Source organism: Dipodomys merriami, unplaced genomic scaffold, assembly GCF_024711535.1.
Source record: "Dipodomys merriami isolate MVZ:Mamm:240054 unplaced genomic scaffold, mDipMer1.0.p SCAF_14, whole genome shotgun sequence".
Classification (NCBI taxonomy): domain Eukaryota; kingdom Metazoa; phylum Chordata; class Mammalia; order Rodentia; family Heteromyidae; genus Dipodomys; species Dipodomys merriami.
Window position 1 is genome coordinate 18878818 of NW_027202715.1, and position 56988 is coordinate 18935805.

The following is a 56988-nucleotide window of genomic DNA, read 5'->3' on the forward strand; positions in this document are numbered from 1 at the left end:
CCAGTGGCTCACATCTGTAATCCTCAGATTACTGATCCTGTGATTCTCAGAAGGCTGAGATCTGAGGATTGAAGTTCAAATCCAGCCAAGGCAGGAAAGCCCATGACATTCTTTATCTCTAATAAACTACCAAAAAACAAAAGTGGAGATGTAACTCAAGCGATAGAATACCATCTTGATCAGAAAAGCTAAAGTACTGTGCCTGGGCTCTGAGTTCAAGCCACAGCCAATACTAGCACACAGACAAAAAAAAAAAAAATCCGGGCACCAGTGGCTTATGCCTGTAATCCTAGCTACTCAGGAGGCTGAGATCTGAGGATCTCAGTTCAAAGCCAGCCTGAGCAGGAAAGTCCATGAGACTCTTATCTCCAATTAACCACTAGAAAACCGGAAGTGGCATTGTGGCTCAGGAGGTTGAGTACTTGCCTTGAGCTGAAGAGCACAGGGATAGCACCCAAATCCAGAGTTCAAGCCCCACAACCAACCAAAAAAAAAAATGTTAGCACTAGACATCAGCATTGATGAGGGATGGAGAGAAGAGATTCACACCTATTAGTACATATTCAAATGACAAACAGTCTCTCTATACTAACCAGTCTGCCTGTGTGTGGGAATTGAGCCTAGAGGTGTGCTGGCATGTAGGTGAACATGCAAATGGGCAGTGGTTTGCAGTGGTGAAAAAGGTGGAAAACAAGAATGGAGGACCAGGTCCTGAGGTGGACAGGGTCAGTCAGGCTGTTGTTCTTCATGAAGTGGGGGCAGCTAATGTGTTTATCCCTGAGGGAATAGTTAAGTCACATGGATCCCACACTGGCCCTTCCAGGTTCTAACTCTTCCATATTAGAACACTGGATGAGCTTGGAAACTGTATCCATGTATGAGAGGATACCATTGATGTAACACAGTGCACTTACACACAGAATGCTAGGGCTGTTTTCATCCAAGGACAGATAAGTTGTGTGAATACTTTTATCAGACATACTATTGTGGGTGCTAGGAGAAAATGGAATGAGATGAAGTTTGTTTGTTTTTGTGCTGGTCTTGGGGCTTGAACTCAAGGCTTGGGTGCTGTCACTGAGCTTCTTTTGCTCAATGCTAGTGCTCTACCACTTGAGCCACAGCTCCACTCTGGCTCTGTTTTTTGTTTTTTTTTTTGTCGGTTGTATGGCTTGAACTCTGGGCCTGGCTGCCATCCCTGAGCATTTCAGCTCAAAATGAGAGTTCTTCCGCCTGAACCACAGCGCCACTTCTGATTTTCTGGTGGTTTGTTGGAGACAGGAGTCTCATGGACTTTCCTGCCTGGGTTGGCTTTGAACTGAGATCCTCCTGTGTAGCTAGGATTATAGGCCACAGGTGCCCAGCCCACTTCTGACTCTTTTGGTGATTAATTGGAGATAAAAGTCTCATAGAATTATCTGCTGAGACTGGCTTCCAACTGTGTTCCTCAGACCTCAGCCTCCTGATTAGCTAGGATTACAGGCATGAGCCACCAGTGTACTGATGATGATGATGATGATGATGATGATGATGATGATGATGATGATGATGACAACGATGACAATGATGATGATAATTATGATGATGTGCTATGGGGTAAGGGCACATTTACTCTGCAGCTGACAAAGAGCAGGAGATTAAGTTGAGGGAATAAGAAGGGAAAATGCAGATCAGACCATAATATTCTAGTGCTTGAGGGGCTAGGAAAAGGATGTGCATACATACATACTCATGTTGTCTTGAATATCTGAGGGACAGGTATTCAACAGCACCAAGACAACAGGTAGCCTTAAGTACTGTGAGCCAGAGCCTCAGGCAAAAGAGAAATTTCTTACTGTGCATTTGAGTTTTGTTCCGTGTGGATGCAGTACCACTTTCAAATTATCAAAACAAAACAACAAAACTAAATCAAACTGTAATTCTAGCTCAAGAGGCTAAGATCTGAGGATTTCCGTTTGAAGCCAGCCCAGAAAAGGCAAATCTGAGAGATTCTTATCTCCAATAGTGAGCAAAAACCTGGAAGTAGAAGTCTGACTCAAGTGGTAGAGTGAGAGCCTTGAGCGAAAAGAGCTCAGAAAGATCAAGAGGCTCTTGAGTTCAAGCTCCAGTGTGTATACACACACATACACATACACACACACACACACACACACACACACACACACACACTCACTAGTATGTTTATATTCAAAGTTTCATGCACACAGGGTCAACCTCTGGAAGACTCTAGAAACAGCTCAGCATCTTATTCCATTCAAAGTCCCTAAGGCAGAATCCACCATTGCCTTCACCAGAGCTCAGAGCAACTGAGGAACTTGCCCCAACATCCCTCAGCCCTCTTCAGCTCCAGCATCCTCATGATCAGCCACCCACTGCAGCCTGACTTGAACCCTCCCTGCAATAGACAGCACACTCTCTGGAGGCAATCCTCGTTCCTGAAAATCTGGACTCAGTATCAGCATGCTCTTTATCCTTGCTCTCTGAATCTGACCCTCAGCTCCCTGTCACCCCACTTCCCTCCTTCCCCAGCAGGTGCAGGGACCACCAGGACATACGTGACCTTCTCCCAGGGGGGTTGCATTCCAACTATCTCATACCCTAGCCCTAACTGTGTCTATCTAAACATCCCAGAACTTTCAAAGGTTGTTGGGAAGCTCTACAACTAAAAGGGGCCTTAAGAAGCCTTCTACCTTCCCTGGGGGTCTTTCCCAAGGGACTCAAAAAAAGAATGAAGCCCTTCTTTGTCTCTCTACCCAGCACCTCCCATACCACCCAGAAGCTGGGCTCCTGGGTCTGACTTCACACCTAGTTGGAGTTTAACCTCTGTAGACCTTCTAAAACCTACCCACCCACTTCCCAGACCTTCACCCCCCTCCATTTGTCTTTGAAGATAATGCAGTATTAGGATGTTGCCAGCAGGAGGCAGTGCAGTGCCCACTGTATGGAGGAGAGAGACCAGGATGGAAGCAGAGCCTGGCAGGCAGAAAGAAAAGAGCCCAATGTGCAAGGACTCATAAAACCCAATGGATCTTGGAGGAGAGCCTGCTGAGCCTCCTCCTTTGAGGCTTTGGTTTCACCACTCAAATTCCTTTCTTTCTTCCCCAGAATAGTCTAAATTCTCTCACATCCTGTCACAGGCTGCTTCTTCTCTCTGCTCCAAAGAGAAAAAATCAAAAACAAACAAACAAAAACCCACTAGTAAATAAACCTCCCCAAGTTAAGGTGTAATGGGGACTGAGAGATCCCTAAAGTCCTGGAGATGGATGTTGGCTGCAGCTGCACAACGTGAATTTATTCTACCACGAAACTACACTTCAGTCCTATTGTGCATCTTTACCACATTGAAGAAAGAAAAGAAAAAGACCAGGCACCAGTGGCTCAGGTCTGTAATCTTAGCTACTCAGGAGAAAGAAAAAAAAGAAAAGAAAAAAAAAGAGCCAGAAATGGAACTATGGCTCAAATTAGAGCACTAGCCTTGAACAAAAGCAGCTCAGGAACAGCTCCCAGGCCAGAGTGCAAACACACACACACACACACACACACACACACACACACACACACACACACAAAGACAACCCACAGAATGGGAGAAAATAACTGCCAAGTAAAACCCCAAAGTAGGCCTCTCTAAGAAGTAGTCCCAGGGGTCTTAAGGGTCTGGCTCTGAGTCAGGAAAACCAGTGGAGGTGGAGCCCCCACACAATGCAGAAATGGGGTGGTGAACTTGAAAGTCTCAAAGTCTGGTTTGGTATACAAAAGGTGCTAACTAAATGCTTGTGGAATGAACAGGCCTCTTGGCAGGCCAGATTATTCTCATGACTGTTTCTGCTCAAGGTAGTGAGAAGAAAGTTATTTTTTGTGTTTCTCTTCTCCCAGGAAACTTATTCAAGAGGCTGTGCACCAGGGCTCAGCCCACCACAGAAGCTTACAATGGAATGGAGAATAGAGGAGAATGAATCATGCCAGTCTTTTCTAGTGGGGTGTGGAGAATGGGCAGAGGACATTGCCCAGGGCTTGTGGGGAAGGACATGCAGCAGCCAGAAGCAGGCTCAGGGATGGCGCAGTCTCAAGTTCTCAGGGTCAGAGGCCTGTGGGTGGGCTTTGATTATGGCAGGGTAGCTGCAGCTGGGCAGTAGGAAGGCCTGTGCCTTGGCAAGAAGCCACCTCTTTCCAAAAAGTCAGAGAGGTCCAACAAGGCCAGGACATTGGTTGCCATGGAAACTTGCCAAGCAAGTGGCTCTAAGTGCAGCAGGCACAGGGCTAAGGAGATGCCAGAGCATCTGCTGGCCATCGCACCCTTTCTAGTGAGGAAGTTTTGGCCTCCTTAAGCTGCAGCTGAGAATTAAGCTGTTCTTGCACTTTTACCTCTGTGTGTGTGTGTGTGTGTGTGTGTGTGTGTGTGTGCATGTACACACACACAATGAACAAGCATATATACAACTGTGCCCAAGACAACACCAAGCAGCCTCTCCTCAGCTAGGATTAGGAGTGCCAATAGGAAGCAAAGACTTGTTTGATAAAGCTCTCATTCACTGAGCATGTATTACATGCTGGGAACCTTTCTAAAGACCTTCCATGTATTTCTTCATTCTGGTCTCGCAACAATCCTGGGAGGCGGGTGCTGGTCCCACTTTACAGAGCAGGAAAGGAAAGCCCAGCAACCAGAAAACTATGGAGCCTGGATTAAAAGCCAGGCAGAAGATGGGTGCCTGTGTCTCATGCCTATAACCCTAGCTACTCAGGAGGCTGATATCTGAGGATTGTGGTTCAAAGTCAGCCCAGGCAGGAAAGGCTGTGAGACTGATCTCCAATTAAGCACCAGAAAACTGGAAGTGGCACTGTGGCTCAAAGTGGTAGGGGGAAAGGCTCAGAACCCACAACCAAAAAAAAAAAAAATGCATGGGCTGGGAAGGTGGCTCAGTGGTAGAGCGCTTGCCTTGCATGCATGAGGCCCTGGGTTCGATTCCCTAGCACCACATAAGCAGAAAAAAAAAAGCCAGAAGTGCCGCTACGGCTCAAATGGTAGAGCGCTAGCCTTGAGCTGAAGAGCTGAGGGACAGCGCCCAGGCCCAGAGTTCAGGCCCCACGATCAGACCCCCCCAAAAAAAAATGCTAAGCAGAGTTTCAGCAGAATTGGCAGTCAGTGCCAGTACTCACTCTGTATTCTCATCTCTGCACAGCACCCAGAAAAAGGGGAGCAAGTGACGTCACTTTCTATCTTTGAGTTGTGCTCAGTCCCTGCAGGAGATGCATGTAAATGATCATGAGGCCAACCCTAAAAGCAGCAAGACAAGGGCTGACGGCAGCCTGGCCCAGCCTCTGTCAGCAGGGACTTGGGACAGGGAGGAAGGAGCTGATCTCAACTCACACCAGTGTGAGGCCCACCCTCAGAGGCCAAGCCCAGACCTGGGATGCCACCTGCTGGATGGATGGCAGAAGAGCCACTCAACAGCCCAGCCTTGTTGCCTCTCACTCCTAACTAGTGTTCCTCTGCCGGATGGGAGCCTGGCATGGGGCTAGGCGTGGGGATGCAGACATAACCCAGAGAGTCCTGGTGGGGCTTGCAGTGTGTGTGTGTGTGGGGGGGTGGGCAGCCATCAATCAGGAGCCCTACAAATAAAGACTCTGATACAGCTGAAAATAAGTGCTCTAAAAGAAAGGTACAGTGCTCCTAGGGAGGATGAGGGGGTTGTCTCTAGACACAGTAGTGGGGAAGCTCCCCACCCCATGGGCACCATATTTAATCTAACAGATTGGGAGAAAGAGCATGACAGGCAGATGGCATCGTCAGGACAAAAGGCACTGAAGTAGGAACAGCACAACGGATTCCAGGGCTGGAGGAAAGGCAGCTAAACCTGAAAGGGGTGAGACAGGTGGGTCAGAGGTTGTATAAAGTCTATCCCAGATTCAGAGGGGATGCCTTCTGTGTTCCAGTGAGCCAGTTGGGTGTCCAGATGTCCTGAGAGCAGTGGAGAGCCAGGAGGAGAGGAGCAATAAGACCTTCGAGGTCAGTTTTGGAATCAGGCCCTGCAGGGCTGGTGCTGGCTGGCTGGTATACTGCTGCTAGGAGGAAAGGACCAGGTATCAGGGCTCTACTGCAAAGGAACCTCGAAGAGATACCTGGAGGCAAAGGTGCTAGGGAGGCCAGGGCCAGGAGATGCAGGCTCCAGAGGACAGGGCAAGTGGTGTGGATAGAGGCGGGGCACAACAGGCATGAGGAATAAGTGGCAGGAGAAGGGAAATCCTCCAGAAGTTTGTAGAGGGACAGAGCAGAGGCAGAGCAGAGTTAGAGAAGCAAAGGCAGGGAGGGGGAGGGAGCAGCCTCTTCCCCTCCAATCCCCCAACATTTTGCTTTCTGGGGTGAATGGCAATCCTAAAATATTAAATAGAAAATTCCTAGCCAGGCGCCAGTGATTCACACCTGTAATCCTAGCTACTCAGCAGGCTAAGATCTGAGGATCATGGTTCAAAGCCAGCCTGGGCAGGAAAGTCCATGCGACTCATATCTCCAATTAACCACCAAAAAGCCAGAGATGGTGCTGTAACTCAAAGTGGTACAGCACTACCCTGAAGGACAAAAGATTCAAAGGTAAGCCGGGCGCTGGTGGCTCATGCCTGTAATCCTAGCTACTCAGGAGGCTGAGATCTGAGGATCGCGGTTCAAAGCCAGCCCGGGCAGGAGAGACCATGAGACTCCTATCTCCAATAAACCACTAGAAAACCAGAAGTGGCGCTGTAGCTCAAGTGGTAGAACGCTTGCCCTGAGCTGAAGAGCTGAGGGACAGCACCCAGGCCCAGAGTTCAAGCCCCACAACCGCCAAAAAAAAAAAAAAAAAGATTCAAAGGTAGTGCCCAGGCCCTGAGTTCAAGACCCAGAACTGACTGTCATGACCTCCAGCAAGTGACATCACCTCACTGAGCCCTCTGTGAAGGGGGCTCACAGTAACTGTGGTGTCAGTGGGGTTGTTCCCCTACTTGTGCAGTGTTTATCACAAGCCTGGATGAATGGTGGCAATGGCTTAATAAACATGACTGTGGAAGTAGAGAGGCAGGGAGTGCCTTTGTCCCTGAGTCCAGGGCCAGTACTGTGGACTGGAAGGAACACAGCGATGGTCCCCCAACACAAAGTGGGGCTCCACAGATGGCCCTAAACTGTGATTCATCTCCAGGTACCCACATGGGACGGCACTTTCTCCTCCCTATGCAGAGGCTGCTAGAGAATGTGGTCCTTGGCTCCAGCTCACCCTGCGGGCACAGGGCTAGAGTACCCCTGTTGCTGAAGCTCAGCTGCAGAGTCACCTGCAGGACCACAGGGCCAGGAAGCTGCCGCTCAGGGTGAGCTGACATCCGGACACTGACAGTTTAGCCCCACCCTGCCCCTGCCCTCCTGGACACTCACCACTCTACAGCCGAGTCTTGTCACAGTGCTCTGCAGAGGGCTGGTGGGCCTCACTTCCCACCATGCACAGCCTGGGCTCCCAGCAGCCTGGGGCCATCAGGACACTCACCCCCCCAGCTGTGTCGCCCTTGCCATGCCGCTTGCATCCGTGGGGTCAGTGGCTGTGCCAGGCACCAGGCCAGGGCCCAGCAGGCAACACTGGGCACCGCCCTCCACATACCACACAAGTCCCTTCCTACAAACACAGCAATGCCAGAGTCCTTTTCCTCAACCTCAGCCATCTCCCACACAAGCAAAGTCATCTTTCCGGCCCTCATTACTGAGTACCTATGTGGTTTATAGTGTGCTTGCTGGAGTCCCACAGGTGTCTGTTCCCTGAAAGCTCACCATCTAAGAGGAGATGGTGTAAAGCATCCAGAGAGAGAGGCTAATTGGGCTGGAGAAATCTAGGCTGGCTTCCTAAAGGAGTCCTGAAGAATAATAATCTTTTTGTTTGTTTCTTTCTTTCTTTTCATGCTAGTCCTAGGGCTTGAACTCAGGGCCTGGGCACTGTGCCTGAGGTTCTTTTGTTCAAGGCTAGCATTCTACCACTTGAACCAAAGTGCCACTTCCAGTGTTTTCTGTGTATGTGGTACTGAGGAATTGAACCCAAGGTTTCATGCATACTAGGAAAGCACTCTTCCACTAAGCCAGATTCCCAGCCAATCTTTTGTTCCTAAATGGCAGTAGAGAAAGAGTACTTACAGGTATGGAAATATGTTTGGGTTTTGTGCAAGAAGCTGTTTATAGAACATCTTATACAGTGTGTATTTAAAAAAAAAAAGCACAAAATAAGCACAACTAAGCATATGAGTTGCCCTGCATGAATGTTGGGGGGGTACCCCTGAAATGCTCATGTACAAGATCTGAGTGTTAGAACTACTTTCACCCACTGGTCTCAGATGGCCACAAGCACAGATCACATGACCTTAGAACTCAGCCGTGGGGAAGCAACAGGGTCCTCAGGGGCAGTCCACAAGAAGGATGCAAATGGGGTTAACCCGGGCCTGGGGGCTGAGAATAGGCCAGGGAGGCAGGGGTGGAGTCTCCTCGGGCTTTGGTCAGCCAGAGCCCCCAGCTCAGAGCCTCCCTCAGGGCTCCTGGCTCGGGAACAACAGCCTTAATGGGGAGACTTGCAGGTTGGTGAGAAAATGGCTAGGGCTTGGGGAGATTTGTGTGGGAATCATGGAGAAGGGGGGCTTGTGGTTTTCTAAGGTCTCGATCAGGGATACGTGATTTCAGCTCTGGATTGCTTATCCCCACTCCCTAAAGTTGCATGAATTTACAAATACTACAGACTTGCAAAGAATATTCCCTAAGTGTATGGCGCCAAGCCAGAGTCCAGGGAGAGGCCAGGACACACTGAGGCCTTTTCGGCTTTTCCCATCCAGACCCACGTGGCAGGATATAGAGGCTGGAATCAAAACAGACCAGGACTCACTTCCTTGTTCAGCTGTTGAGTATCCACCTGACCACGGGAAGGTAATGAAAGTGACCTTAGCCTCTGTTTTCATAATCAGTAAAATGGTAATCCCTGGAGCTGTGTGTACTAATTCCAGGATTAAAACTGAGACAAGATCTGGTATTAGTGACACATGCCTGTAATCTTGGCTACTCAGGAAGCTGAAATCTGAACAGAGTTTGAGACCAGCCCAGACAGAAAATCCATGAGACCTTTATCTCCATTTAACCAGCAAAAGGCAGGAAGTGGAGTGAAAAAGCTAAGGTACACTGCCCAGGCTCCAAGGTCAAACCCCAGTTGTGACATACACCCACATTAAAAAAAAAAAAAGCAGGCTGGGAATGTGGCTTAGTGGTAGAGTGCTCATGCATGAAGCCCTAGGTTCAATTCCTCAGTACCACATAAACAGAAAAATCTGGAAGTGGCACTGTAGTTCAAGAGGTAGAGGGTTAGCCTTGAGCAAAAGAAGCTTAGGGACAGTGCCCAGGCCCTGAGTTCAAGCCCCAGGACTGACAAAAAAAAAAAAAAGTGGAGGGAGAGGGAGATATGTGTCAAAGGTACTAGTCCTGCCCAGATTTGGTGGCCGCAGTTCTAAGCATGTTTTCCATCTATGGAATGGATACACACTTGGCACAACCCAGCTCACCCCTCATCCCCGAGTGACCAGAAAGCTTTGTTAATAGCCCTGTAAATAAAGGTTCTGAGTGTGTTGGGGAGGCAAGAATGTATTCTCACTTCTAGTGAATTCTCTGTGGTGAAGAGACTTCCTGCCCCCTTTGGGTCTCTGGTTAATCGTATTAGCTATCCCAGCCAGTATGGTATGCATCTCCCTGCAAGCTGCCTTTGAAGTCTGGGGCCATTTGATGTGAATGGGGGAGGCCCCAGCCTGGGGATCCTGTGAGTCCTAAGCTCAGTGGCCAACTGTGACTGGGTGAGTGAAGAGATGAAAGTGCTCCCACCCTAACTGCTGAGTGACCCCAAGTGTGGGCTTTGGAGTCAGACTGCCTGGGCCCCAAAGCCCACTGTGCTATTATTAACTGTGTGATGTTTGGTAAGGCACCCAGCCTCTGAGCCTCAGATCCTTCCAGAAAAAAAAGACAGCAGAAATGTCTACCAGATGCAGGAGAGACAAAGAGCAAGACCAACAGACAGACCAGAGAGGAGAAAAATCCGTCTCCCATCATACCCAGTAAGACTCCTGAGAGAGAGATAAGGGTACGCCTCAAGTTGTAGAACACTTTCCTAAACAAGTGCAAGGCCCTGAGTTCAAACTTCAGTTGCTCCCTGGGGGAGGGGGAGGAAACAAACGTTGTTCAAGAAGAACAAGAATTTCTGAGTCCCCTCCAGGCCTACCAAGTCTCAGGTTTCATTGTTCTGTTTATTTTCATTTTTTGTGCTGGTCCTGGGGCTGGAACTCAGGGCCTAGGCACTGTCCCTGAGCTTTATGTTCAAGGCTAGCTCTCCACCACTAGAGCTGTTTTTGGTGCTTAATTGCAGGTAAGAGTCTTATAGACTTTGCTGCCTGAGGCTGGCTCTGAAGCGTAATCCTCAGATCTCAGCCTCCAGAGTAGCTAGAATTATAGGCATGAGCAAGCAATGTCTGGCTTCGTTGTCCTTTTTCCCCCTTTTTAAAATAATTTTATTTGTTGTTGGTCAAGGGGCTTGAACTCAGGGCCTGGGCACTATCCTTAAGCTTTTTTACTCAAGGCTAGAGCTCTACCACTTGGAGCCACAGCTCCACTTCCAGTTTTCTAGTGGTTAATTGGAGATAAGAGTCTCATGGACTTTCCTGCTCCAGCTGGCTTTGAACCATCATGCTCAGATCTCAGCCTGCTGAGTAGTTAGGATTACAGGCATGAGCCACAGGCACTCCATTGTTCTATTTTTTATACATGCATATACATTTCTTGGATAGAATCTCATTCACTCTCTCCTTTTGCCCTGCTACCCCTGCTGATGCCCATCTCCAACACAGCCTGGTTTGCTTTCCTGGTTTCCATTTTTAAGTACATATTAATTGTAGGAAGGGGTTTCTTTATGGTAATTCACACAAGGAAATATTAGAATCTAGTCAGAATCTATTATTCTTCCTTTTCCCTCTCTACCCTCCTGTGAGTTTCCTCACAGTGTCTTCATGTTCCCCATGTTTCCATATGATTCCAGCTAATTCATGATAGAATTCTACTACAAATTCTGTTTGAAAATAGCAAATGTTGACTGAAATAAAGTCCTAAAAATGTGTTATTCAAATGTATAAACTCCTTAGTATCAAGCAAGGTTAAATAAAACAGATTAAATAAATGATTACAGGATGATTTTTGTAAATTTCTATCATGTATACTTTTGAAGTTATTACAGCTTAAAAATACACTTAAAAAAAAGTAGGAAGTTGAGATGTGGCTCAAGGAGTAGAGTGAAAAGCTTTTAGTGAAAAAGCCAAAGAAGAGCACAAAGCCTTGATCTCAAGCCCCAGTACTAGAACAAAAACAGGCTCACACCTGTAATCCTAGCTACTCAGGAGGCTGAGACCTGAAGAATGGGGGTTTGAGGCCAGGCTTGGCAGAAAAGTCCATGAGACTCCATCTCCAATAAATCAGAAAGATTTTAGATAGGAAGTGTGGCTCAAGTGGTAGTGTGCCAGCTATGAGTAAACTCCAGGCTTGAGTTCAAAGTTTGAACTCCATACTGAGTTGGACAAAAGCAGTAATGCCTCCCCACCCCAAAAAAGTGCCCTATGATTTAGGGATTGTGGTGTGTGTGTGTGTGTGCGCGCGTGTGTGCGTGTGTGTGTGTGTGTGTGCACATGCGCGCGTGCTCTGAGGCTTCGGCTTTTTTGCTCAAGGCAGGCACTCTATGGCTTGAGCCACAGCACCACTTCATGCTTTTTGAGTGTAGTTAATTAGAGATACGTGATTTATGGACTTTCCTGCCTAGGCTAGTTCAAACTGCAATCCTCAGAACTCAGCCTCCTGAATTGCTTGTATTATGGGTGTGAGCCAGCAAGCTCCTGGCTTCTCTTTAGTTTTCCTGTCCCCATCCCCCCACCCCCACCCCAGGTCTGGGGCTTAAACTCTGCTTGAGCACTGTCTCTAATGCTCTATCACTTAAGTCACAGCTCCACTTTTTCTGAGATTAATTGGATATAAGAGTTTCATGCTTTCCTGCTGGGGCTGGCTTCCAACCAGCAGTCCTTAGATCTCAGTCTCCTGGGTAGCTAGGATTACAGGTGTGAGCCACTGGCACCTGGCTTTCTCTTTATTCCTAATGAGTACCCAGAATGATTATCATAAAGCAATTTTGAGAGACATGACACTAATTGTGCATATAAAATCCTTGGCAGTCAGCACCTAGTACACAGAGAACATTTTCTCAGGGTCTGCAGACACACACACACACACACACACACACACACACACACACACAGAGCACTCTTTTCTGGCTAAACTGTAGTTCTGCAGTGACACAAGGGAAGAAGGGGAGGCGGGGTGGGGAGGTGGCAGGCAGACATAGCTGGATGTCTGTGGGAATCTCCAGAGTGGTCTTTAGGGGTGGGAGGAGAAGACAACCTGGTGGTATCTGTTTGTTTCACAGAACCCTCCCATTCCGCCGCCCTTGGGGTTCCCAGGCCAGGGGAGCCTTCACCTCCTGACCCTGTGGGAAGCACCAGTGGCCTGGGCTCCCCCAGGAGGAGCAGGAGAAAATAACAGGCTGAGAAGCTGAAGCAGACAGAACTTCAGCCAGGCCTGGTCCCCAGAGCTGGAGCATCTCGAGTGGGTCACCCAGTGGTGATCAGCAGTGCTCAGGTCTCCTGCCAGTCTCCTTGCAACATGAGGGGATGGAAGTTAGAGTAGCAGATGCCTGCACACAGGAATGCACAACCGGCAGTGGTTGGTATGCAGACACTGTCACACCAAGACAGGTGTCCCTGAGTCATGCACTCAAGGAGTGAGGCGACACCCAAGAGGAAGGCTACCTGGGGTTTCACGTCCTTTTGTTGAAGCACCCACCCTGTCCTCATCCCTTACCCCTAAGCTCCCTAGAGCAGAGACTCACACACATGGCCTGAGTGTTGGCCTATGTCAGACACCATATGGAGACCTGGGGACACGGAGTAACTGAGCTAATGGACCTGGTTCACAGTCCAACACTGCTCAAAAGAAGAAGAAGAAAAAAACAAAGGTAACTTCTTTTCTTTTTTTTTTTTTCCTGCCGGTCTTGGGGCTTGAACTCAGGGCCCATACTGTCCCTGAGCCCCTTTGTGCTCAAGGCTAGCACTCCACCACTTGAGCCACAGTGCCACTTGCAGCTTTTTCTGAGTAGTTTATTGGAGATAAGACTCTCACAGGGACTTTTCTGCCTGGGCTGGCTTCGAACCTCTATCCTCAGATCTCAGCCTCCTGAGAATAGCTTACTACCCACTAGCTCTTCCACTTTGGGTATGCCCTTAGTCCCTCGGAGCCTCACTTTCCCCTCCAATAACATGAAAGTAAGCACCCCATATGATTTAGAGAAGTGACCAAGGGTCCCTTAGATTACAGAAGTGCATTACAATGCACACTCAGGACAAAGCCCTTCTGATTTACCTAGCCTGGGCCAGGCGCCCCACAATCCATCCACACCTTAGTCCCTGTGACCCAGGACAATAGCTGGGTTCCTGACTCCAGAGTGGCTTTCCCTCACCCAGCATATGACAGGGTCTCAAACCCATTTGTCTTTAGGTCTGGACAAAGAGGTGTGATGGGTAGCAGAGTGTGAGGCTCCTAGCACACTGCAAGGAACAGACCCCGCTACAGAAAGGAACCACTAGGGATCAGTCTTACTATTGATTGTGTGTGTGTGTGTGTGTGTGTGTGTGTGTGTGTGTGTGTGTGTGTGTGTGTGTGTACAGGTGTTCTGAGACTAGGGCTTGAACTGCCTCAAAGTCAGGTCCTGAAGCTCTTGCTTAGTGAAAACACTAAGCTTCTTCTTCCAGCTTTTTACTGGTTAATTAGAGATCAGAATCTCTCAGACTTTCCTACCCAGGATGGCTTCAAACCTGATCTCAGCCTTCTGAGTAGCTAGGATTATAGGCATGTGCCACCAGCACCCAGCTATACTTAATCGTAGGCAAAAAGCAAAGAGCTTTGGGGAACGTTCACCATATTGGAATGAGGGCCCAAACCTTTCTATTTCTATAGGAAAAGTATAAGAAGTCTATCTAGCTTATGCAAAATCTTATACATTTTTACTATTGATAGTTTACTTAAAACTTTAAAAAACCTGGTGTGGGGGGGGGCGTGGCAAACAAAATACTGCCATCAGCTAAGGCTGGCTGCAGGTGGTAGAGTGTGCAACCTTTCCACTTATCAAATGCCAGGCTTTCTGCAATAATGTGCTGCAGAATAGGGAGCAAACCAGGCACCAGGCCTCCCGGTGGGAAACTCCTGACACCCAAGGATGGATTTCATAAACCAGTATGTAGGACCATAGGCACACACCACTGGGCCCAGCTAATGGGAATGTTGTATAGAAATAACGAAGGAACAAAATCATTCCAGCAGAAAAAGAACAGCTTTGAAATTTGGGGGAAGGACAGTTATTTTTGTGGGGCCAGAGTTCACGGCCTGGGGTCTGGGAAGTTTGGAATGCTATGTGCAACAGGGCAGCTGGAGATCACAGAGAACCCTGTGTACCCAGAACTTGCCTAAAGTGCACCTCTCAGTTCTGGGTCTCAGCCTCTAGGCCACTGGGTGGGTAGAGAGGGGTAGGGGCATACTGAAATTGAGTTACAGAAGAGATAGAGGCATACTAAAATTACAAGCAAGAAACCTTACTTGGTGGCAGAGGTTGTGGCTCAATTGTAAGGCTCCTTGCTCAAACCTTAGAAGCACCTGAAAAAATACAGAAAAGAGAAAGCCTGCTGGGTGCTAGTGGCTCATACCTGTAATCAGGAGGCTGAGATCTAAGGATCAACCAGTTCAAAGCCAACTCAGGCAGGAAAGTCCATAAGACTCTTATCTCCAATTAACCACCAGAAAATCAGAAATGGGGCTGTGGCTGAAAGCACTAGCCTTGAGCAAAAGAGCTTAGGCCCTGAGTTCAAGCCCTATGACCAACCCAGAGAGAGAGAGAGAAAGAGAGAGAGAGAGAAAGCCTATATTTGGACCCACTGTTATAATTCCTGTGGCTGATTCTGTAACTAGAGCAGCAGATCACAGAATGTAATGGTCTGTATGAACCAGGACTAGAGTTTCCAAGATAAATGAATTCAGGAGCCCATTTCTAGAGAGCAAACCATTTGTAGTTGTCACCAAAAGGAGTTTGGACAACTACTATATAATACTTTACTTAGAAGGGGGCTCTGCTAAAGAGCCAATGTGGAGGAGCTTTTTTTGGGGGGGGGGGCAGTATTGGGGTTTGAACTCGAGACTTTGCTCTTGTTAGCTAGGCATCCTACCCCTTGAGCCATGCCTCTAGCATTTTGGGGCGGGGGGTCCAGTCGTGGGGCCTGAACTCTGGGCCTGGGCGCTGTCCCTCAGCTCTTCAGCTCAAGGCTAGCGCTCTACCACTTGAGCCACAGCACCACTTCCGGCTTTTTTTCTTTTTGCTTATGTGGTGCTGAGGAATCGAACCCAGGGCCTCGAGCATGCAAGGCAAGCACTCTACCACTGAGCCACCTTCCCAGCCCGCCTCTAGCATTTTTTATTTTAGTTAAAAATAAAAAAGATAGGGTCTTGCATTTTTGCAAGTCCCAGGGCTAGCCTAGACATCAATCCCCCTAGTTATACCTCCCACTTATCTGGGATGACTAGTGTGCACCACCATGCCCTGCTTATTGGCTGAAATGAGATCTCACTTTTTGCCCTGGCTAGAAACAGTGGGAACAGCAGAGGAGCAAGGGAAGGGTGAAATGTTCTTTACTTTGAGAGATGGGAGTCCATCCACTTGGCAGTCTGTGTCTATGTGTCAGGAGGGGTCTGATCAGGCAGGTACCCACCCCCTAGAAAACAGTTGCTATTTATTTTTTATTCATCATGGGGCTTGGACTCAGGGCCTAGGCACTGTCCCTGAGCTCTTTTGCTCAAGGCTAGTGCTCTACCATTTTGAGCCACGGCTCCACTTCTGGTTTTCTGGTGGTTAATAGGAGATAAGAGTCTCACAGACTTTTCTGCCTGGGCTGGCTTTGAATCTCGATCCTTGGATCTCAGCCTCCTGAGTAGGTAAGACTACAGGCATGAGCCACCAGCACCCCTACAACAGTTGCTATGTAATTCCTCCTCCATGGAGGAGGAATGTCCTCCATGTGGACACAATTGTCTGTGAGTATCTGCAGGAGATTTGTTCCAGGACCTCTAACCTCCTCCCACCCTGTTAGATAGTAGATTCCAAGGATGGCCAAATCATTTTTTTTGGGGGGGGGGGGTACGAAGGGAGACACTGGTCCTGGTGCTTACACTCAGGGCCTGGGCACTCTCTGAGATTTTTTTGCTCAAAACTAGTGCTGTACCACTTGAGCCACAGCTCTGCTTCAGCTTTTTGGTGGTTAATTGGAGGTAAGAATCTCACAGACTTTTTGTCCAGGTTGGCTTTGATCTAACATTCTCAGATCTCAGCTTCCTGAGTAGCTAGACTATCAGCGTGAACCACCAACACCCAGCAAGAAATCTGCTTAATTTTACATTAAATCTGCTTAGTGAATAAACAAAGGAATGACCAAATGCTGTTTATGCATGCACACAGCTTAACTAGATATTATTTACCTCCATTTTATAGCCAGGCAAGCAGGAGCTTCAAGATGGGCAGTGGTAAGAGAAAAGGATCCTTTGACCCCTGAGTCACAATGCACACTGCTGCTCATGTTGGAGAAGGTCCTCACAGCCAGATGGTAAGCACTGGGGGACTTCAAGGGACTTTGGCCCCAACCTTCCAGCCAGTTGGGCTGGCCTCAGAGGTTATCTCCCAGGTCAGGTGATCTGTCGGTCAGTCTGTCTAGGGCAGGGGAAGTAAAAAGGTGTCATTTCTCATGTGGGAAAAAGGACACTTCTGGTTTTTCTTGCAGAAAACAGACCTGGGTGAACCAATGTCTTTAAAAAAGGAAAGATGATTGTTGGACCAAGTCTTGAAGTGGCCACAAAGACTCAGCTTCTTCCATGGTGCAAGAGTTTGAGAAAGTCTGAAGATGGATGAGCTTTGTCAGCCAGTCCAGTGGCTCTTCTGGTGTAAGAGAAATTCCAGATGCCCAGGCAACTTGGGGCCAATACACATCAGAAACGAGCTCTGTCTACGGCAGCCAACTCAGGAAAGGCAAGACTTGGAGAGCTTGGAAAACACAGGAATATTTCCATTCCTCTTCTAGGAGAAAGTCCAGGTGCTAAAGATGTGGGTTGGGGTGACAAGCAACCTACTACCCTTCACCTGCTGGCTGCTTCCTCCAGCAAGGGACTTTGTTCCCCCTGAGCTTCTGTTTTTCTCCTCTCTGAAGTGGAGATGCTGATAAAGTCAATGCAAGGATTATCTGAATACTTGGTACATTCCTCATCAACAAATATTATCATTGTTATGTTATTATCACTCTTCTTTGTGTGTGTGTGTATGTGTGTGTGCATGCATGTGTGTGCTGGTACTGGGACTTAAACTCAGGATTTTGTGTTCTTATTTATCTTTTCCACTCAAGGCTAGCACTCTACCAGTTGAGTCACAGCTTTACATTCAGCTTTTTGCTGGTTCCTTGAGGATAATAGTGTCATGGACTTTCCTGTCTGGTTTGGTATTGAACCGTAATCCTCAGATCTCAACCTCCAGAGTAGCTAGGATTACAAGGGTGAGTCTTTGGGGCCTGCTTGCCTTTCATTCTTTTGCCTACATCCTGGCCTAGGGCTCCAGCACTAACCACAAGCTAGGATTGTTTGATACACATATGCAAATGAGCAAGGTGCGCTGGATCCTCTGCCTCTGGGGAGGAGTTCCCAACTCTCAGCCAGGGAACCCCTAGGCTAGGGCAGATGGACAACCACCAGGAACACACTTAATAATAACTGTATGGATAATCCTTTATAATTTCACTAGTTTCAGAGCATGCAAAGCATTTTTACATTCATTTCCTTTAATCTGCCTGGGAAGGGTATCTCCAGCTAGTTTTACAAAAGAGGAAAATGAATTTAGAGATGGGGTAGGAGCTACAACTAGAACCCTGACCCACCCAGCTTCCTGAAAGCCTTTGGATAAGAATCACTTGGGTGCTTAAGTATGCAAATCTCCACGCCCTCTCTCCAAATTCAAATTCTGAAAGTCTGACTGGGACTCAGAAATTGTGTTTAACACCCCTGGAGCTGCATCTTCTCTGGTAGAGACAGAGAGGAGATACAGAGCCAGCCTGGATTTCAGTGAGATTTCCTTGGCCTCAACTCTACATTTGATGGGATAGCAGAACAAACTACAGTCCTCGCTCACAGGAGCCAACTGGTGGCTGGTGTGCATGCCCGGGACAACTTCAAGTAGGTGAGACCCCTTCGAGCTGGGGGGGACAGCACACCTGGGAAGACATAGTGGCTTTGCAGTCCTTCCATCTTCTAGCACCTGCTCAGGTCTGAGGCTGTGACTTTGCGGAACTGCAGGCATCTTGTAAAAGAGCTGCAGTGGATAGAGCACTTACTACCATGCCTGGCACGTAGTAGGTGTTTGGTAAATGTTAGGGAGCTGTTAATGTGCTTGTTGAGGCCTGCCAAGGGCAAGGACAGGGGTGGGGGTGGGGAACCTCGGAGAAGAAAGGCCTTCAGCGTCGAGGAAAACAGGGGCCAGACACTTAGGGGAGAAATTTACATTTCTTTAAAGGTCATTCTAGCCCTGCTCTTCCCTGTTGAGACTGGCTAGGCAAAGAACTTTCATACCTGTGGAATGTGCCACCGGCTTGCTCACCTTGTTTTTCATAGCAGAATAATATACTAATGTTCTTATAATAATGTTTTAACAGTAATCCTTAGTAGCATTTCAAGCATATTTTCAAACAATTTCATTATCAAGACCCTTCTCCTAACTCCTTTATCCCTGTGATTTTAAACATCTAACCCTTAATTCTGATATGAACAACTAATACACCGACTTTTTTCTACCCTTAACATTAGCCCTGTTTATGCATTTCTCCACATCCACGATTATACTGAGCAAGAAATATGTTTGAAAAAAGCTACTTTTATAAAAACGCAAATCGAGGTTTAATTCCTTCCTCTGCTGTTAGTTAAGGTGCAGGGACCAGAGATGGAATGAATGGGTCTGAGCTTAAAACTCAGGTCTCCCGTGGCCCTGCCAGGATTGCAAGACACGGGCAGCGTCTTTTCTTCTGAATCACTGAGGTGACTTGAGTCCAGGTTGGTTAGGCAGATGCTCCCTTTCCCAAGGCTAAAACCTACCTCCTAGTCCCATCCTCCCTGATCCCCAAGGGAGCACTTCCATATTTGAAGCTGGCATTCATCCCTGAGGCTTTCAGCTGGGTCTGGAGGACAAGCCTGAGGTTTGCAAGTACCTCAGGCTTGTCCTCCAGACGAGCCCAACGACATAACTGGAGAGAGAGAGAGAGAGAGAGAGAGAGAGAGAGAGAGAGAGAGAGAGAGAGAGAGAGAGAGAGAGAGCACATGGACACACACACACACGCACACACACGCACACACACACACACACACACACACACACACACACACACACACACACACACACACACACACACACACACACACACACACACACACACACACACACACACACACACACACACACACACACACACACACACACACACACACACACACACACACACCCTACAGCTTTTTGAGCCAAACACACATACTTTAATGGAGCCAGAAAGAGAGGAGTGGGCAAAGGACTCCTGGTGGTACTGAGTGTAAGTACCTAGAACATCCTGAATGCAGGCAAGTGCAACGATCCTGAGCTCTACCTCCAGCCCACAGAAACTACAATTTTGAGCTGAGAGCTTGAGGAAGATAAGCCTGCTCTGTCTCAGCAATAAGGTTGTCCTAGCTAGAGGACCAGGGTGCCAAACCGCCTAGACCTGCAAACCTGGAGACCAAATTTACCCTGGATCCAAACCCAACTTCCTCTACATCCCCTTCCTCCTCCTCCCCGCTTTGAGGGTCTTTTTTCCTTCAGACACAGATTTCAACCTCCTCGCAGCAGGGCCTCCCAGGAAACTAACCCCCGCCCCCCCCCCCCCCCGCCCATCTATCCTGGGGTGTTGGGTGGGGCGGGGGGGGGGGTTGTTATAGGTTCTTAAAGTTTCGGAGGAGACTGGATAGGCGGAGGCGGGGCAGCGGCAGCCCAGCATATAAGGGGCGGAGACGCAGCCTTCAGCTCCAGCCACCCCACCATGCGCGCCCTTCACCTGCCCTTCCTCCTCCTGCGTGCTTGGTGGTTCCTGCTACTGGCCCGAGCCACCACGGTGGCCGCCGTGCCTCTACGGTCGCGGGGTCAGCCTTCGTCGCCGTCCCCTCTCGCGTACATGCTGAGCCTCTATAGCGACCCGCTGCCCGGGGCAGACATCATCCGCAGCCTGCAGGCGCAAGGTGAGCTGTGCGCCCCGCTGGTACCTGGGGATCCCCTCAGGCCACCGTCCGTCTCGGCACCCTGCCAGTGCGCGGAGAGCTGTGGCTGGGGTCTGGGGTCGCCGCGCTCCTGGGGGTACCTGGTCCAGGACTCCATGGGCACAGCCAGTGTCTGTGTTTACGCGCCGGCAGCCTTGGGGCGCAGGGCTGGTGGCCAAGTAGGAGGGGACTTGGGCATCCAGGTTATGTCTCTAACTGAAACCACTGACTCCCAGATCCTGATTTGGGGTGCTTAGAGCGCAGTACTGTTGGGAGTGGGGATGGGAGAGTCTGATCGTATTGCTTCTCCTCCGCGGTCCCGGCGTCACGCACCTGGGCGCTCTCGTTTGCACAGGAGACAATGGAGAGGATTGATGCTGAACGCACAGGAAAACGCTCAACCCCACGAGCCGGCTTAGAATAATAGAAGGCCATTATTGCTGTGATTTGGTTAAATATCCTTTTTCATTTTGCCGAGTGAGGGGGACTGGGTCCCCCGAGTCTGGCGTAGTTAGGACAGTATCTGGAGGAGGCATCAGGGATTAAGATCTCAGATCACAGATTAGGGATGGGGTGTCCCGAGGTCACTTGAGACCACCTTGTGTCCTCGAGCCTGGGATGGGGTGCTGTCAAGTGTCCCTGGTGACTCTGTGTTAGGAGCCTTGTTTGAGACCGGGACTGTGTGCTCGGGACCGGGACTGTGTGCTCGGGACCGCACTGACCACAGGGTATCTGCGGGACGAGCAAAGTCGCCGCGCGTTCTGGGCACCTGCAGCAGTGGTGTGGAGGGTGGACGTCAAAGGGAAGGGGCGTTGGCGTGGGACCCCCTTCCCTGGTGCAAACTCACCACCCGTCACCTGAGCCTCTCTGCAGCCACGCACTTCCCTCGGCCGGCGGGGGCCAGACGGCCCAGCCCGGGACTGGGGCGCAATCCACATCCGCCAATCTGATCTGTGCGCCGCCCGCCCGCCCTCTTGGCCTGGGGGCGGGGCTCCAAGCTCCCCTGCCCGCGGCGTCTGGGGTGAGATGGCCAGTGACCCTCTCCGGAAGGGTCATCGGGGGACCAGCCAGACGAGGGACACCTCGGAGGGCGAAGCGATAGGAAATTAGTTGGACCGCTGCTCGACAGGAACGCACCGTGGTGGGAGGTGGGAAAGGAGGGTGGGGGTCATCATTCCCGTTCAGTTTCTTATGGAAAGTTCTTGAATGGTTTGTTTTTACATTTTCTTCCTTTTTATCATTTTTTAAAAATTGTTATTGCCGGGCGCTGGTGGCTCACGCCTGTAATCCTAGCTACTCAGGAGGCTGAGATCTGAGGATCTCGGTTCAAAGCCAGCCCGGGCAGGAGAGACCGTGAGACTCCTATCTCCAATAAACCACCAGAAAACCGGAAGTGGCGCTGTAGCTCGAGTGGTAGAGCACTTGCCTTGAGCTGAAGAGCTGAGGGACAGCGCCCAGGCCCAGAGTTCAAGCCCCACGACCGACAAAAAAAAAAAAATAAATAAATAAAAATTGTTATTATAAAAGTGTTGTACAGAGGGGTCACAGTTACTACATAAGTCAGGTAAAGAATGCATTGCTTTTTGGACAATGTCTTCTCTGTGGGTACGGGAGAGACTGTGGCACCACGGGCTCACTGGTCTGGTAGACAACTGCTGTCTTTTGGGTTAGATGAGTGTGCAAACATGCACGACAAAGCTTACTACCATTTCAACATTTTTTTTTGTAGGTAATGGGGCTGAACCCAGGGCAGTTGAGCCAAGTCCCCCAGCATTGTGGGTTTTGTTTTGTTTTGCATTTTGTTTCTGCAGCCAGGTCTCTAATGAGACCTTTGCTCTGGTTGCTCCTCCTGCCTCCCTCTCTTGAGTAGCTGGGCATGTGCCACCACACTCAGCTCATTTAAACAATTTTTAAGTTGTGATTCTTATACCAGATTGCTTCCTTTTCTAAGAGCAGCCAGAACAGCCAGCCTAGAGAAGGGATGTCCCAAGCTGTCTTCGTTCCTTTGAAAGCTGCACCTCCATAATATAAAGAGCCAGTTGGGGGTGCCTGAGCAAATTGGGTTTGCCTGTGTGTACATCACTGTCTACCCTTCTTCACCCTGGCCCTTCCGTTTCCTTACCTGATTTAAGAAGACAGTATTTGTAAAGCCCTTGGCACTGGAAGATAGCATATGGTTATGACTTTTACTTATTATCATCTTTTCTACTGAGACCCTAGTTTAGGTGGGGAAGCCAAGGACCCACACTCCAACCACTTGTTTAGATTTGGAAGTGGATCAAGATAGGATAACACTGGGCTGTGTGCATAGATGGACAGGGTTCAGAATGTTGGGACCCCTTCATGCCCACCTCAAATCACATTTGTTGTATTATTTGGGAGTCACAGGCTAAATCCAGTGGCAAGAGCAGTCCCCTCCCCCCTCCTCTGCCAATGTCCACTTCCCAAATGGGTGACTCTGTCACTGTCCACGGCCTCACTGCCTGGCCCACACCTTCACTTCAAACTTTGGCTTTAGGTATTATAATTAGGAGGTTGAAGACAGCTAACATGCGTTGATCTTTTGGTAGTTGTACCAGCAAAGCATTTTACATATGTTATCTCAGTTAACATTAATGCTCAGAGAAGTGGTCATCTCCCTTTTATAAAGAAGGGAACTGAGGCTCAGAGAAAAGTAGCCTGGCATCAATGTCAAACATCAAGTGGCAGAAACTGAGCCATTAACTGGGAGACCGTGGGGCTCCTGCTCTTAATATTTAAGCAGGAGTACTTTTCTCTAAAAGACCACTTGCAAATACTTGGTATAAAACATTTTCAAGTCACAGGCCTGCTGGCATAGGAATTGCTATGGGGTACCACCTAACTCTCAGTCCGGTAGGGCATAGGAATGTGACCTGGGATATCCTCCCCACACCTCTGAGGAGAGTTGCTAGTCAGGGCGGGTTATTGCCTCCTGCAGGTGCTAATGAGGAGGGAAGTGGAAATGAAAGGGCAGCTGGAAATGGGCTGGGAGATGCCAGCAGCTGAAGCTGAGAACTGGCCTTCTATAATACATACAGACAAGTTTTCCCAGAGAAATCCACATTCAGACCAAAGATCTGGGACAATTAAAAAAAAAAAAAAAAGCTGTTCTGTGGTTCACCCACGCTGCATCTAACAGTGATGATCTACTTATAAACAGGTTAACACTCATTGTTTTTGTTTTTTATTTAGCAAGCAATTATCAAACCTCTTTTATTTCTTTAAGTCCTTGTGATGATGCAGGGATGAAGACTGTGTTATTATTCTTATTGCAGACAAGGAAACCAACCTGGAAAATGTTAAAGATTACTTTTTTAACCCATCTGTATCTCACTTTTATAATTACAATAAAATAGAGAAAAAAAGATCACTTTTTTTTTCTTGGTTCCAGTACTGACTGGGGCTTGAACTCAGAACCTCAAGATCTCACTGAGCTTTTTTTGCTCAAGACTAATGCTCTATCACTTGAACCACACTTTGATCCTCAGATCTGAGCCTCTTTAGCAACTAGGATTAGAGGCATGAGCCACAGGAGCCTAGATAAAAGATCATTTTTGTTGTTGTTATTGCCAAGTCTGGGGGCTTGAACTCCAGGTCAGTCCATGATCCTTGAGCTTTTATGCTCAAAGCTAGTACTCTACCACTTATACTGAAGCTCTACTTTGGGCTTTTTGCCTGTATTGAAGATAAAAGTCTCGTGGTTTTTTTTGCCTGGGCTGGTTTCGAACTGTGATCCTCAGATCTCAGCCTCTTCAGTATCTAGGGTATAGGTATGAACCTATACCCTAGGCAAATACTTATAAGGTTGCTTTTTTTTTTTTTTTTAAGAAAACTTGGCAGAGCTAAGTAGGTAAACAAACAGGCAATCAGACTGACAAAAAAGGAGACAAACAGGATAGGGGCACATTCTAGAAGAATGTGGGTGCTCTCATAGGGAAACAGACACAGAGAGACAAACATGCAGACACACATAGACAGACAGACATACACATGAATGGAGACACCAAGATCGCTTTTTTAATTGGCCTGAAAATCTATAGATATGTGCTAGACATCAGACAAAAATCAACATTTACTGCCAGGTACTGGTAGCTCATACCTGTAAATACCCCTAGCTGAGATCAGAGAATTGAGGTCTGAAGCCAGAATGGGCAGAAAAGTCCATGAGAAAAGAAATGGAAATGGAGCTGTGGTAGAGTGGTAGAGTGCAAGCCTTGAGCACAGAGAGGCTCAGGGACAGTACCCAGGACCTGAGTTCAAGCCCCAGCACCAGCAAAAAAAAATTTTTTTTAATCAATTACTAAAGCATACAGAAAATGCTATCCCACTCCATATCACCTAGTATGGTTTGGCTGTCTTAAGTGGGTGGTACAGGGCTATGTGTGAATGTATGATTGCAGTGTGTCTACACCAGGAGCACTGGCAGGTGTGGCTTTGTGTGCCGGTAAGACAGGAAAGACCCCTGGGTAGAAGACTGAGGTGCCTGTGAAATCATGCCTAGAATGACTATAGAAACCTACTTGCGAGGTTGCTAAAAATCGAAGTTTTAGCCAGGCGCTGGTGGCTCACACCTGTAATCCTGGCTATTCAAGAGGCTGAGATCTGAGGATCGTGGTTCAAAGCCAGCCTGGGCAGGAAACCAGAAAACCAGAAGTGACACTGTGGCTCAAGTGGTAGAACATGAGCCTTGAGCTGAAGAGCTGAGGGACAGCGCCCAGGCCCAGAGTTCAAGCCCTACAACTAACCAGAGGGGGGGGGGGAGGAAGTTTTTCTCTCCCTCATTAGGTAGGAACAAGTGGGGAGAGGATGGCCAGCTCTTGGGGTCTCATGATACAACTAATTCAGTGTGTCAGTGAAGCAGGCCACCCTATTCAATGAGAAAACAGAGGAGGTGGCGAGCTCCAGGTTCACTGGACAAAGGGAAGCCCTAGAGTCAGGCTCAGCACTCAGACCGTGAGAGAGAGAGAGAGAAAGGAAGGCAGCACTTATCTGCTGTTCTTTGACCTTGGAGGGGCTCTTAAAGAGAGGCTGGGGTCTATGTTTTACACTCATGCAAATCTAGGTTTACTTGTTACCTTTCAAGATGGATGCAAGGAGCAACCTCCATTTTCCCCATCCTTAAAATGGACTCAAATGTCAGTAGCTGGAAGAGGTGGGGCAAACATGAGAAGTGGCTGACAAAAAAGTAAGGAGCCAGGTGCTGGTGGCTCATGCCTGTAATCCTAGCTACTTAGGAGGCTGAGTTCTGTGCAAAGCCAGTCCAAGCAGGAAAGTTGGTGAGACTTTTATCTCCAATTAGCCACCAGAAAACCAGAAGTGGAGCTATGGCTCAAAGCGGTAGAGTGCAAGCCTTGAGTTAAAAAGCTCAAGGATAGCGCCTTAAGTTCAAGCCCCAACTGACCAACCCCCTCCCTCCTCCCAGAAAAGTAAGGACTGGTTTATGAGCTGTGGTGGTTTGTGGCATGACTCAGGCTGAGGGAGCCTCTCACCAGTTCCCCTCTTTGTTTTTCTCTCCCCCTAGCTGTGGAGGTAGATGGGCAGAACTGGACCTTCACTTTTGATTTCTCCTTCCTGAACCAAGAGGAGGACCTGGCATGGGCTGAGCTCCGGCTGCAGCTGTCCAGCCCTGTAGACCTCCCTGATGATGGTCAACTCACCATCAAGATCTTCCACCAGCCAAAGCTGGATGCAGAGCAGGACCTGGCTAAATGCCCAGAACATTTCCAGATGGAGAGTTTCACTGTCACTCCATCCCAAGTCACCTTCTCCTCAGGCAGCATGGTTCTGGAGGTGACCAGGCCACTCTCTAAATGGCTGAAGAACCCCAGGGCACTGGAGGAACAGATGTCCAGTGTGAATAGAGAGTGCTGGCTGCAGACACCCACCCCACCTGTCACCAACACCAATGTGCTTCTTATGCTCTACTCCAACCTGTCACGGGAGCAAAGACGGCTGGGTGGTGCCACCTTGCTGTGGGAAGCCGAGAGCTCCTGGCGAGCTCAGGAAGGTCAGCTGTCCCGGGAGAGGAGTTTGTGGGGCAAGAGGCAGCGCCGACATCCACTGCCAGACAGAAGCCAACTGTGTCGGAAGGTCAAGTTCCAGGTAGACTTCAACTTGATTGGTTGGGGCTCCTGGATCATCTACCCCAAGCAGTACAATGCCTATCGCTGTGAGGGCGAGTGTCCTAACCCTGTGGGGGAGGAGTTCCACCCCACCAACCATGCATACATCCAGGTATGGTGCCCACACTTGAGGCAGACTGCTGGACAGGGAGACATTGTTCCACCTTTGCTATCATATTTCCTGTTCAGTCGCTCAGCAGTCACTTGAGTTCCTCAAACATGCCAGATTCAGTGAAAAGTCCCGGGAGGAAACAGCTGTCCCATCACAGGGTGGAATCTGGTCCCATAGGCAGTTTTTTGTGTACTGTGTGGATAGCACTGAAAGCCTCAGCACTCAGGAAATTTAGAATCTGATTGGAGATGCCTCACACTATGTGTGACTCCTCCTCATTAGCAATTTGTGTATGCAATTGCTGCTTCTCTTGAGCCTCAGTTTCCCCCACCTATAGGGCCATGCCATATTTGGTAGGGATGCTGTAGAGTATACTGAATAACTAGGATGACAGACTTTTTGTTGTTGGTGGTGGTCCTGGGGCTTGAAATCTGGGCCTGGGAGCTGTCCCTGAGCTCTTTAGCTCAAAGCTAGCACTCTACCAATTGAGCCACAGCGCCACTTCCAGTTTTCTTGTGGTTAATTGGAGATAAGAGTCCCACAGACTTTCTTGCCCGGGCTGGCTTTGAGCCACAATCCTCAGATCTCAGCCTCCTGAGTAGACAGGATTACAGGTGTGAGCCACCAGTGTCTGGCTGTTAACTTTTTTTTTAGGGCTCTTGGAAACAGAATCCAGGGCTTTGTGTATGCTAAACAAGTGCTCTTATTACTAAGCTGCACCCTCAGCTCACTCTTAACTTTTAGAATCTCTCTGCTTAGAAACAGAACAAAGCTAGTTTATTTGGGATGTTAATCATTGATAACATATTGGCATGCTGATCCTTTTGTGAAGATAAGTTTTCCTGTTTGTCCAGGAAACTGGTTTTCATTCTCTTTAGCCTCTTGGGATGTAACCTGACCTTCCTCTCTTCCTTTCTCTTTCAGAGTCTGCTGAAGCGATACCAGCCCCACCGGGTTCCTTCCACGTGCTGTGCCCCGGTGAAGACCAAGCCACTAAGCATGCTGTATGTGGACAATGGCAGAGTGCTCCTGGAGCACCATGAGGACATGATCGTGGAAGAGTGTGGCTGCCTCTGACAGCCCCTGAGGAAGGCCAAGCTGGCTTGTACTCCAGAAGGATAGGAAGCTCCCGGAAGACATGATAACATCTATCCAGGGAGGAGAAACAGGAGAAGCAGCTGTGTCCGTCAGACCGGAAGAGGAAGGGCTGCCCACTGTAAATGCAAGGCTCTGTCCCATCTGCTGGGCCCAGAGGCCCCTGTCAGGGAGAGGGACAAGGAAGCCGGGCAGGGAGCTCACTGAAGACAGTGGCAACTAAAAGCTCAAGTGCAACAACTCTTTCCCCAAGTTTTTAAACTTGTGAACCCTATGGAATTGTTGCCAGAGTTGGGGGGGGGGGCATACATGCATTTATTTTTGAGGCCATCTATTGTGTTTGTGTGTCTCAAAAGTGGTCTGTGACCCACTGTCCTTCCCCAAAGATTAGTGTCATTCTATGAGATTAAAACTGGTCATTTGGCTCCCCCTGCCTCACACTGTATTAGGGGAGCCCCATCTTTCTGGCTGGCTAGCAGCAATGTGTTGGCTGTGCCAAGGCTTCCTGGCAAGATCTCTGCTGAGTTACAATCAAACCATTGTCTAGTTTTCCTAGGCCAGCTGTCGCCTTTGACAAGAGAGGTGGGAACTTGTCCAAGAGGACTGGCCATGTTACACTGCAGAAGCTGGAGCCGTTACACTATGTTGCTAAATCAGTCTGCTTGGCAGATATGACCCACATCTATTAAAGTTGGTGACAATTCACCTCAGTTTCAATGTGTACTGTGAATGAGGTCCGTGGAGGTTCCTATCTAGCAAGGGTGAACTTTACCTGGGTGGTAGGAGGTGGAAGAAGAGTGGTCACAGATCAACCACTGAGATGTGTATTCACTGCTCAGCCTCTTCATATAAAATCATAGGTGACTGCTGGGCACTGATGGTTCATGTTTATAATCCTAGTTACTCACAGAGCTGAGATCTGGAGGATGGCAGAAAAACCTGTGAGATGCTATCTCTAGTCAGCAAAATGCTGGACTCAGGAGGTATTAACTGAGCTCATTAACTGAGCAAGAAAGCCTAGCAAGAACACAATGCTCTAAGTTCAAGCTCTGATACTGGCACACACACAAAACCCTCAAAGGTGGTAGATTCTAATGCACTTAGGACGTGTCTGTCAGCGCCGGGGGGGTGCATGGGTCAATGGGGACAGCATTTCCTTAAATGTCCAAGACCCTGGCTTTAATCCCCAGCACCAAGGGATGTCTGCTGGCAGATGGCCCTCTTGGCCTTACCCCCATTCTCCCTCTGATGCTTCCAAGGCCTGTTAAGCCTAAGGCCCAAGCTCTTTCCTTTTTGCCTCAATGTTACCAGCTCCTTTGGACTTAGCTCCATGTGGCAGCACAGCAAAAACCACCTAAGCTTCCTGTAGAGTTCCCATGCACAAGTCTTCCTCTGTACAGAAAGTTCCCAAAGGCAGCCCTTCTGCTCTTAGCTGTACACCATATATCACCAAAATGGGGGCAGTTTCCTTGGTAGGTTGAGTGGGCCATTTTGCTGGGAATGAGTCCACACAAGTCAAGCCCCCATCTTATTTCCCAGGCTGCCCCTCCACTTGTGCTTAGGCCTTAGAAGGGCCCCAGCTGTGTGGGAAGTCTGAAGCACAGTGAGCACAACCTTAGTTGAATCAAAGATAGTAGCCCTGGCCCAGCCAGGGGCTGAGTATGGTTTGCTAGAGCCAAGGATGGACTTGAGAAACCTCAAGGCCTTGATTCAGCAACACAGGCAAGCTGCTTTTCTTGGGAAGGTGTCTGCCTGGGGTTAAAGACAATTCAGTCATAATCTGATTTCATTTTTGACAACCATACCCCCCCCCCTGCCTAGCCTTGTGATATCAGCTGGTCCAATTCCCTTTCCTGAATGACTCAAGGCATAGCTACACCAGAAAATAACTTGGTCTCTTGAGCCTCAGGGGCTCACCTAACTTTGGATTAAGCCTTAGACCTTGGGGCCAAATGTCTGAACACCCTTCTTCTCCCTACTCCCTAATCTAAAGCTCTGGGGAGTTAAAGTCCCAGCCCAGGGCTTGGAAGTATTTTTACTCAGGGGCCAACATTTCTTGTATGGGGGTGGGAGCACTCAAGAGAAAGGTCAAACTATTTGTGCCTGTGGCCTGTGGGAGTGTGTATAGCTAGCTTCTTTGTCTACTGGAGGACAGACCTCCATGCTGGAAGGCATGCCTGTTTAGCAGAAGGCGCTGGCACAAAGTGGCAAAATCCCCTTTGCACACAGACAGGTGCTTGTATGAGTCACCTGATGCGGGCCAGAGGCATTTGGGCAAAAAAAACAAAACAAAACAAAAAAAAAAAACTACCCACTAGAGCCCAGGGAACAGCTTTGCCTCTCAGCAGTGGCTGCTTGTATGGAGGCTTAATCATCTTAGAGAAAGAACTGCTTGAGAATTATTCTGCCTGAACCTAGGGCTCAACATGTTATTTTAACTGCTTTCAAGGCAAACCTGCTGTTTGTGAAGCAGTGTTAAGTCAGATATGAATGGGAAAAACTGGACTCCTGACTCCTTGGTTGCCTGATAAGTGAGTAAATAAAAAGTATCAGGTACTGAGTTCAAATCCCAGTCTCTGCCAAGAATTCAAATGTGCCCCTGTTGAGGGTTATTTCCCATTTGGAGGGTGGCTGGTAGGGGAGAACAGGGTAAGCTGGCTGCTTTGTGCATTGTTCTGAACACTAATGGGACCCTTTGACATTCCTGGAAGATGAAATGGTGAACCATCCTTTTCTTGGGAGCATGACCAAGTCCTGAGCTCAGGAGCACAGATAGGCATGTATATAGTGAACTAGATGCACCCAAGGAAGCCTTTGTCTGGGTGCTGGTCTTGAGGAAGCTCAGTCCTTTCCTTCTCTGAAGATGGGCCACCCTGGCCCAGAAATCTATCTTGTCTGATGTCTTAAACCGGGCTGGATAACACTGCATATATACCACCTTGCATTAATTAACACAGCATTTAAGTCTTGTCTAGTAACTCAAGGACAGAACTCTGTCCTTTTTAGTGCTAGACACAATGAAGAGGCCCACAGGATAAGCTAGGTTTGATTGATGTCTTCCTGTCAGAGTAGAGGTTTGGAATGTCAGTCTAGGAGTGCTACCTTCAACAGGATTCTTATGGTCTCAGCCTTGGGTTTCTCTAAGACAGGGCTAAGATATAACCATGGAGCCACTTTGGTGATGGTACAGGAAGTTCAAAACCAGTTTTTGTTAAACAACTCAAACCTGATCTAGTTGCTGTGAACAACCAGGCCACTTGGCTAAGCTACACCTCTAACCCCTCATCTGAAATTAAAACAAAACAAAACAAAACAAAAAAACCACTCATCAGGGCTGGTGAGTAACTTAGTGGTAAAGTATGGTTAGTATGTGCCCTGGATTTAATCCCCAGCATCACAGATACAAACAAACAAACAAAACCCACCAAGTTGACACTCAAGGTCTTTAATTGATTTAACTGTAACAGCAACCGTTGGTGAGAATTTATTTTTTTCCCTAATTCTCAAACACCTGCTGGTTTGGAAGAACAGTTAAAACAAAAACTGGTCATGGAATCACACACCAGGACTGCCTCAAGGTGCCCTCTGCCATCATGAGTGGGAGGGAGGGCTGAGGGGACAACACATGGAGAGAAGAGTAGGACCAAAGGTGCTGGCAGTTTTGCCTTCCCATTCCGTGTGGCTGAAAAGGGAAGGGCTTCTTATACAAAACATTTATAAAGATGCTTAAAATGGGATCCTGAACCTGAGTGTCCCTGGGGTCCGGTCCTTCAGGTTTAGGGTGGGAGAGGGAGCCTTCCCAGTGGAGCTGGCTCTGCAGGTAAAGGAAAGGCACTGGCACAAGTATTCCTCCCCTGCTCTCCTGGGTTCCAGTAACAAGTCCTCTTGGCCTGAGCTTGGGTTTGGTTTGTTTGGATACACTGAGGCAAGAATAGATATTCTGTGCTGGATTCATGGAATTCTCTAAGTTTGAAGTGTCCAGGAATTTTGGCTTTGAGCACCAGGCAAGAGCTCCTTTTGGAAATTTCAACATGGCCAAGTGATTATCAAGCTATCAAGTATCACAGCATTTCTCTGCCAGCTTCCCAGCTTAGAAAGGTGGCAGAATAACAGAGTAAAAGTTTAAATACCCTGGGAAATGTGTTTCAGTTTGGTAATGTTTTCTACTGGGCACTCATGACATATAGTATGTTCTACCAGGTCTGCAGGCAGAAGTTAGCAAGCAAAGAGAAACCACAGGCCATCTGAACAGAAATCCAAAAGGCTTCTAATTATAAGCTTTGCTTCCAGGACTAGCCTAGAGAAAACAGTTAAAATTCCAGAGGGTGAGAAAGGTGTCATGAATGGCCAATTAGACCAATGAGTATGGATCAATCATTCTTAGTTTTCAGTTAGACATTTCTATGAGCTAGCTTCAAGGAACCACCACTACTAGGATGCAGAGTCTTGGTTACAACAGGAAATGCCCCTGGAGCAGAAGCTTTCTAAGGAACACTGACCTGCCTGCATCAAGATCTGATTTCATCTTGTAAAAAGCAGTGAGGCAGCTATGCCCCTTCAAGGTTCAGACAGAAACTGCCCTCCCAGATAGTAAGGGTAGGCAAATGATTGGGTTACGCAAATTAATAAATAGCTGCCCAGACACATGCAGTTTAGAAAGCATGCAGAGAAGGGCAATGCTGGCTGGGCAGTATATCGCTTTCTTTCTAGAGGATGGTAAAAGGTAGAAGAGCTCAGCTTCAAGCAGCTGGCATCCAAGATTAGGGAAGGGAAGGAGATTCCTCCCTGGAACGTAATGGCCAATTTGTTAAGCCCTTTACTTGGTGCCTGTTGTGGATTCAGTGCCTAGACTCTAAGGAGGCACTACACACACTGGCTAAGGAATGGACTTGGGCAAATGAAACCATAGAACCATAGACCTTGCTGCATTCTGACTGAAGGATGAGACTTCAAGCTGTCTGAACTGAGAAGGTGAGGTCTGAGAGTCCCAAAGAGACAACAACCCAAGTAGCAAAACAATAAAAATGATTCCTCAAAATCAGAAGGAAAACCAAAATTCATTGGAAGGTATTTCAGTATAAACTAGAATTTGTATCTTTAAGATATCTGAATTGCTAAAGACTTGTTTGGGAATGGTGTCAGAAACAAATGGCACTCACTGAGCATATGCTGCACTGAAAAGCTGCCTTAAGTTTCTCTTGAGGATGAAAGGGGTACTATTCAATCTTCCATGAAGAAGCCTAGGACAAGACTGGCTCAGAGAGCTTCCCTGCAACACTGCAGGTACCAAAGAAATCTCCAGTGTTCCCTAATTTATACACATTGCTTCTTAGATGCTCTGACCCAAATCTGTGAACTGATAAGCTGGAGACAGCAGATAGCAGCCAGTGATTTTGGTGGAGACTTGGCTCCCAGACACCAGTTTATCTACCTGAATGGCTTTTTCCCACATAATAACCTAACATCTAATTCCTATTTGCTGGACAAGCCAGAAGGCCCCAATTCTTTCTCTTTGTCAACTACTGGATAAAAGAAAATAAAAGGGGCAAATAAGCCTCGGAGACGTGAAGTCTAAGATCTCCAGTGACCATCCTTGAGCTGCTGGCACTTCACACACTTTAGTTTTGGGAACTATCATATTTTTGCCACTTGTATAAAACAGGTAGATTTCAGGAAAGTTTGTGTTATCTCCCAGGTTGGTGATACACACGTTAAGAGAACGGTTTTTAGTAGCAAGGCATGTGTATCTTTTATATTCAACCTACCTCCCTGTTCACCTGATTACCTTTGCTGCAAGTGTGGTGGTTTAAAGGTACCATGTCACTTTCTCCCAAACTGTGTCCTTCTACAGTCACAGAGGGAATTGGAAGGGCATGCTCCAGCTGGATCCAATAGTCTTGCCTGTAGAAACTCCCACAATTAGCTGCTCTCAAATCTCTAACCTGGAGAAAGTAACAGAATATTTGCTACTTTATACCTTGCTCATGTAACTGTAACCCCTTTGTACAGTATTTTCACAATTAAAAGACTTAATTAAAATAAAAAAATTGCTACTTTGAGACAAATTTATAGGCAATTTGTTGAACAGATAATTCATACAGGTATTAGGATAAAACTTGCCTTGAGAGCCCATTATCTAGAGGTAGTATCTCTATTCCTGTGTTCTTGAGAATGCTACAACTATCTAATCAGAACATGAGCTTGAAACTCAGCAAGCCACACCAGAGAACCATGTATACGTCTTTTCCTACTATCTGGAGGGAGGCCATTTCTCCTGAAGACTGATTGTTCCCCATAAAAAGAGAAAATAAAAGCACACTAAAACTTAAAAGAACTGTCTCACTCAGATGATTATGATACTCCTTCCTCAAGGAGGGCTACATTTTTCATTTAGAGCTTCCCCTATGAGGTTCATTCTAAACATACTGAGGTAAACCACCTCTGGACAATGACCTGCTCTGAAAACAATCCTATGAGGCACTGCATAAAGATGTCATCTGCTGGAAGTTTTTTTCTTGTTGTGTGCAATCATCTTCACAACGATTATTATATTATAGAAAAAAAAGTATGTGTGGCAGAGATGGCCTCCAGAAAGAATTGCACCAAACAGTGAGGAGGTCCTGACAGAGAAAAGTAAGGATACAGAAGCTCTTGAGTTATGCAGCTGACACTTCCAAGAAATGCCAAACACATGGCCTCTCATTAGAGGAAGTACAGAGATTTCCCCAAGATAGTAAGAAAGGGAAAAATGATATGTTGGTATTACTCAAATTCTCATAAATCTACTCCCTGTTGTGGGTCAATGAGCAAGCTAAGCTGTTGTAGCTGGCAATTTGATCAAGAAGTGTATCCTTCTCTGCTCACTGAGGTCCTGGCTCTTAGCTGGAGGAAGATTCCTCAGGATGACACTGCCAGGTTATGAAGAATGTAAAGCTTCATCCCTAAGGAACCAGGCTCCTGGGTAAAATGAGGTTGTGGGCAAGCTCCTACATCAATGATAGCACAGCTTAAGCTCTTCCAGGACCATGTAAAGCAAAATTTGGAGTTTTAACTAAAATCAAAACAGGAATACACTAAGCAAACAAACAAACAAAAAAAACTTTTCTGATGATCAACTTTGAGACTCAAAGCATCCCCAAATACTGAGGACCCAGCTTTTTCCTGAGAGATATCAACCATCACAAAAGGATTTTCACACTATTCACATTTTGTAGCAAAAAACAGAACAACGTTCTATAAATGTCTTCTAAAATGTCTTCACAATAAGGTCTTTCCATAGTCAAAAGAAAAACAGCTTTATTTTCCTAGCCAGTAGGTCTGTTTCTCTCACCTTGGGATCTGATCTCTTACTACAAGATTTAGGGCTTCCAGTCCAGCCAGAAATTGCCAGGACACCAGTGGCTACTTTGCTTTTCTTCCTTTGAAGGGACAATCCATTAGTCTTTTTTTCCAAGGAGTCACTCTCCTGGGATTATTAAACCAGACTACAGTACCAGGAGAGTAGACTAGTGAAGAAGCATAACAAAAATGCCTAGGCCAAGAATGAGGCTTTCCTGAACAATCCACAGCAAGGCAGAACAGTTCAGTTTTACAAACTCCATACATGCACACCCAAAATTCAAGCAAGAAAGAGCTCAGAAAGGCTAGGGGGAGACAAAGGACAGTGAGTGACATAAGAACGGCAGATTTGCCTATGGACATTTTTACTTTCCTTACACTGCAAGATGTTTAGTTTAAAAGTTGCTGCCCAAAATTGTACTGAAACGTATCTAAAAATAAGTTTGTCTGTAATCATCTTAAAAATAAAAGGTACTTCCTCAGATAAGAGGAATGACAGATATTATCAGATACCAACACTTGAGGTATCTTTGATCTAGATTTGAAAAATGGCCTGGCAGAAGAGGAGAGGGAGAGAAAGAGGGAAAAAAGGAAAGGGAAGTCAGAGTACAATAGGAATGGCAAGAAAATTGGGAGGAACACGTTTTTAAGTCCATCCAGGTCTGTCCCAACAGCCCAAGTAGAACCATATTGGAAAAGAAATGTAGTTCTTTCCTAAGAATATTCTGAAAGTCGAATTTAAACTTAAATATAAGAAACTACAGTCCAAGACAAAAATATCAATGTTCATTGGATTTTAACATGGCTACTACTGAAACAAGGTACTCAAATGGTTCAACATTCTTCAGAGGTCATTCTCAGGTATTATCTAGCAGAATACCACAGTCAGGCCTTATGCATCAAGTGGAGGCCCAAGTCCCTCTATTATTTCATATGGACCGGTAGTGGGAGCAAACGAAATCACTGGATCACATAGTACAAGACTCTGCCAGTAACAAGCAGTTCTAAAAACAGGAGAAGAGCCAATCACCAAGGGCTTTCTTCTGTTGAAGAGTTTAAGCTTATCTGCACAAATGTAGTAAGAAAAGAAATGGGAAGATGAACTAGAATACCAAAGATATAGGACATTCCTCTCAGAATAAAGAGGGGAAGCAGACATCAAAACAGTGTCACAGGGTACTGCTACTGGAGTTGTGCAAGCTGCGCTCTATCCCTAAGGACAAACAGCAAGGCAAAAGGGAAAGCAGCTCTCTCTCTTTAAATTAAAAAGACCAAAAAAAAAAAAAAAAGTCATTTCCCCAGCACCAAATCAATCACCAATGGGCTAGTAGAGAAGAGACACACCTCTTCCCCAGACATCCTAGTCAGGACGCGGTTGATAGATTGATATTACATTTGGGATAAATCTGAGAATGAAAAGGGAGTTCTCAATAGAAAATGACCAGGAAGCCACAGTTTAACTGTTTTCCTCTAAGGAATGCTTAGTTCTATAGAAATAACAAAGGGCCTTCAAACTAATCTGTCTAATTGGGCAAAGGGCAACAAACAGGGAGAAGAAATGGTCAGATGAAGCTTATCCTCTATCATTTGGCACCCGAAGGGAGAGGGGGAGGTGAGGCTGCACTGGGGATTGCTGGTACTGCATCTTCTGTCTTTCAAATGTTGCAATTCGCCAAATCAGGTACACACAGGCATCCATGTTGCCGCTTCTCTTCTATACCTTGCAGAAGAGTCAGATGTCCATTTCAAACTGAGCATCATCTCCTGAGTAGGACAAAGACAATGAAAAATTAAGCAGGAAAAGGAAAAGCAACCTGTGTTAAACAACATTACCTATATAAAAGCGTCAAAAATAATTCAAACTGTCTCATCTTCTGTTGCCTCAACACCTGAAACAAATGGAAAAAAACAAAACAAAAACCTCACCATTTATTCAACTTTGCTTTGGCTAATTTTTTAATCCAGGAAAAATTAAGTCAGTCACAGACCAAGGGGAAAGGACACAGTGAACTTTTCCAGTACTTTACACAAAGACTGACCACACAACTGTCCTGGTCATGTGTCAGATATTCTTCTAAAGCTTTGAACTTGGGCCCTGCTCTGTCCAATACTTGGTCCATTAAAAACTCAACTGGAACTGGAAATAGCACAATGCTGGCTTAGGCCCAGGTGTCATTAAGTACAAGTGCAACAGTGTTCAAGTGCGCGCGCCCAGACCCCTCCCCAACCGTGTCTATATGGGGTTGGGGGCAGAGATCAAGACCCCTAGCCCAGTGAAGTCTGTCAGGCAGTCCTTCAAGAGTCACCTTTGGGACTCATCATCTTTTCATTTTGGATAATTCTCCCCTAGCCAACTAGAGTTGATTATAATTTGGAACCCCTAGTATTTTCATGAACCATGTAGGAGACAGGGAACCTTATGAGATACATATTAGTTTCTGATGAATTAACATCTTTCAACTTATAGACAGTGGCTCACGCCTGTAATCCTAGCTACTCAGGAGCTGAGATCTAAGGATCATGGTTCAAAGCCAGCCCCGGGAAGGAAGGGCCATGAGACTCTTATCTCCAATTAACCACCAGAAAACCAGAAGTGGTGCTGTAGCTCAAATGGTAGAGCACTAGCCTTGAGATGAAGAGTGCAGGGACAGTGCCCAGGCCCAGAGTTCAAGCCCCACGACCAACAACAACAAAAACAAACAAACAAAAACTGGCATTCAATTTCCCCGAGCCACCCTCTTGGTGCCCAGCACAACATTCCCTTACCAACTGTATGTTTCCTGTCATGATTGTTCAAGTTGTTCAAGTTGTTTACTTCTACTTTGGAGTCTTCGATTAAGGTGCCAGGGCTGGTGACTCCAGGAATTTTGGGCAAATGGCAGGGTGGGGTCTGAGCCATGGGAGAATTGCGACGATCCAACAGGAACTTTCGATCATAAATGATTCGAGTTCCTGGAAAATAGGGTTGAAGAGTTTGAGCCACCAACACATAATATTTATTACCTACAAGTTCAGCTTAAAGTCTGTTGGAAAATTTTAAGGGTTTTCCAATTCATGCCAAAAGGATAAATTCTAACATCCCATGTGTCAACAGGTTCTTCTACCATTTGCCCTTCCTTCCTCTTCCTCAGCAAACTCCTACTCCTCCTTCAACATCCAGCTTCAACATTTCTTCCTCCATGAAGCCATCCTTTCTTCCCCTTCTTTAACCATTCTTTCCCATCTCATATATCACTTATCATGGGACTCTTGTTTATTAGATTCTCTCCAGTCTTTCAGTTTCTTATGCCAGGGCTATGTCTTATTGAAACTATCTGACATATATCCTAACAAAACAATCTTCAGAAAAAAATTTAAAGAATAAACAATTATGTGGAAAAATAGTCACCAAAGATTTCTAAACAAGCATTAACATCCTCCCCAGGGTTTCTGCAATATCTTACAAACAGTAGTTCAGAGTATATCTTCCCTGATAGTTATGCTTCAAGTAATCAACAGGTACACTAAAAAGTGTGCAACAAAACCAATCACCAGGAAAATGCAAATCAAAATCACAGAGACATCACTTTATATCTGATAGGGTAACTACTATCAAAACCACAAGAGATTTAGTATAGCCATTATACAAAACAATAGAGGGTTTTCTAAAAATTAAAAACAACTTCCATATAATCTACCAATCCTACTTTTGGAGATATATATTATATCTAAATGAAACTGAATCTCAAAGAGATAGTAAACTTCCATGCTCACTGCAGCATTATTCCTAACAGGTAAAATAAGAAAATAATAAAGAAAATATGGTATAGCTGAGGGTGCTTGCTTGTCTAGCATGTTCAAGAACCTAGTTTTGCTGGGCACTAGTGACCACACCTGTAACCCTGGCTAATTGGGAGGGTGAGATTTGAGGATCCAGGTTCAAAGCCAGCCAGGACAGGAAAGTCCAAGAAACACTGATCTCCAAAGAAGTAGATGTGTGGCTTAAGTAATATAGAAACAGCCTTGAGCATAAAGCAGCTAAGGGACTAATGGACAACAACCAGGCCCTGATTTAAACATTCATGGATAGCCATTTTTGCATGGACATCCATTTACTGGGCACATACTCGAGTGAAATTGCTGATCAGTTGTTAACTTTTTGTGGAACTGATTGTTTTCCAAAGTGATTGTATAATTTACATTCCGATCAGCAGGGGTGTGTCTTCTGATTTCCTTACACTGAGCTCACATTTATTTTTCTTGATTACAATTATCTTAGTGGATGTGAAGTGTTTTCAGTTTGTAGTTTGATTTTAATTTGCATTTCCCTGATGGCTAATTAAGTTGAGCATGCTCTTTTCATATGCTTACTGGCCATTCCCATATATATCTTTTTGGAGAAATGTCTTTCAGATCCTTGGCCCATTCTTAATCAGCTGTCCTTTTCTTGAGTTGCAATGATCCCTTAAATATTCTGGATACCAAGCTGGGTGCTGGTGGCTCATGCCTGTAATCTTTTTTTTTTTTGGGTCCGGTCGTGGGGTCTGAACTCTGGGCCTGGGTGCTGTCCTTCAGCTCTTCAACTCAGGGCTAGCGTGCTACCACGTGAGCCATAGCACCACTTCCGGGTTTTTTTTTTCTGCTTATGTGGTGCTGAGGAATCAAACCTAGGGCCTCATGCATGCAAGGCAAGCGCTCTACCACTGAGCCACCTTCTCAGCCCCTCATGCCTGTAATCTTAGCTACTCAGGAGGCTGAGATCTGAGGATCCCGGTTCAAAGCCAGCCCAGGCAGGAAAGTCCATGAGATTCTTATCTCCAATTAACCACCAGAAAACCGGAAGTGGAGCTATGGCTCAAGTGCCAGAGCACTCCCCTTGAACTGAAGAGCTCAGGGACAGTGTCCAGGCCCAGAGTTTACGATCCATGACCACCACCACCAACAAACTTTCTGGATACAAATTTTTTTTTATCATGTATGAATATTTTCTCCTGCCCTGTGGGTGGCTTCCCCTCTCCCCCTTGATGGTGTTCTTTGACACATTGAAATTTTTAATTTTGATAAAGTACAATTTATTTGTTGCTGTTATGGCTAGTGACTTTGAAACTAATGTTTAGTTCAAGGTCATAAAAGATTTGTGGCTGCTGGGCCCTGGTGGCTCAAGCCTGTAATCTTAGCAACTCAGGAGGCTGAGATGAGGATCATGGTTCAAAGCCAGCCTGGGCAGGAAAAGTTTGTGAGACTCTTATCTCCAATAAACCACCAGAAAACCGGAAGTGGTAGAGTGCTCGCCTTGACTTGAGAAGCTGAGGGACAGTGTTCAGGCCCAGAGTTCAAGCCCCACAACTTACAAAAAAAACCCAACCAAACAAAAACAAACAACAAAAAAAAGAATTATGCCTGTTTACTTCTAAGAATTTTTTAGTTTTAGCCCTTATATTGTTTTTGAACTATGGGGTCCAACTTTGGGTGTTTTGATGCCGGTCTTGAGGCATGAACTCAAGGCCTGAACACTCAAGGCCAGTGTTCTACATCTTGAGCAATAGCTCCACTTCTGGCTTTTTGCCGGTTGATTGGAAGAGTCTCATGGACTTACCTGCTGAAGCTGGCTTCAAACTGTAATCTTCATATCTCAGCCTTCCAAGAAGCTAGGATTATAGGAGTGAGCCACTGGCCCATCCCAACTTCATCCAAATGTGGGTTTCCGGTTGTATCGACACTATTTATTTTAAAACACTGCTTAAATAACTTAATTGCTTTGAACTGTTGGAAGATTAATGTGCCATAATAGTGAGGGCTTATTTCTAGACTGATTTTATGCTATTGGTCTATATGCTTATTCATATGCTAGTACCACACTGTCATAACTTGCAACACATTTTTAAATCACAAGTGTTGAGTCCTCCAAGTTTGTGTTTCTTTCCTAAGACTGTTTTGGCTACTGGTCCTTTAAAGTTCCATGAGTTTTGAAGTCATCTCCTCAAAGACATCAGCTGTGATTCTAAAGGGGATTGCCCTGAATGTGTCACTTTGAAGAGTATAGCCAACAATATAAGATCTTCCAATTATATAATACTTCCATTTGTTCAGGTCTTCTTTAACGGTTTTTAGGGTTTGCTTGTTTGTTTGTTTTAACATTTTGTGGTTGTCAGGTAACTTGGTTTACGCTTTTTTGGTTAATTTGTTAGTATGTGTTTTATTTTAAACTAATATAAGCATAATTATTTTCTTAATTTCATTTTTGGGTGGTTCAATGCTAGTTAGTACAAGATGCAATTCACTTTTCTGTTTCTGTTCTAGTCTTTTTTCTTTGGGGCTTGAACTCAGGACCCTGAAATTTTTTGCTCAAGGCTAAAGCTCTATCACTGAGTTTACAGCTCAACTTCTGGCTCTTTGAAGATAAGAGTCTCGCAGATTTTCCTTACTGGGCTGGCTTCAAACGGTAGTTCTCAGATCACAGCCTCCTATAGTTTCCTACAGGCGTGAGCTACCAGCACTAATATTCTGATAGTTGTTAAAGTATGTTTTAAAGATAGATTTCGTTTTGAATATAAACACAGTAAGTAATTCAGAAGACAAGACACAAGAGACAATTAAATGCTGTTAACTGTCTCAAACATGGTTCTGGGCTAGGTACTGATGGCTTACATCTGTAATCCTAGCTACTTGAGAGGCTCATAATTCAAGATCAGTAAAGCAGAAATGTTCCTGAGACTCCTTCTCAACAGAGAACTGGATGCAGGGTGTGTGGCTATTATCCTACCTCAGGAAGCCTAACATAGGTGAGGCATGCCCAGGTCTCGCCCGGGCAGAATCCGAGGGTCTATCTCAAAAATAACACTCCCACCCTTCAAATTAAACTCCTTACTGACAAAAACTAAGACCCTGGGAAATATAACTACCAAAGTATGTATTTTAAGTCTTAGCAAAAAAGAAAGAAAGAAAGAAAGAAAGAAAGAAAGAAAGAAAGAAAGAAAGAAAGAAAGAAAGAAAGAAATTAGCCTTAGCACTGGATTAAGGTAATCTAAGTTATAAGTCAAAAGTACTTGACCAAAAAAAAAAAAATACTGACCAAAAATTCAAAATACTGAAACTATACAACAAAAAATATTAAGATTTTACTATGAGCAAAATGCCACAAAATGCTTCAGTTTCTTTTATAAAGACATTTGGTATACTATAAAAATATAAGAAAAAAACCCTCTAAGACAGAAACTTAAAATATTCAAGATCTCTTATAATCATGCATCAGTAAAAAGGTTTTGAAGAACTTCCTTGTAATACACATTTCATCCAATCTGTGTGCTACATCAATAACCAACAGCACAAATTAACTAGAGACAAGTTAGCCTTAAATTCCTGGAGGAAAGTGAAGGACCAGCTAAGAAATCCATGGCTTGGGCTGGGAAGGTGGCTTAGTGGTAGAGTGCTTGCCTTGCATGCATGAGGCCCTGGGTTCGATTCCTCAGCACTACATAAGCAGAAAAAGCTAGAAGCAACAGTGTGGCTCAAGCACTAGAGCACTAGCCTTGAACTCAAGAGCTGAGGGACAGCACCCAGGCCTAAAGTTCAGGCCCACGACCGACCCCCCCCCCCCAAAAAAAGAAGTCCATGGCTTGCGTATGACACAATAGTAAAATGTGTATGACACAATAGTAAAATGGAGCATTTTCCTTCTAGTTAGTTTTCCATTTCTTTTTCAAAGTCTTCTATAAAAATAATCATATTCGTTGTTTTTAACTTGCAAAAATTACATATATATATATATAGCTACACAGTATTGTATTTTTGTTGTTGTTAGTCATGGGGCTTGAACTCTGGGCCTGGGCACTGTCCCTCAGCTCTTCAGCTCAAGGGAAGCACTCTACCACTTGAGCCACAGCACCACTTCCCGATTTCTGGTGGTTTATTGGAGGTGAGTCTCAGGGACTTTACTGTATGGGCTGGCTTTGAACCGTGATCCTCAGATCTCAGCCTCCTGAGTAGCCAGGATTACAGGTGTGAGCCATTGGCGCCCAGCTAATATTGTATTTTTTTAAAACTGATTTTCAATGTTTAAATCAAGCTGAAGTAAAAAGTGAAAAGAATCAGTTTGTTTTTTTGGTGGGTTGTGTGGGGCTTGAACTCTAGGCCTAGGTGCTGTCCCCGAGCTCTTCAGCTCAAGGCGAGCATTCTACCACTTGAGCCACAGTGCCACTTCCAATTTTCTGGTGATTAATTGGAGATATAAGTCTCACAGACTTTTCCTGCGCAGGTTGGCTTTGAACCACGATCCTCAGATCCCAGCCTCCTGAGTAGCCACTACAGGTGTGAGGCACCGGTGCCCTGCAATAATTATAATTTGATGTACTTCCTAGGGAAGTAGGAGGACAGGTGAATAGTGTCTTATATAATGGAGAGCTAAAGTTGACAGACTGAGACAGAGATTTACTATTATTTAGAGGTGTGTGTGTGTGTGTGTGTGTGTGTGTGTGTGTGTGTGTGTGTGTGTGTGTGTGTGTGTGTGTGTGTGTGTGTGTGTGTGTGTGTGTGTGTGTCTGTCTGTCTGTCTGTCTGTCTGTCTGTCTGTCTCCGTCCTGGGATGAACTCAGGGCCAGAACACTATCCCTAAGTTTTGTGTTCAAGGCTAGCACACTGCCAGTTGAGCCACAGTTCTATGTCCAGCTTTTTAGTGGTTAATTGGACAAAAGAATCTCATAGACTTTCCTTCCAAGGCAGACTTCAAACTACAATCTTCAGATTTCAGCCTACTGAGTAGCTAGGATTACAGGCATGAGCCATTGATGCCTGGCTCTTAAGTTTTAAAGGTAGCTACCAGAGAAACCAAAAATAATAATAAACTTACTGCCAACTGGGGACTGGAGATATAGTTCAGTAGGAGAGTGCTATATAGTATGTACAAAGGAAAGAGGACTGAAGGACAGGAAGAGAGGGGGGAAAAAAAAAAAGGAAAGAGGTAAAAAGATATAGGTAGCTGGGTGCCAGTAATCCTAGCTAGTTAGGATCTGAGGATCTTAGATCTGAGGATCATTCAAAGCCAGCCTGGGTAGGAGACTCTGTGAGACTTTTATCTCTAATTAACTACCAGAAAACCAGAAGTGGCGCTGTGACTCAAGTGGCAGAATGTTCATCTAGAGCTGAAGAGCTGAGGGACAGCACCTAGGCCCAGAGTTCAAGCCCCATGACCAAAAAAAAAAAAAAAAAAACAACCACTAGAAACAAGAGATGGAAAGGAATTAAAAAACTGCCTGACCTAATCTTCATGTATGGACTTCATAATTAACAGGAACCGTTAGATCTATGTTATTTATCATTTTTTCAACCTCCAGTGACCATATTATTAGGATAAGCCTAATACTTTGATTCTACATGCTGTAGAAACTAACATTACGAGGAAAATATTGGAGTAAAAAAGGGACCCTTATGCCGGTGGCTCATGCCATAATCCTAGCTACTCAGGAGGCTAAGATCTGAGGATCACGGTTCAAAGTCAGCCTGGGCAGAAAAGTCCGTGAGACTCTCCAATTAACCACCAGAAAATGGGAAGTGGTGCTGTGGCTCAAGTGGTAGAGAGCTTGCCTTGAGCTGAAGAGCTCAGGTACAGCACCCTAGGCCCAGAGTTTAAGCCCCGTGACTGACAAAAAAAAAAAAGGGGGGGGGCTGGGAAGGTGGCTCAGTGGTAGAGCGCTTGCCTTACAATGCATGAGGCCCTGGGTTCGATTCCCCAGCACCACATAAGCAAAAAGGAAAAAGCCGGGAGTGGCGCTGTGGCTTAAATGGTAGAGCGCTAGCCTTGAGCTGAAGAGCTGAGAGACAGCACCCAGGCCCAGAGTTCAGGCCCCACAACCGGACCCCCCCCCAAAAAAAATAACAGAATAACAGAAGATGGAGAATAACAGAAAGATGAATGTTCTCCCTTTTGATCTACAACTTAGTGATTCTCAAATAGTAGAAAAGAACAAAGCCAGGCTGGGAATGTAGCTCAGTGCTAAAGTGCTTGCCTTGAATGCATGATTTCTCAGCACCAAATACACAGAAAAAGCCAGAAGTGGCACTATGGCTCAAGTGGTAGAGGCTCAGGGACAGTGCCCAGGCCCAAAGAAAGAAAGAGAGGGACAAAGAGAGACAGAGACAGAGAGAGACAGAGACAGAGACAAACAGAGAGAGAGAGAAAGAGAAACACAGAAGAGAAAGAAAAGAACAAAGCCAATGAGTAAAGCCCAAATGATGCTGGCCAAGATCACTGGGAAAGAGACAATGTCATTCAAGCTTAGGGGACTCTTGCAAGACCAAGTAGCTTAATTTAAATGGTGATTAATCTGTGTATTAGGCTATATATACACTTGAGAATATTATTAATTGGGAAAAAACACATACAATGAAGTCAGCTGTAACATGGTTAACTTATACTATACTTTCACAGGATACTTCATCAATAGAACTATCTACTCAAGGAATTGGACAGTCGCCCTGTGAAGCCACGACTGTATCAGACAAAGTAGCCATTGTGTACATCCTGGCCTTGACCACTAAGAATGAGGAAATCTGTGGCAGCATGGAAGAGAGAATGGTAGGGAACCGAGTATGAGCCTCATCTGTGTTTTAGATTTACCTCAATTTACTAAATATTATGTAAGTATTAACTAAACTAGGTTAAAAATCAAACTGAGAATAGGATACAGAAGTATGTATGCACACATGTGCATGTGTGTGTGCACATTGTCCACATATGGATATGCCAATAAAGAGAGAAAGAAGAGTAGGGAGAGGAAGAGAGAGAAGTCGGCATAAAGGAACTAAATCCTTATCTTCCAAAGCAAGAAACTAATTGTTAATGTATAAGATTGATAGTTTTTCTGCAGAGTAGGAATGACAATAAAGGATGGATCATGAATGAGAATGTTGATTTTTGTAATTAGCCTAAATGGCATAAAGCTGTTATTTTCACAAGTTTAAAAAAACAAAAATAGCCAGATGTAGTGGTGAACATCTGTCATTTCTGCTACTCAGGAAACAGAAATCAGGACTAAAGTCCAGGCTTATTCCAGACAAAAAAAGCAAGACCCTTCCTGAAAACTAAAGCAAAAGGGACTGGAAATGGAAGTGGTAAAGCACCTGCTTAGCAAGAGTAAGTCTTTGAGACCCCAGTACTGCATTAAAAAAAAAAAAAAAAAAAAAAGCTAAGCTAAATAAATGGTGATTTCATAATTTCATGTTACCAAACAATTCTGTTGCAAGCACTAAGGACAATTAATACATGATGATTCCACTTACATTCGATCCCTAGAGTAGAGAGGTTCATGAAGACTGAAAGCAGGAAAATGGTGAGTTATTGTTTATAGATATATTTCAGCTGGGGAAGGTAACTGCCATTGAACTGCATATTTAAAAATGGTTAAAATGATAAATTTTATGGTGTATATATATTTTACCAGGAAAAGCCAGGTATGGTGTCACATGCCTATAATCCCAGAGTCTGGGAGGCTGAGATAAGAATGTCTTAAATTCTAGGATAGCCTGAGTTATAAAACAGCAAAACCAAATCTCAAAAACAAAATGAAAAAATAAACATAAAAAAGGCATTTCTAGGGCAGGGAAGGTGGCTCAGTGGTAGAGTGCTTGCCTTGCATGCCTGAGGCCCTGGGTTCGATTCCTCAGCACCACATAAGCAAAAAGAAAAAAGCTGCAAGTGGTGCTGTGGCTCAAATGGTCGAGCGCTAGCCTTGAGCTGAAGAGCTGAGGGACAGCGCCCAGGCCCAGAGTTCAGGCCCCACGACTGGATCACCCAAAAAAAAGTAATAAAAAAATATATAAAGGCATTTCTAAAGTATTTTATAGGTCTACATATAATAGGACAATATTGTCAGGGCAGCAAAGATCATGAAAGATATCTTTCAAACCTAGATATTGAATGTAAAAAGAAACAAGGCACTAGGCAAATAATCTAAGTATTCTATTGGGAGTTCTTGACTATTCATTCTCCAGCTATATCTCTCACAAGGGCCTGGATCTACTGCCTGTCTAGGGTTGAAGGTATGGCTCAGCTGGTAGAGCGACAGCCAATGAGTGACAGTGTCAGGTACTGAGTTTGAGTCCTAGTCTCAGACCAAAAAAAAAAAAAAAAGGTAAGTAATGAGTAATTTAAATATACTCAGAAAAGAAGACTGTACCTGCTTACCCTCTCCCTCCCCGTAGAGGTAGCACAAAGGGTGCTTTACTCTTGGTCTTTTTTACTCATGAGAACACCCACACACAAACTTCAGTTTAAATGTCTGTTCTTCTCCAAGGATCTGGATAAATAGAAGAGCTCTAGGGTAGGTGATCCAAAGGAAACTAAAAGCTGCCTAAGTCAGTATTCTCTGGGGAGATTGGTGATAGCCGTCCACATTCAGTTCCACATTCAGGATGTACAACCGTTAAGTTCTTGAAGTGCTAATAAAACCAACAGACTATTTTTATTGTCAACGAAAGGTATTAGTGGAACTTCATGGACTGTTAATAAATATGACCAAATAGAAGATATCCAAGGTTCGTGAAAGGTCTATCAAATAGTTCTCTAAGACTCAAAACTAGGATCAAGTATTTCTAAGATGTTAATGTCTAAGGATGGATGGTCCCTGCCCAGTCACTTAGAATGTTTCCACAACAGATTACACACCTAAGCTAAAAAGGAAGATGACAATGACTATACCCTTGTTCAAAAGATCCAGTGTCAGAAAAGGCCTTAGAAAACATCTAGCAGAAGCCTATCATTTTACAGATGGACACACTAAAGTCCAGAGAAGCTTAAAGTATTTCCAAAAAGTAACAGTACCCCAGGCGATAGGAGGCAGAACAAATAATACAAGTACTTTAGGAAAATCTGTTGTATGAGTCTGGGTTGCAAAGTAGCTTAAACAAGATGTTATTTAAAGCTACTAAAGGTACAAAATTACATAAGACTCACAAACCAACCTTAAAAAATGTCTACTGACTTTAAGTCTATCTAACCTCAACTATCAGGAAGTTTAAATGAAGCATTCAAACATTCCCACTGCTATCTGGGCTTGAACATACACCTGCAAATATTCTTCAGTGCAATGCCTGGCTCTGATTCCAAGTTGGATCTGCCAGATTACTAGCTGCATTTTTTGTTTTGTTTTGTTTTTTGTTTTTTGGGTCCGGTCGTGGGGCCTGAACTCTGAGCCTGGGCACTGTCCCTCAGCTCTTCAGCTCAAGGCTAGCGCTCTACCACTTGAGCCACAGCGCCACTTCCGGCTTTTTTCTTTTTGCTTATGTGGTGCTGAGGAATCAAACCCAGGGCCTCAGGCATGCAAGGCAAGCGCTCTACCACTGAGCCATCTTCCCAGCCCACTAGCTGCATTTTGAGTCAATTATTTGCATTAGATTTCACAGATGTTGTTATGTCATCATTTGTAATGCTAAAATTAAAGATCAACTACTTAATGGCATGGAGAAAACACTCAGATTCAAACCTGGCTTTCAACCCAACTACTTGCTTCTTTCCAATGTTTATTTCTGCCTGGTCTTCTATGATATTGTGCCTGCCCTCAAGCCCAAAGCAATGGATCTCGTCAGTAACCTTGGACTAAAACTTCTGAAATTACAAGCCAAAATAAATCTTTCTTCCTTTAAACTGTTTCTCTCAGGTAGTTGTCACAATGATAAAAAGTCTAACACACACACACACACCATTTGCCCTGGAAACCTAAACCATGATTATACACACACACACACATTTGCCCTTGAAACCTAAACCATAATCACACACACACACACACACACACACACACACACACACACACACACACACACACACACACACACACACACACACACACACACACACACACATTTGCCCTGGAAACCTAAACCATGATCACACACACACACACACACCCATTTGCCCTGGAAACCTAAACCATAATCACACACACACACACACACCCATTTGCCCTGGAAACCTAAACCATGAACACACACACACACACACACACACACACACACACACACACACACACACACACACACACACACACACACACACACACACACACACACACACACACACACACACACACACACACACACACACACACACACACACACACACACACACACCCATTTGCCCTGGAAACCTAAACCATGATTTTTTTTTTAGAGGTAAACACTTAGTTTTGGGTTCAAGCTGTGTGGGCTGAGAACCTTTAATACCAGGTCAACTCAGATGGAGAGCTGACATGTATAAGGAAAACAGGCTAAACAAATTTGAGAAAGACAGCCTTATTGACTCAACAGAACTTTTGTTCTATCAGACAACCAAAAATCTAAATATTAAGTTGCTTATTATAAGTCTTGGGAGTTAAGAAAAAGTTCTGCTATTCACCAACAAAGTGTCCTATTGACCACCAGGTTAATTAAAGTAGCTTTCTCCAAATTAATTTTTCTCTGTCTGATTTGCAAATCTTTAAAATTTTTTTCTTTGGGGGATAGGGGTATTGGGGTTTAAACCCAGAGCCTTATACTTGCTAAGCTGGTTATTTCTAGGATAGGGTCTCTATTTCTGCCTTGGCAGGGGCCTGGCCTACAATTCACCTATCTGTAGATTTCTAGCAACTCTAGGATCAGATGTAGGCCATGGCCTCCAAATACCTTAAGTGGAAACAAAATATCACACTTTTGTGCCCAAGTTGCCTGGCACCACCATCCTTTCAATCTCAGACTCCCATGTAGCTTGGGATGAAAGGCATGTGCCATTTTGCCCAGCTATGTATGAGTTGTGAAGTTGATATCCTGAAGTGTTCTGCCTGTACTGTGATTCTCCCAATCTTAGTCCCCAAGTAGAATGACAAGTGTGAGACACTGGTGCCTATGTTGAGCTGCAGATTTTCACAGACACCATCAAGTCTACAGTGTGTCCAAACCACACAAACCGCCCCCTTACCTCGAAAACTGAATCTTTAAGACTCTAGTCCTTACTGGGCACCAATGTCTCATGCTTATAATCCTAGATACTCAGGAGGCTGAGGTCTGAGAACTGAGGTACATTACCAGCCCAGGTGGATAAGTCCATGAGACTTTGATCTACCAAAAACCTAGGAAAGGAGCTATAGGTCATGTGGGAGACTGCTATCCTTGAACACAAAAGCTCAGGGGCAGTGCCCAAGCTCTGAGTTCAAGCCCCAAAACCAACCTAAATAAATAAATAACTCTAGTTCTCAAAAGGCCAAATGACTTTTTGACTCTGATGCCAGTACACAGATCTGTCAGTTCTCCATTGCTATCTCATATAGCAGGTTTGGGGGAGAAGGCACAATGCACAGGTCTGTCATTATGCTGCACTAAAAATCTATAGGAGTGCACCCCATCACCCTGCATCTGTCTTGGGTCAGGCAGAGGCACTCACTTCCATATACTACACTGCCTTATAGATGAGAAAGGCTGCCTCCTCCAAGCTCAGAATTCAGTACCTCCCCAGCAAAAGCTGAAGGACCACCTCTATTATATATGCTCTAGCAACTATCTACACATCTATCCTATCTACACATAGGACTATAGCTGAGTCTCCTATAGAATCATAACACTAGTTAATCTGTGTTACTATGAGATAAGTAAATGTCACCCTTTTCAACTGTAAACAAACTAATTGAACTCCCTTCATTTAATGTAGAAGCACTTCTCACATCTAATTATGAAACCTTGTGCTAAGAACTTAAATTACAGGGCTAAATGAGTACATTTGTGGGTTCAACAGTTAGTGGCCTAGAATAAATTCAGCTCAAAGTTAACAATGAAATTTATGACAGGGTCAGAAATCTGGCCCTTCTTTTCTAAGTGTGATTCATCCTTACAAGAAAGGAACCTGACTGAAAACTTTGTTTCCCCAAATTCTCTTATTTTGATATAATTGTGGACCAGTTCTCCCTTCTTTTACCTTCTCTTCAATTTCCAGGCCTTCCAATGGCCTTCAGCAAAGAGGAACTCGCTAGCAGAGAGGAAGAGGTAGGACAAAAATCAGATTTCAGACCATTATAATGTGACCCTATATCCCTCTTGCTGTGGGAAGAGCACACTTTTCCACAGCTGATGAGATTGTTATTAAGAACAGTCATAAAGAGATGGCAAAACGCTGGTAAGAATGTTATTAAGACAGGCAAAAAGAGGTCTCTTGTTTCTGTTCTTTCCCCAGAGTACAACTCTCCCAGAAGGAGATGGATTCATACCTAGAATCTAAACAAGGTAGCAAAGAGAATCCCATCAGCTAGTTTTCCAGGCTCTTTAAATGTTCTTTCTTTCCTAATAATATAACCAGCCTGAGACAGTTGGGGTGGGGTAGGGATATGGAACAATGATCAGGATACAAATCTTCAGACATTAAATGGCTATATGATTCTAAAAAGTTAATTTGGGGAGGGAGAGACTGAACTTCTTTCAATTTACCAAAGTCATTAGGTTTCTCTAGCTAACCAATGATATAAAATTTAAACCATACTAATCTTAACTTGCACTGAGGCTAGAAGCTTTTCAATGATAGAACCAATTAACATTCCCATTTCTCTAAAGTTTCCTCTCCCTCAATAATGAAAAAAAAAAAAATACTATTCTACCAATGTAAGAAATTCACAATTTCCCAAACCACAACAAGGCCATTCTGAGAAACTTCTAGGATAGGCTCTATCATGTGATGTTCAATAAAGAAAGGATTCTCAAGGGGGAGAAATCCTAAATTAGCTATGGGATTAATGTCCCTGCCCTGTCTGATCATTTAGGGCATTTAGCACATCAACTGTTACACTGGAAAGTTCTGACCAGTGTGACACTCTCAAGTTTCCAGAAGTCTGAGCAGGAGATGCACTCCTCTCCCTTCTCACTCAATTGAGTTATCTAACAGAAGCCTACTGATTCATTTTTCTAAATGTTTTTCTAAAATAATGTAACTCAACATATATAGTTTCAGAAATAAAAATCTTATCTATAGCCTCCATGCCTTCCAAATCAAGATTTTAAAAGCATCCAGAGCAAGGATTGCATTTCTACTTTTGTTTATTGTTCTGTTTTGTGCAAAGCACAGCACAGGCCTCACTAAAAATTCATAATCACATTAATCAGCTTTCTAGAAGTGATCAAATAACAAATGACTTCACCCTGGTCCAAGAACATAAATTCCATGGTAAGGAGTAGAAATGCAGCAACAGAAATGGAACAAAGCATCACAGGGCAGAAAATTTCCAAAGGGGGAAATTTCAATGAGTACTGTGCATCTAAACAGCACTGAGCTAACTGCTATAAAATACTGATGAAATCCAATTGTAAGGATGTTGAACTACTCTAAATAGTAAGCCCTTGTGTGTAAAATAACCAAAGATCACTACCATGGGCTCTAACAATAAAGACAGGCTCAATGATCTAGATGAGCCAATATCAAGTACTTAAATCTAAAACAAAAATCTGTGGGCCAGGAATGTGGCTTAGTGGTAGAGTGCTTGACTAGCATGCGTGAAGCCCTGGATCCAATTCCTCAGTACCACATAAACAGAAAAGCAGTGGCTCAAGTGGTAGAGTGCTAGCCTTGAGTAAAAGAAGCTCAGGGACAGTGCCCAAGCTGTGAGTTCAAGCCCCAGGACGGGGAAAAACAACAATAAAACAAAACCAAATCAAGCCCCATGACTGACAAAACCAAAAAAACTAAACAAACAAAACAAAACAAAAAACCAAAAACAGAAACCTGTGTCTGCAGAAGCTATCTGGAGGTAGGGTAGGGGATATTTGATCAAGCAGTGGTGATAATGTGTGTTGAGAGGGTAAATGGATTAGTATTTCTGGAAGAATCTCCCTAAGTATTTTAAGAATTAATTCAGATTATGAGACAGGCTTCTATCTTTAAAACAATGCTAAAAACTATGCACTTATTTGAAAAGCCCAACAGCATAGTGCTTGAAATATGCTAAAAGAGAATACTTCCCCTTATGGCTCTTTCCTTTGAAGAATAAGATTAATATATAGCTAAAGGTTTAGTTCCTTCCCCAAATAAATTAAAGCTGAGTACCAGTATTATTGTAATATGTATTCTCAAGGAGCACAGGCATTTGAATAAGTTATAATCCCTCACCTTGGAAAAGAATCTCCATTTCTTAAAAGCTAACAGTTTAAGTTCAAAGCAACTTATCTGAAACAGATTTTCACCTTTAGAAATCTTTCATGATTGCCTGGCACCTGTGGCTCCCGCCTGTAACTGTAGCTACTCAGGAGGCTGAGATCTGAGGATCTGGTGAGAAGCCATCCCAGACAGGGAAGTCCAAGAGACTCTTATCTCCAATTAATCAGCAAAAAAAGAGCTTACACTAGAGCTGTAGCTCAAGTGGTAGAGCGCTAGTCTTTTAAGTTCAGAGACAGCTCCTAGGCCCTGAGTCTAAGCCCCACACTGACCCTCCTCCCCACAAAACAAAACAAAACAAAACAAAAAAACCCTCATGATAATGGTCATGTTAGGTATGCCTGTAGTAAGATCACCTCAAAAGCTGAGATGACAGGATCACAGAGTTCCAGGCCAGCATGGGCTACTTAGAAACTTTCTTAAAAAAATAAAAATAAAAGAACCACCACCACCAACAACCTCTTCATAGGAGCTGGAGCTGGCCTTAGGCAAATTTAAGAAATCAGGAAGGAGCACTCTTGAGTGCGGCAAACCAACTCAGTGCAACTCCACTGCTGTGCAGTAAGTAGTGCAAGGGTTTCTATACTTTCCTATACCTGACTCTGTATACATATTGATGAATTCAGGGGCATGAGTAATACTTAGCTTTTCAAGGTAGTCATACTACCCCTAGTGGCCTTGTTAGATTGTCTCAAAAGTTTTCTTCTACATTTTTCTTCCTTGGAATTGGCAAGGAGATCCCTCTTCACTCCATGCCTATTATTGTGCAACAGCTTCGAAGACTACACAGGCCCAACTGCATAGGATTGGTTGCTGAACACTCAGGGGTCCTGCCCACAGGAAGGCTAGCTTTCACATAGGCTGCTGGGGCTGCATGCCAAGTCTCCACCCTTTAGCCGGAGGCCAGCCAACAGACCACCAAAAGAAGGCAAAGTTCTGAGGTTAAAAAGGAAGCCCCTTTCCCTTCAGTAAGTTCCTCCTCCGCTTCCCTCTCCTTCCCCCCTCCCCCGCCCGGCCCGCTCCCCAACGCTTTGCAGTCTCCACCCTCTGGCTAACTGCCCAAGCTGGGCACAGACAACCTTTGAGCTCCTTTTCTCCTGTGACCAACTCTTATCTACATGCTTCACCTCTACCCAGTGTTGCTTGTCAACAGTCCCTGGCTGTTCCCTGTCCGTCTCCCTCGGCACCAGCTCGCTCTACAAGCACTCCCCTTCCCCCCAAATCAGGCAAACGCAGCCGAGTAACATGTCCTGCTAGATAAAGCCCCCTCCAACTTCCACCAACCAACCGCTGCTGGTGCTGTCACTCCAACCTCCTATCCCTTGAGTATTGCAAGAGTGTTAGTTTATCACTTTTTCTTTCCAGCCTGGAGACATCCCCCTCCCCATCACCCCCTTTTGAAAGGCCTCCGTCTAGCCCGGTAAACAATTAACTGTCAAAGCAGGATCACGCGGGGCAAGGCTTCTAGATTGCATTCCAGCCTTGTCCAGGGCGTTCGACACGAGGCAAAACAAATCCTGGCAGGGTCCTACCCCAAACTCCTCGGCCCAACTTTCTGCCTACAGAGGCCTGTGGGGCAGCGCCGACGTGACCAAAGGCACAACAAAGCTGCAAGAAAGAGGGAGGGGAGGCAACGCAGGGTGTCACGCAAGGCCCAGTGCGGCCGAGGGGCGGGGAGGGGAGAAAACTGGGTCAAGCGCGGAAAACTGCCACGGAGCGGGAACAAGCGCTTTCTCCGCGTTCTCGAGTGGACGCACGCACGCACGCGCGCGCGCGCTCCCGTCCCGGGACGGAAAGAATGCAACGCGAAGGGGTTCCGAAAGACCACGCAGGGTGCCCGGGGGCTCAGCGGACCCGCCCCCCACGGAGTCCCGGAGACCCGGCGGGAAGCCGGGACGCGCGGGCGCTCACCTCCCGGCGTGGTGGAGAACAGCGTCCCCCCGGGCGTGGTGCAATAGTCATGAGGTAGCTGCGCGGCGTCGCTGATGGACACAGTGCGCGTGGGGATGGCGCGGCTCTGGCTGGGCTGGTGGCCGCTGCCGGCGGACGAGGACATGGCTCTGGCACGGGCTCTCGGCTTTGTCCCGCGGGCGAGCAGGCGGGCGGGCGGGCGGCGGCGGCGTGCGTAGGGCCCGGGCGGCTCCGGCTCCTCAGGCGGGCGGCAGGGGGTGCTCTGCTCGCTCCTCGCTCGCCTCCTCTCGCTTCCGCGTCCCGCTCCGCTCCCGCCGCCGCCCTTTCAGCCGCCGCCGCCGCCGCCGCCCGATCCTCCGGCCTCCGCCAGCAGCTTCAGCAGCAGGAGCAGCAGCGGCAGCAGCGGCGACGACGACCGGAAGTGGGCGAAGGCGGGAGCCAGAGGGAGTTCAGGAAAGCCAGTCCGCCGGAAGTGACGTCGCCAGGGGTGGTTTCGCGCGGGGCGGGGGGGAAGGTGGTCCCGGCTGAACTCTGGCTTGTGGGCACTGGGGGCCAAGGCAATCTGTGTGGTGTGATCCAAACCAAGTGAGATGAGAAACACTTTCCAGTGGTCTGTGTCTTTTCAGTTGTCAGTCAGCATTACTTTCCCTGGGACAACCTGAGCACCTATCCATTACAAGTGTTGTTTGCTTTCATTTGTCTATCATTAAATACAGGTGATACGTGCAACGGTGGATCACTCTGTCTCCCAAGACTCCTCTCTAGAGGCCACTGGGACCAATTATTGAGTATCCTTCCAGAGGCCATCCTGGTATAAGCAAAGCAAAATATAAGCATGAAGGAAAGAGACTTGTAGTCGAGGCTAACACCTGTAATCCTAGCTACTGGAGAGGCTGGCATGTGGGGATCAAAGTTCGAAGCCAGCCCAAACAGGAAAGTCTATAAGACTTTTTTTTTTTTTAGCTTACATCTGCCACTTGTCTATTTTGTTACAATTTATTTATTGTTATTGTAAGGGTGATGTACAAAGGGGTTACAGTTACTTAATTTAAGTCATAATATATTTCACTGGGTGGCAGTGGTTCACTCCTGTAATCATGGTTCAAAGCCAGCCCAGGCAAGAAAGTCTGTAAGACTATCGCTAATAAACTACTTGGAAAAAAACGGAAATGGTGCTGTGGCTCAAGTGGAAGAGCACTAGCCTTGAGCACAAAGAGGCTCAGGGACAGGGCCCAGGCCCAGAATTCAAGCCCCGGGACCAGGATAAATAAAATAAATAAATAGTACATTTCTTTTGAACGATGTCACTCTTTCCCCTCTTTCTCCCATGAGACTTTTTTTTTCTGTGTTTGTTTTGTTTTTGTCAGTCATGGGGTTTGAACTCTGAGCCTAAGTGCTGTCCCTCAGCTCTTCCGCTCAAGGCTAGCACTCTACCACTTGAGCCACAGTGCCACTTATGGTTTTCTAGTTTATTGGAGATAAGAGTCTCACAGACTTTCCTGCCCGGGCTGGCTTTGAACCATGATCCTCAGATCTCAGCCTCCTAAGTAGCTAGGCATGAGCCACTGGCCTCCCATGAGACTCTGATCCACAATTAACCACCAGAAAGCCAGAAATGGAAATGTGGCTCAAGTAGTAGATCTCTTCACCTCTTTACACTGTTAAAAATGACTGAGGAATCCAAAGAGCTTTTGCAAATTACTACACTAGGAATTGACACTAGATAGATTTAAATCATAAAATAATAGCACATTGCTGATATAATGGTATATTTTTATTTTCAAAATTC

General features: G+C 45.8%; 2 protein-coding genes across 2 annotated transcripts; one reads left to right on the top strand and one right to left on the bottom strand.

Moving 5' to 3' along the window:
* The first annotated feature begins 20253 nt into the window (after positions 1-20253).
* Nodal (nodal growth differentiation factor) lies at positions 20254-28116 on the top strand. Its single transcript, XM_070020423.1, has 3 exons — positions 20254-20449; positions 26010-26722; positions 27647-28116. The coding sequence occupies exons 1-3, from the start codon at positions 20254-20256 to the stop codon at positions 27797-27799; spliced, it is 1062 nt and encodes a 353-aa protein (XP_069876524.1). The 3' UTR covers positions 27800-28116.
* A 3130-nt stretch (positions 28117-31246) lies between these two features.
* Eif4ebp2 (eukaryotic translation initiation factor 4E binding protein 2) lies at positions 31247-55585 on the bottom strand. Its single transcript, XM_070020917.1, has 3 exons — positions 55200-55585; positions 37922-38107; positions 31247-36919 (listed from the first exon to the last, which is right to left on the bottom strand). Exons 1-3 carry the CDS (start codon positions 55342-55344, stop codon positions 36888-36890), a joined length of 363 nt encoding a protein of 120 aa, XP_069877018.1. The 5' UTR covers positions 55345-55585; the 3' UTR covers positions 31247-36887.
* Positions 55586-56988: the final 1403 nt, after the last annotated feature.

What these genes read in the sequence shown, in the direction of transcription:
- Nodal (XM_070020423.1), top strand. Translation starts at nt 20,254, where the DNA reads ATGCGCGCCCTTCACCTGCCCTTCCTCCTCCTGCGTGCTTGGTGGTTC. An exon ending in CCGCAGCCTGCAGGCGCAAG is followed by an intron (nt 20,450 to 26,009) that starts GTGAGCTGTGCG and finishes CTCTCCCCCTAG; the next exon opens with CTGTGGAGGTAGATGGGCAG. An exon ending in CCAACCATGCATACATCCAG is followed by an intron (nt 26,723 to 27,646) that starts GTATGGTGCCCA and finishes TTTCTCTTTCAG; the next exon opens with AGTCTGCTGAAGCGATACCA.
- Eif4ebp2 (XM_070020917.1), bottom strand. Translation starts at nt 55,344, where the DNA reads ATGTCCTCGTCCGCCGGCAGCGGCCACCAGCCCAGCCAGAGCCGCGCC. An exon ending in GTTCTCCACCACGCCGGGAG is followed by an intron (nt 38,108 to 55,199) that starts GTGAGCGCCCGC and finishes CCTATTTTCCAG; the next exon opens with GAACTCGAATCATTTATGAT. An exon ending in TGACAGGAAACATACAGTTG is followed by an intron (nt 36,920 to 37,921) that starts GTAAGGGAATGT and finishes TGTCCTACTCAG; the next exon opens with GAGATGATGCTCAGTTTGAA.